Genomic DNA, 72,089 nt, shown 5'->3' on the forward strand with positions numbered 1-72,089 from the left:
TATTATCCTTTCTTTTCTTTTTTGCATGTTTTAAACTCCTTAGAAAACAACTTTCTTTTACATTAGTCCCCTTATTTTCTAACTCTTGTTACCCTATCTTATCTATGTATTCCACCTTCACATATACTGTATGCTGTCTATTAAGAATTTTTATGTGTATTGTGTTGATATTGTAAGTAGAACATTATGCCATATTATGTACTGTTGTTTTGAATATTTTTACTGCTGGAATTGTCTATTGCCTCTGATTGACTTGTTTCTTGGCGTACAGCGCCCTGGGTGAATTTCTTCAGAAAGGCAGTAAATAAATCTTAATAAATAAATACATCAATATATAAATAAATGTCAAATGTCCCATCAAACAAATAGAATCCTCAGAGTGTAACCTATGTTTCAGCTCTCCTTCAAATCTGCATCAAAGCAAACAGTTTTTAAACTTCCCACAGAGCAGGCAGCCCTAATGACTGATTCACTCATCAGACTCCCAATAAAAACTGCCTATAAACTTTGGGTCACCATGGAGAAACTGACTCAGTGATGCTTTTCCCCATTGCACCTATGGCTTTGTAGTTCAAATTTTGTCTTAAAAGTACAAGTACGCCAAATTTCTTACATTCAGCAGGATAAAACCAGGACTTTGTAAGCCTTTTCCTGATGACCTAAGTTTTTCAGTGATGGTTTTTGTAGCCAGTTCTAGGGTGTTCAACTTCAGTCACTCAGTGGTAGCACCACTATTCATGATGTATTGTAAGCCACATTGAGCCTGCAAAGAGGTGGGAAAATGTGGGATACAAATGCAATAAATAATAATTGTGGTACTTGTAGTACCTGTTTTGTTTAGAGATAGTTATTTCCTCCTGTTCCTTATGAGCTTCTGGTTCAATGAGAAACAGAGCTGTGATCTGTGGCACCATGACCTCTCCCCAATTTTCTATCCCCTCCCAGTCAGCTGGGTGCCATGCCTCAGGACTCCTTCTGGAGCCCTCCAATCATTAAGATCTAATTGTGGTCATCATGAGGTATTCACTGGGTCCAATATATAGCCTGTGGCAGTAAGTACCTCCTTGTAGGCCGCTCACAGCCACAGGATGCAATAAGCATGGGGCATGTCTGGCTTCAGGCATTGAATATACGGGTATCTATGGTCACCTGGAGGTTAATAGGGCACTGGCTGATATCTAGACCGACTTGGCACATAAAGTTAGGCCAGCTTTTTTGCTGGCTTAACTTTATCCACATACCTAGCTGGTTAGCAAACTGAATATCTCCAGTAACTGGCTAAGTAGCACCTCCACCCCTAACCTAGTTAGTTAGGGAATGGCTGGTTAGAGCCCATATTCAGTGGTGCTACTCAGTTAACTGCTACTGAATGTTAGCAGCTGGCCAGCTCAGTGGGGTTTAACAGGGCAGAAACATCTCCTGCCTAGTTTTTGAGTATCAGCTCCACTAGGATTATGACCCTCTCCCCAAGGGCTGCAAACTCTGAAGTATCCCTAACCCCAGTTGACCAAGAGAATGCAAGACTTGCATTGGGAAATAAAACCAGGACCCACCATGTGATAATGTACAGCATGGCCACTGAGGTACATGGCTGAACAGCCCCTATACTATTCTATCTACAATCAGTACGGGTTACCATGAAGCACCAAAAATGGAGGTTTAAAAAAGTTAGGAATCAAGTAAAATCTTCCTCCAGAATTTGTGTACAAGTGACCTAATGGTTAGTGCAGTAAGCTGCGAACCAGGGGAACCACGTTCAATTCTCTATATGGCTCTTTGCGACCCTGGCCAAGTCACTTAACCCTCTATTGCCCCAGGTACAAACAACAGACTGTGAAACTAGTAGGGTGTCATGTCCCCTACCTCAATGCAAGCAGTTTCCTCGGGCTGCGCGGGGTCCCGTCGACACGCACACTTGACTGGCACTGCCTGAGCTATGTGTGTGTAGTTCTCTCTGGGTTTGTTCAGACAGCGGTGGTTGCAGGCTCCTTAATTGCTTTGCTTCCATGCACCTGTTTCTGCTCTCTCTCTCTGCCTGGCTCCAGGCTCCTTGATTGCTTTGCTTCCACCCACCTGGGCAGGGGCGTATCTGCGTGGGGCCACAGGGGCCTGGGCCCCCGCAGATTTCGCCCTGGCCCCCCTCCCCGCCGTCAACCCTCCCCCGCTGCTTACTTTTGCTGGAACCCCCGCCAGCCGAGGTCCGACCCGCAATCTCCATATTTCGTCTTCCTTCGTGGCCATGTGCTTCAAGGAAGTAACGCTGCAGTGCTGATTGGTTGAATCCAGTTCGGCGTCTGACGTCAACCAATCAGCACTGCAGCGTTACTTCCTTGAAGCACATGGCCACGAAGGAAGACAAAATATGGAGATTGCGGGTCGGACCTCGGCTGGCGGGGGTTCCAGCAAAAGTAAGCTGCGGGGGAGGGTTGACGGCGGGGAGGGGGTGGAGAGAGGAGGCGGCGGCAGGGGGGGGGGAGGGAGGCAAAAATGTGCCCCCCCCTCTCTGGCTCTGGCCCCCCCTACCGCCGGATTCCAGATACGCCCCTGCACCTGGGTCTGCTCTTCCTCTGCCTGGCTTCCCTTGCTTCTCTCCTATTGGTCTTCCGGTTCCTCCTTCCCCTGCTCTTGTCCTTTGGCTGTGCCCCTTCTCCCTGCTGATGTCCGACACCAGCACTTTATCAGCTGAGCTCTCCCTGGACTCCATGCTTCGGCTTCTACTTTGGTAGGTGTTTCTAACTCTGTAGTCTGCTTCTACTGGTCCCTCGTTGCTGACTTCACCTGTACCTGGATTACTCTCTTGCCTGTACCTGGATTACTCTCTTGCCTGTACCTGGATTACTCTCTTTCCATGACTACTGACTTTCGCCTGTACTTGGATTACTCTCTTGCCTGCCTACTGACTTTTGCCTGTACCTGGATTACTCTCTTGCCTGTACCTGGATTACCCTCTTGACCTGTTGCCTGCCTGGCCGATACATTCATCACCCCACTTCCAGCTCCGTCCCGCAAGTCCTGCAGGCCACCCGCACCTAGGGGCTCAACCTCTGGGGAATGGCGGTCAGCGCAGGTGAAACCCAGGGTTGTCCAGCCACCAAGCAGAACCTGGTCAGAGTAGGTCAGAGTACCGAGCTCATCATTGCTCTACTTGGTATAAGAACTCACAAGTCTTACATAAGGGTAAACCACTGGGCAGTATATCAAATGCATAACTCAACTCTGCTTTCCACATCTATACCAGCTGATGCCACCAATGCAGGTACCTTCTGTTTCTCCAAGTCCACAGGACATTCTCCATGACATGCCTTTATATAATCACAATTTAGATCATTCAACACTCCAAATCCAACATTTAGTTCTTCAATTGATGCCAAACAAATGCTCAGGCTCCCTATTGTTTATGGGAGAAAGGATGAGGGAAGCAGGATCTCACCTCATCTGAGAGGAACATCATTGCAGATAATTGGCATAACGACAGTATTTCTAAAATAAAACTATTCTACCTTCCCACCCCCCACCCAGGAACCATCCAGAATGGAAGTTAAAACAAAATCACCTCAGATTTAGAGAAAAGTCTATTTTTCATCTACTCTGAAAAGCTTTATAGGTCCCATCAAGCTGAGCCTTTAGATTTCAAGATTAGACACAGTCTCTAATTCCTAGTATATGCCTCTCAACATGCAACTTCTCTGGTTCAGAACAGCTGCTACAGAAAATGGTGTCATGGTGCTCCTCTTTCAAGCTCACATATTTGCAGACAGCAGTGACTCAAAAGGGCTGCTTGGCCTCGGAGCCCTGCTTGCCCAATTCTTGCAATCACTATTCCTGTCTTCTCTGAAGCCCTGTCTTCCATCTTCCTTCAATTTTCCCACTTACCTTCCATTCATCAGATGGCCATATGCCTCCTCTGTCATTGTGAAAACTGGGCCTCCAGCAGGAAAAGCAGTGCACTGGGAGAGGTCCAGTCATCCAGTGCTGCAGCTCCCTACCAGCTCAACCCCTGAATGAACTGGACACAGCTGTCATAAAGTCTGGGTCAGTCACAGGCGGCATCATCACTGCATCACAAACCAAGGGAGCTGCCTGGGCTGTGATAGCCAGGGGTTGAAAGATGTTACTAGATTCTTGATATACTGTCTTTCTGTGGTACAATCAAATCAGTTCAGCCTGTTACATACAAGTACTTTCTCTCTCCCTAGGGGGTTCACAATCTATACGTTTTTGTACCTGTATCTTTTTGTATCTTCTTTACCTTTCACAATTTGCCCAGAGATTGGAGATGTTAAATCAGAATGCAATGAAACTTCACCTTCCCAGTGTAGTGAAGGTCTGGGATTCATTTAACCTACAAAGGGCTATTAGTAGTGTTGGGAGGAGAGGATGAAAAGATCAGTCACGTGATAAAGCTCTCTCCAGCAGTCTCCTCCACCAGTGCTGAGAAGTAAGAACTACTGCTGAGGCATCAGCTCTGGAGGGCAGGGGGAGATCTGAGCACTGCCAGTCTTCTCTCCCTCTCTCTTGTGCGTCTAGAGATGAGGTCTCTGTGCTAAGTTCTGCTAGGAAGGACCAGGCAGGCTTGCCAAATTGAAAAAAATTCCCACACAGTCCAGACCAGCAGGCAGGAAAGCGCTCTTCTGTCTCCTAGGTTACTGCTCCCGCCTCCTCCTTCAACCTACTGGCTGGTTAGGGCAGGGGATATCTGACCGATGTGCAGACTTGTCTGTCTCTTGTCTTGGCGGGTCTTGTTTATTCTAGCCTGTCTCATCTGGGCGGTGGCACGTATCTGGTTTTCTTTCTCGTTTTTTTTTTTTTCTTCCAGTAAGGTAGTTTGTCGGGGTGATAATGATCTGCTTTTTAACAAGTCTAGGACACTTCTATATCTGGGGAGCTTGTTCAGGGAAGGTGAGGAGGTGCTTCTTTATCTGGGCACTTTTCTTCCTCTTGAACGAGGCGCTTAGCTGCCCTGCTTCAGCTTCTTCTCGAGCACGTGGCCCCCGTCTGTATCTCGAGTGTTTTGCTCCTTTGTCCTTTCCTTGCTCTATTGCATTGGGAAGAAAGAGCGGTAGCGGGATTGCAGTCTCGGTTTGTGGGGTGCTTTTGCAGCTTTGAATTTTGTGAAATATAACAGCATGCCATGCCATCTGTTTACATCTTGGCGCCGGGAGGAGGTAGAGGCAGAGTAAATGGGTGACCAGGGGTGGGGGAGGGGGAAGGGACGGACCCCCACCGCTCCTCATCTCACCTCACCTCACATTGTGTCGTTATTTTTGGGCTTTAGTTGGGCTGGGAAATTTTACCTGCAGGCATCTGGCGACCCTGCTCTGCAGCCACACCTAATCCTCAACTGTAAGGATATTGCAGAAACAGTTATAATGTGTCGTCCTTTTGTTCTGCCTATACTACAAGGCGTTTTTTTTCAGTATAAGCCATTTTAAAGTGCCCTTGCATAACATATGGTAGACAACTTATTCTAAATTGTATTCGTTAATATTTAGATTTACTATATTTCTGAAAAGCCCATTCAAAAGCGAGGTATAGCAAGACATAGGCAACAGATAATTTGAGCTGAGAAAAATATACAGCACGACTTTGCAGTAGTTTACCAGCTTCTGGTTATTAAATCCAGAGTTTCTAAGTTATCCAGTTCCAGAAGGGATACTTTAGGCTAGTCCCTCCTGGATTTCTGATAATCTTGTTCTACTGCTTTATGGGACTTGCAGCGGTATCACTAATTTGAATGGCTAGAATGTGGGACTACAAATACCACACTGCTTTGAGATGTAACTTTAGTAGAGGAGTGTGGTAGCCGTGTTAGTCCACTCTTAAGGTTATCAATAGAAATCAAACAAAATAAAACATGGAAAAGAAAAAAAGATGATACCTTTTTTATTGGACATAACTTAATACATTTCTTGATTAGCTTTCGAAGGTTGCCCTTCTTCCTCAGATCGGAAATAAGCAAATGTGCTAGCTGACAGTGTATATAAGTGAAAACATTCAAGCATTACTATGACAGTGTGACAGGGTGGGTAGGAAGTATGCATGGGGACATCAAAGCATATCATTGATATTCTAACAGGGTGGGTGTGGATAGGTGAGGGGAGGGTGATCAACAGAGACATACAGCTTTATGGTTTATAATGGGCTAGGAACCCCAGATCCTTGTTAAGTCCTTTCTGTTGGGTGTTAAAATATTCAATCATTCTGACTTCAAAGGTCTTACGTTCTTGTATGGTTTTAAAGTTACCTTTGAGGATTCTCACTGTGAAATCACTGGTACAGTGTCCTGGTCCTGTAAAATGTTGACCAACAGGCGTGGGAACCCTGCTGGCACCAGTATTGTTCATATGATGTCTATGTAAATTGAATCTTGTCTTAAGCATCTGGCCTGTTTCTCCAATATAGCATCCTTTGTTACATTTTTTACACTGAATGATATATACCACATTGGAAGATGAGCAAGTGAAAGATCCCTTTATGTTGTGAAATATTTTGGCATAGTTTGCAACTGGATAAATTACAGGGAAGTGTGCCCTTCTGTTCCTTTTCAGTCTGTGAAGGAAGTTTACTTCTGATTAGCTTGTGTTTTAAATTGGGTGGCTGTCGGAAGGCCAGTACTGGTGGGGATGGGAATATCTCTTTCAGTAATTCATCCTCCTGGAGTATAGGTTGTAGATCTCTTATGATTTTCCTCAGTTTTTCCAGCTCTGGATTGTATGTCACTACAAGCGGGATTCTGTCTGTGGATTTTTTCTTTTTGTACTGTAGCAGATTCTCCCTGTGTGTTTTGAGGGAGGAGGCAATATTCTTGGAGATTATTTTGGGGTTGTAGCCCTTCTGTTTGAAGAATTCAGTCAGGGTTTTAAGGTGTCTGTCTCTGTCCCCTGGGTCAGAGCAGATACGGTGGTATCTTGTGGCTTGGCTGTAAATGATGGATCTTTTTGTATGTGAAGGATGGAATGTATGTGATAGATGTAACTTTAAAACCAGGACTAGACAAAAAGTCGCTTTTCTGTAACTGGAAATCTTAGCATTTTTTAAATGGAATTTTTCAACACTTTTCATTTATGGGGCTTGGCATGGGAGGGTGAACATGGTAGCATTAGGGGGCTAGGGTGTTATACTTACTGTACGCTATTAGGAGCAGATGATCAAAACCCTGGCACTATTCTAAATAGCACTAAAAGAGCACAGAACACCCTAATGCTGAAAGCTAATGAGATGCAAATATAGGCGCATTCATAGCTTTGAGCATTAGAGAGTTCTGCAGGAGGATTGTGCTTGATGCAAGTGCATAAGTGTTACATAGTAACATAGTAGATGACGGCAGAAAAAGACCTGCACGGTCCATTCAGTCTGCCCAGCAAGATAATATGTGCTACTTTTTGTGTTCAGTGGTAAGCTCAGCTCCTGTGCACGTGTGCCTGGTAAAAACTCGAACATGAAGCACACATTGGCCTCTGTTTTCTGCTGTCTAAATACAAGCATTTTTATTTATTTATTTTGCTGGATGCTTATTTTTAGATGCAGGTAACAGGCGCCAATATGTGCTTTTTTTTTAAAAGCATGACCGCTTTAAATTTAGATGTAAGACAAGAATGCCAATGTTTGCTTCACATTCGGGTCTGTTGTTTCTCACAGCCAGTGCTCAAGGGCTTGCACAGGCTTCTTTCAGCTTCCAAAAGCAATCAAAACCAGTAGACTTTGCAGAAAGAGTCATGGGAGAAGCATGAGAATCGTGGGAAAACCTGTCTTCCAACACCCTAATGCCTTCTCGGACCTGGTATTATTTTTTGCAGCTGTAAGACACCTTTGTTTCGGGTGTTTTTTTCTGATTATTGAGGAGGAATACAAAATGACCTCATTTAAATGAGCTTGACTACATGGTTCAGTGCTAAGGCCTGGTGCACTCATTGTTTGCTGCACTACACCCCTCTGATCATTCTGCGCAGGTAAATGTGGGTTCTAGTAATGCGCTTATGGTCTCTAGCGCCCATGTTTACTTTTGATCATTGGCATCTTGATGTTGGAGCACACACCATGTTCTAAATAGGCATTATTACCATGTTAACTCCAAGCAGACCTGCAATGAAAAATTGTGAGGATGTCTTCTTGATGCAGTGTTAGTTTTGGGCTTGGTGTGCGTTGAAATTCAGCATTGTAGCACATTAAGCCCAAATTGTAAAGCATTTTAATAAAAGTGAGCAGTTTGTGATATCAACTGTATTATTTTGTTTGAATGGATATATTATATAGGGATGTGTGGTTTTTCTTTCTGTTTCGATTTCAAAATGGTAGAAATTAAGCAGGAAGATTTGAAAGTAGTTGTCACTAATTCTGTTTAACTCATCTGGAGATCATGCTGGGATTTTTTTTTTGTCCCAAAACATGAATGGTTGTATTGCCAAATCTGGAACTAAATTTGAGGGGCATTGTGCAGTGCTTTTGAGGAATATTCTCTGATCCATGGGGTAGTAAATGTAAGGGTTTCTCATTCTTGTGGATGCTATTATGTTTATGTTTATGTTTATTGAAGACTTGATATACTACAGACAATCAAAGTGGTGTACAAAAATACTAAAAACAAAAGAAGTAAAGAGAATGCCAATATCAAATAGGACAGAGGAAGTCACATATTAGAGTAGAAAGGGAAGATGGGAGAGATGATCAATTGCCTGTCAGTAACCTGGCCTTCAAAAAGAATAAAGGTTAAGGGAATGCCTGAGAAAACAAGTGTGCTTTAAGAAGAGAACAGAAGTGGGGGATTGAAAACTCTGACTTCAAAGAAGGTAAGGCATTTGAGTGAAAATTACCTGCTTTATAAAGAACTGGGCAATGAGTTTGACTCTATTTCAAATTGCAGTGAATGAATCTTCCCCCCCTCCAAAATGAAAACCTTCAGGAAGAAAACTTCTTGCTTTAAGACTAAGAAAACTTGAGGATTTTTATAAATTCCACATCCTACCTGTGACAGAATTTGAAGATGCTTAAGACAGAGTAATATAAGATAGGAACAGGATCTAGAAGTTGCATAAAAAATATGGTGTGAGGAAGGAGACTGATTATGGTAATTCAATATGATTATGGGGCTCATTTTCAAAAGAGAAAAACGTTCAAAAAGTGTCATAAAGTACCATTTGGATGTTTTTCTTCTCAAGACGTCCAAATCAGTATTTTCAAAACCTATTTTGCAGAAGTTTATCTATGCATTTCATCTGCAATGCATCCAAATCACAAGGGGGCATGTCGGGGCAGGCTTAGGGTGTTCCTAGCACCCCTAATTCCCTCCAGTGGTCATGTGGTCATTTAGAGCATAATTTTGTGTCTTATTTGTTCTAAAAACCGGTTAGCTCAAAATGTCTTAGTTTTAGTCCTGGATGGTTTTGTTCCGTTATGGCTGAAAAACATCTTAAGTCTTGGGAACGCCTAAATCCCACCCTTAACATGCCCCTGACACACCCCCTTGAGATTTGAACACTGCAGAAGAACAGCATAGAAAAACGTCTAAAACAGGTTTCGAAAATACCGATATGGACGTTTTTGTGAGAAAAACATCCAAATGCTGCTTTATGACACTTTTTGGACATTTTTCTCTTTTGAAAATGAGCCCCATAGTCACTTAACAGTAACCAGTCTTGCTTCTCTCCACATCCAAAATAGCCTGCAGCCTGGATTTCTATCACCCTTCTCAGATACTGTAGACTGGCTAAGTTCACAGAGGATAGGAGCTTCCCTCCCTCACATGAGAGGGAAAAAAAGTCAGGACTGCATTTCATTTTCCTAGCTTTAATGCCTCTAGGGCCCAACCAACCAAACCCAGCGCCCCTCTCCCCAAAGTTCAAACGGGTCCAGTTTATTTTACAGTTACAAATCCATTCAAACACTTCATAAAAAAGGTTATCTCCTCCAACAAAAAGGAAAAAAAAAACTAAAACCCTTCTAGCACTGGGCTTACTAGCACTTAGCCTAGCTAGGACAGCCTCCTCCTATTCAGTGTTTTTAATATACGCTCCCTCCCCCAGCTGTTTGTGTTTTCAACCAAAAATTAATACAAACAGTTCACTCTAACCAAAACTGGGTAGCACCTTGGATCTATTAAGGTCTTAGCTCTACATTCTACTTTCATGCTGTCCTCAGCCAAGTCCTGAGTGCTCATGGTTCCACTGGGCACTGGCTTCTATCAAGTCCATTGGTTCAGCCACCTCTCCTCCTTTGCCTATCTTCATGGGCTCTAGACCTTCTTTTTCTTGCCCCAGAGGTGACCACCCTCCTACTTCTGTTCCCATGATGCCACCACCCTCCTACTTCTGTTCCCATGATGCCTTGCTTCTCTACACCCTCTCTTGGGACACTTCTTGCCTTACCCAGGCTGGCCTGGGCCTGGGTGGTCTCCCTGGCTCCTCCTTCTGGTATATGCCTGCATTTGGAAGGGACCCATCCCCCACCTCCCCAGACTGCTACTGCAATCTCCTTATTCCACACTTTACTCCTTTATAACTTCTTTCATCAGAGGTAGTTCTTTAGATGACTCTCTCCTCTCATTAACAGATTCCAGTAGATTCCAATAGAGTTTATCAGTTCTATAAACATATGTTCAAATCTTTTACTGGAATCTAAGTGCAGTACTCGATGAACGTATCTTCTTAGTTTTTACAAACCGAGAATAGCTTTACTCTTCAGTATCCTTAATACCACTTTTCAACCGGCAGGCTAGAGAATAAATATTCAGCATTGGTCAATGTTTTTTAATTATTTGTATAATACCACTAGACATTTGGGTGTATGGTAGAATACACGTTAATGGAGATAATTCTGTCCTATGTTTCTTAAATTGGCACCGTCATTCCTAATGGGTTGAATAAGGAAATTGAGTGGCTCAGCATTCAGTGATGGGTATTTAAATACTGGGCCCTGACATTGCTTGTGCGCATGTGTAGGCGTCTCTGACGTTTCTGCAAGCGACTCGCGCTCGAATGCCCAAATGCCTGCGGTAGCCGGTGAGTAATTTTGTCTTTTAGTTTTTGACAAAATGAACTGTGTATGTGAGATTTTAATAGTATTATTGTTTATTTAGAAAATGACCCCTGAAGACGCTCAAGGGAGCAAAACACGTCCGTGTTGGGTCGTGGATTAAAGGAATTCTTTGCCACTAAGATAAAACCAAGGCGTAGATACGGCAGAGATGAACATTGATGTATATCTCTAGCCTGCCGGTTGAAAAGTGGTATTAAGGATACTGAAGAGTAAAGCTATTCTCGGTTTGTTAAAACTAAGAAGATATGTTCATCGAGTACTGCACTTAGATTCCAGTAAAAGATTTGAACATATGTTTATAGAACTGATAAACTCTATTGGAATCTACTGGAATCTGCTAATGAGAGGAGAGAGTCATCTAAAGAACTACCTCTGATGAAAGAAGTTATAAAGGAGTAAAGTGTGGAATAAGGAGATTGCAGTAGCGGTCTTTGATGGCGTTTTTGATGTCGCATTCTGTGGAATGATATTAATAGAGTATGCTTTGTAATAGAGTATGGTTGTGGATGAATGTTGGAATGAATTGGTTGATGTGAGTGGATTTTAAAGTTGTGTATTGAACAATAATGTGAAATATTTAATTTGTTATATGAATAAAGATCAATAACTGATATAACGGTTGTTTTTGGTAGATGCCTGTATGCTAGCTCAACCAGTAGAATTGATTGAACCTAGTTTTGGGGGAAAAAAAATATATATATATAAAATCATCTCTAGTCCATCAAGCAACCCTGACTGGTGCATTCAATATTGATGATCTATATTGGCCTACTGCTGATGGATGAACATATTTGTTCTGGATTGGTCTGGTAGGACTAAAGGACAGAAAATTATCAGGTAAGGCATCATTTTTTCTTATGCATTTGAGTAAGGTCTACATTTTTTGATGCAGATTTTTGCTCAGAAGTATAGTAATAGAGCACATAGCTAGAGCTTTAGGCTTTTAATGATTGATTTATTTCAGCAAGTCACTGAGTCGAAGAAGAACAAATGGCTAGGAAGGTAAGGAGGGGTGACAAAAATTTCTTCAGGTATATTAGTGAAAGGAGGAAGACTAAAAAGGGAATTGTGAGACTGAAAGATGCTGCGAACCGCTATGTAGATGATGAAGAAAAAGCAAATTTGCTAAACTGATACTTTTGTTCTGTTTTCACAGAAGAAAATCCTGGAGAAGGACCACGATTGACTGGCAGAAGTACATATGAGAATGGAATGAATATAGCACCGTTCACGGAAGAGAGTGTGTATGAACAACTTAAAAATCTAAAGGTGGATAAAGCCATGGGACCGGACGGGATCCACTCCAGGATATTGAGGGAGCTCAGAGAGGTGCTGGCAGGTCCTCTTAAAGATTTGTTTAATAAATCCTTGGAGACGAGAGAGGTTCCGTGGGAGTGGAGAACAGCGGATGTGGTCCCTCTTCACAAAAGTGGTGATAGGGAAGAAGCTGGAAACTACAGGCCGGTAAGCCTCACTTCGGTTATTGGAAAGTAATGGAAGCGATGCTGAAGGAAAGGATAGTGAATTTCCTGGAAGCCAATAAGTTGCAAGATCCGAGACAACATGGTTTTCTCAAAGGTAAATCGTGCCAAACGAATATCATTGAATTCTTTGGGTGACCGGAGAATTGAATCATGGACGTGCTATAGACGTAATCTACTTAGATTTCAGCAAAGCTTTTGACACGGTTCCCCACAGGAGGCTCTTGAATAAACTAGACAGGCTGAAGATCGGACCCGAAGTGGTGAACTGGATTAGGAACTGGTTGATGGACAGACGCCAGAGGGTGGTGGTAAATGGAATTTGATCGGATGAGGGAAAGGTGAGCAGTGGAGTGCCTCAGGGATCAGTGCTAGGGCCGATTCTGTTCAATATATTTGTGAGTGACATTGCCGAAGGGTTAGAAGGTAAAGTTTGCCTTTTTGCGGACGATACTAAGATTTGTAACAGAGTGGACACCCGGGAGGGAGTGGAAAACATGAAAAAGGATCTGCGGAAGGTTTGGCAATTAAAATTCAATGCGAAGAAATGCAAAGTGATGCACTTAGGGAGTAGAAATCCACGGGAGACTTATGTGTTAGGTGGTGAGAGTCTGATATGTACAGACGGGGAGAGGGATCTTGGGTTGATAGTATCTGAGGATCTGAAGGCGACGAAACAGTGTGAGAAGGCGGTGGCTGTGGCTAGAAGGTTGCTAGGCTGTACAGAGAGAGGTATGACCAGCAGAAGAAAGGAGGTGTTGATGCCTCTGTGTAAATCGTTGGTGAGGCTGTATCTTGCTAAGGATGTAAAAAGAATTGAAGCGGTGCAGTGAAAGGCTACAAAAAAGGTATGGGATTTGCATTACAAGACATATGAGACTTGCTGAACTGAACATGTATACCCTGGAGGAAAGGAGAAACAGGGGTGATATGATATAGACGTTCAAATATTTGAAAGGTATTAATCCGCAAACGAACCTTTTCCAGAGATGGGAAGGCGGTAGACCTAGAGGACATGAAATGAGATTGAAGGGGGGCAGACTCAAGAAAAATGTCAGGAAGTATTTTTTCACGGAGAGAGTGGTGGATACTTGGAATGCCCTCTCGCGGGAGGTGGTGGAGATGAAAACGGTAACAGAATTCAAACGTGTGTGGGATAAACATAAAGAACTCCTGTTCAGAAGGAATGGATCCTTAGAAGCTTAGCGGAGATTGGGTGGCAGAGCCGGTGGGGGGAGGCGGGGCTAGTGCTGGGCAGACTTCTACGTTCTGTGCCTTGAAAATGGCAGATACAAATCAAGGTAAGGTATACACAAAAAGTAGCACATATGAGTTTATCTTGTTGGGCAGACTGGATGGACCGTACAGGTCTTTCTCTGCCGTCATCTACTATGTTACTATGAGAGCGGTGAGCTTGTCAATGCAAACCTTGCAGCAACACGGCAGTGTTCATGATTGTTAGCTATAAACAGAAGTTGAAAAAAAATGGTGCTACCTGCAATTCCTCTATGAAATACTCTATGAAAATACCGCACAAGACATTCAAAAACCCCAACCATGAGGCAGTAGGACTACTTTCCACCTACCTACAGACACCCACAGAAAAACACACAGACCCTTAACTCACACAGTTATTCTTTGTCTCACACAGCATGCACACCCAGTTTCCACCAAGGCATTTCTCTTTCCACTCATGTCACTTTACCCTCTCTTGTCCCTTCCCGCAGGCCCCTGCCACATTTCTATCCCTTGTCTCCTCCAGCTCATCTCCTCTTCTACGCATCCCCTTACCCTCTCTTCACAGCTCCCCCCTCCGCATACACACATCCCACATATATCCCCTATTCCTTATCTTGTGCACTCAATTTCTCCTTCCACACAATGCATTATCCACTGAGTCCTCCCACCCATGTTCCTTAGCCCCTTGCTAAGCCAGAAGGCCCTTTTCCCAGTTTACTGTACAACAGAGGTTCTCGACCCAGTTCTTGGGACACACCTTGCCAGTCGTTTTCAGGCGTGCTGAAAAATGGCTTGTGGTAGTGTAGGCGCGGGTTTTGGGCGCGCTTCGATCCATTTTTTTAGCGTGCCTGTAAGAAAGGCCTCTTCCCCCTCCATGAAAATGGACATGCAGCAAAATGAAAATTGCCACGCATCCATTTTGGGTCTGAGACCTTATCGCCATTCATTGACCTAGCAGTAAAGAATCTGGGTGGTAATGACCTACGTGCATCAAATGCCACTTGGCGTGTGTCCGTTAGGTGCACCAGCAAAAAAATTTTTTTCAGATGGTGCATAGCGGATTCACACCAAAATTGAAATTGCTGCAAGGGCCACACGGTAACCGGGCGGTAACTCCAATTTGGTGCACGTAGGCGCCTATGTGGCAAAGGGGCCCTAGAGGAGGAGTGGTTCTTGTATTCGCTGTTGTGGAGAGAATTTTTTTTTTGAGAAATGGAGGGGTGGGGTAAGAGTTGCAGAAACAGGATTTTTTTTGTGTGTTTTTGTAAGGTGATGTGTTTATTGTTTGGCTGTACACTGCTTTTGCTTTCTGCGGTGTTAGGTGATTATATAACAATTTTCAGTAAGGTGTTTTCTGTTGTGTAAAGTAAATTTAGAAGAAGAATTCTAGGAGGAAGTTTTATAAGGTGCAGAGTTAGGGGAAGACTAAGAACATTTCACTATAGTTGAATATCCCCTGGAGTACTGTCAGGTTCCGCATTTCAAAGAGGAAACAGCTTGGCACCCTGAAAACTATCATACCATCCTTTCAAAGTCAGTAGCCAAGTGGTAAGGAAACGCTGAGGAAGGTCACTGAGGCCTAAGATTACTTTAACAGAACTACAGAGGTTTCTGATTGAGACTGGGAAAAATCTTCACAGTTAACAATTTCAAGATATGTCTGTAAACATCTGTATGGGATGATGGCAGGAAGGAAACCACTGTTGAAGAAAAGCCATACGATTGCTGCATGTCATCTGTAAAGAAACAGAACACTACACACATGTAGGACAAAATTTGCGGTTTGAGAAAAACTGGAACTTTTTGGTCTTGGTGCAAAGCAGTATGTGTTATTCTATATATAAATCTGCTAACACAATCTCTACAATAGAGCATTATGTTGTGGGGACTTTACAGCTACAGAGATTATGATCAAGAGAAAGATGGATGGTACAAAGCACAGGCAGATCCTACTGGAAAACATTTTCCAATCTGCCACAGACCTGGGATTGGGGAGAAGATTCATCTTTCAGCAGGATAGTGATCCTAAGCACAAAGAAATGCAACAGTGGAGTGGCGTAGCAAGAAGAGAATTAATATCTTCAAGTGGTCCAGTCAAAGCCCAGACCTAAATCCAATAGAAAATCTGTGCAAGACTTGAAGACGAGTCCAAAGTTGATCCCAAGTCAATTTGAAGAGCTTGAGCTACTCTACCAAGAAGAATGAACATAATCTGCATCATCCCATTGTACCAAAGGGGTTTGAAGACTTGATTCAAGACTCTCTTTGGTTTCTTATTCTTGGTTACTTTTTGAATATTTCACTAATTGTTGTTCTTGCACACTGAAGTGTAAACCATATTGTGTAGCTCCATTTTAATGCTTTCGAACTGGTTTTAGACAGCAGGGTGTGAAGACTTACATCCTGCAGGTAAAGTGCCTCTAATTTCAATCCAGCTACATTTTTTTTGGCAAAAGAACTACACCATAGACCCGTTATAACGAGGTTTGATTTAACGCAGGATCTGTTACAACACAGAGCTTGGACCCCAGAATTTTCATATGTTTCAGGTGTGAGCTAATTAGTTCCGAATTAGTTCTTTAAATGGACGCAAGGCAGTTTTGGCTAACATGGAAATTTCTAAAAAAAGGGAAAAGAATAGCATGGTCAATACAAGAAAAGCTATAAGGCTTAGATGTTCTGTTTTTGTCAATAAGACTGGCATGCACAATGTAAAACCGCTGTGGTTAGGAAAATCGAGGTCCCCCGATGTTTCCACCACAAAAACTTGCAAATGCTAGCATTTTCTTAATGTCACAGTAAAAATGCATGGATGACTGCCAATATTTTTGCGGAGTGGTTTCACAAACTTTTTGTGCCATCCGTGCGTGCACATTTAAGGAAGAAAAACTTGCAACCTAAAGCTCTTCTGCTAATGGACAACTGCCCCACCCATCCTTCGGAAGAATACCTTATCAACTGTGATGGGGAAAATTAAGGTCAGTTACCTGCCATAAAACACCACCTCCAAGATTCAACCTTTGGACCAAGGTATTATTTTAACATTCAAGATGCATTATCGAAAATATTTAATAAAACTAATCATTAATAAGGAAATAACTCACTGAATGTCTGAAAAAGATAGCAGTCGCGAGTGTATTCAATGTAGCATGAAGGGCATGGGATGTAATAACCCCATCTACAATTGAAAAGTGCTGGAAGAGAGGGTTACGTGAAGCATTTGCGCTAGAAACGGGAACCGGAAAGTGAGTCGGACTCTGAAGACAAGAACTGTTTATGCAGTGTAATATTGAAGACAATGGAATGGATTCATATCAACGACAAGTGCCCTACAAATGATTGTCTAAATCAGTGTTTTCCAAGTCCAGTGTTGGAGTACCCCTTGCTAGTCAGGTTTTCAGGATATCTACAATGAATACGTGTGAAAGAGATTTGCATATACTCCTTGCTAGTCAGGTTTTCAGAATATCCACAATGAATATGCATGAAAGAGATTTGCATATAATGGAGACAGTGTATGCAAATCAAGTTTATGCATATTCATTGTGCATATCCTGAAAACCTTACTGGCAAGGGGTATTCCAGGACTGGACTTTGAAACAGTGATCTAAATGACCAGACAATTGCAACGAACGCTTTGTCATGCACAAACTGAAAACCAATCTCGGGACAGCAGTGATGAAGATGACTCTCCACCTCCACCTCTTTTTCAGTTTCAACCCCTATCTTCCCGTCACACATTCGTGTCCCTAGCTACATCTATAATAATTTCATACGTATCCCTAGGTACATCTATAATGATGTCACATCGCTTCTTCATAGTACCTTTTGTTTTGGTTTGTTTTTATACATATGCAGTCCACTATTCATTTATATTTATACAATGTTTGTTTTATTCATTTTTATTATGTTAATTGATCAAATCATGTTTATTGTATGCATGTATTGTTTCTCACAGATATTGTATTTATGACCCCTGAGGCAGGTGGTTCTTACCGCTGAAACAGCCCCATGTCAGCTCTCTGTTTGGTGCAATAAAGGAATTGTGATAGACACTCCCTAATTGTTCATTCTTCTCTTTCCACCTCCACCATCAAAACTTATATTGGCTTTAGCAGCCATGGATACTGTTCTTCAATGGCTGCAATCGGAAAATGTGGACATAATTTATATTCTCCTTTGAAATCCATTATTGAAATTGTAAAACGGAAGAAATAGAGAAGCATCAAAATAATCAACTCTGGACTCATTTAGTAAAGCAGGATGTTAATTTTAGCCTTTGTTTTCTGTGTTGTGACCAAATTCACTTTTAATGTGCGGATACAATCTTTAATTATTATTATTATTATTTATTGCATTTGTATCCCACGTTTTCCCACCTCTTTGCAGGCTCAATGTGGCTTACAATACATCATGGATACTGGAAATAAGAAGAGGATATACATTTGGTTTTACAGAAGGAATTGGGTTACATGGTCATGAAATACAAGATAGTGGTATTACAGAAGACCTTATTGGACATTAGAAATACAAGATAGTGGTGTAGCAGAGACATTATAAGACATTAGACGCGTTACTACATTTCTGGGTATATTTGGAGATTTTTACATGTTTTGATCTTTGTAATAAAATCCATTTGATTGATCAATGAGACGTGCAGACTTTTACTGAACTGGAGTTGCGGGTGCCATTGCGGGTAACAAGAGACCTGATATAATATGGATTCACAACGTGGTGTAAAAGTTTGGACTCCGTCTACAACGTTATATTGGGTCTATGGTGTATTCCTTTTCAGGACAGTTTTTGAGTACAGTATATCTGTCTCCTCTTACATTGAAATTGTAAATCCCATGGCACTTGCCTGTGGTCTCTCGTTTGATCTTGTGGCTTTTTATTCTGAATTAAGTATTGATCTATCTTTGTGCGTAGTGTGCTTGAGGATATTGGGGAGGGGCAGAGAGGAAGGCAGATGTATGGATGGAGGATGTACATCCTTTGCTAGATTTAAAAGTTATGAAATTCTAAAAATAGACCTGTATTTAGGTTTTAAACTGGGAAACATTTATAAACATATTACCTATGCTTATGGTGTGATCCTCTGGATATCAATGTAAAATTCTGTTGACTTATGTAAAAAAGCCGGGCAATTGGGAATCTTGAGTCCTGAACATATCACACAGGGCCCCCCAACATGCGGATACAAACTATATGCAGAGTTTGATAATGGCTTACTCTAACCCTGTTTACCACATGTTTGGATAGTTCTGGGGGACTAATTTTGGGATTCAAGTAATTTATAGGGTGATGGAGCAGTTTGCAAGGGACTTTTAGGGTGTGAGGGCATTATGTAGGGTGCTGTGGTTGTTGCAAGGTTAGCTTTTGGGATGGATCAATTTGGGGGGTGGTGTGGCAGTTCTGGGGGATGGGGCAGTTTCAGGGTTTGAAAGTAGGGGAAAACTCCCTTTCCCTGTTGCAGCCATTTCACACTAAGGGGTCCATTTACTTAGCTGCGGCAAAAAGTGGCCTGTGGTAGTGTGGGTGTGTGTTCTTGGTGCGCGCCGAGCTAGTTTTTACCGCATCTGGGGAAAAAGGGCTTGCTTTTTTTTTTCAATAGGCCAGGAAAAGGGCCTGTGGTAAAATTGAAACCAGTGCGTGCCTATTTACGGTCTGAGCCCTTAATACCACCCATTGATCTAGTGGTAAGGGCTCACGTGCTGCATGCGCAGTAACTAGTCGGTTCGTGCCAACTGCCGATTAGCACTGGAGACGTGTGCGATAGGAAATGAATAATTTGTCCCTTCAGTATGGGCACGTGCCAAATCCAAAATTACTGCCAGGGGGCACGCTAGCTTGGCAGTAGTCTCGTTTTGGTGCACGTATGTAGAGCCTATTGAGCCTTTGTAGAAGGGCCCCTAAGTTTCTATGTTGCAGAAGCTGAAACTCCTCTTCCTTAGAAAAGCATTGGGCTCTTTTGTGGGGGAGGGGGTTAATTCTCTGGAACTCCCAGTCCAATTCGGCCCATTTTCAAACTCGTGTCTCATGTTCCCCACATGCCAAGTTTCTGTTAAATTTTCAGAGACTTGTTTCACTCCCCAGATAGACAAATGACTTATTTTGTTTAATTCTTTGCAGATTCGGTTGGTTTGGAAAGAAGAAGAATGCTCAAAATTCCTGGTTTCTGAACAGATCTTTGTAGATTTATAAATTGGGGTGTTGTGGGGGGGGGGGGGCAATACCACTTAAAGGTGTAATTTAAACCTCTTTAGTGGCAATATTCAGCTACAAAATGTATGAATTATACATCTAGGTGGGGTGCAAAAATGGCAGGTTTGACTTGAAACATTTGACTTCAGTTATGTGAATACTCAGCATCGCTAACTAATCGGATAGTGACACTGAATATAGGTATGATTTGTAGCTCTTTGACATTTCAAATTATATTGACTTCATCAACACCTGGCTTAGACTGTTCCCTCAGCCTCATGAGTTAAAGCTACTAAATAACTACATGTCATCCAGATAGACTAGACCAATCCTGGTTTTTCTTCATTGCGTCTGTCCCTGTAGCTCAGGTCTAAAGAAAGCAGGCCAGCTTCATCCTTTTCAAGCAGCACTAGCAGACTCCCTCAGTCCCAAGATCTCCTCTGGCTCCCTGACAGTTCCCAGGCTCTGCGCCCTTCTCTCTTTTTGCTCTGTATATATTATCTTTTACTGTTATTTATCTTAGTATAGTAGCAGCAGGTTTATGTCATGTCTGAATGCCGGATGCTTCTAAATTAGATTGGAAATAATTTGCTATTCCCAAGGCTCATGAAGTGAATGCTGTCATGTCTCGTCCCTTCTCGTGGGAGCTGAAACCTGCTGCATTTGTAGTATTTAATGTCTTGTTTGCAGAACTGAATCCAGTGTGTTGTTTTTCAGATTGGGCGTTGATCCTAAAATCAGAAGCAAGATGAAGTTTCTCCGCGTTGTAGGGGTGGTGCTCTCCTCCTTTGTTCTTCTCATACAATTGCTTGTGATCACATCCAACCAATGGTATTACATAACAACAGTGTTCCACCTAAGCTTAGGACTGTGGCGTATTTGTGGTATTAATTTGTGGAGCTATCCACTTTGCATCAGTAGTCCTGTGTATCCTGGTAAGTCTGTTTATACTGTGGGTATCTGTAGTTTGTGTCTCTCTAGTGTGGGTTTTGAGAGGGTGTCTGTTTTATTTAGTATACATTGAGAGGGTGAGAGTCTCTTTCCTGTGGGCATTTCTAGTTAGGGTCTATATAGAGCAGGTGTAAACGGGTCTAGTGTCTCTACTGTTGATGGAAGAAGGTGTGTCTGTGTACTGTGGATGCTTCAGTGTCTCTTTATCTTGTGGATCACATTGGTGGCTATTTCCTGGGCCATGAGCTGGCAGGAGGGGTTCCCCTCACTCCTGGAGAAAACAGCTGAACAGCAAGAGAGGAGTGTCTTTCACCCCCTTTCCCTATGGTGAGGTCCTACAAGTGCGCTCATATATGTTTTAGCTAATTAATTTTATAACTGGGTGTGCAATTGTTTACATCATTTTAAATGCCATTTATAGAATTCAGGAGATAAAGGGTTATTGTATAAGGCGCACCAAATTAAGGTGCCAGTGTTTACAAAATTCTAGTACTTAGGCATGGGATTAGTGCCCTCAATTGGCAAATATGCTCATAAGTGCTAGGCACTTTTTGTAAACATGGCACACATCTCCGGGGGGGGGGGGGGGGGGGGGGCAAATTCCCCAGGACTGGCCTCCAAGGGGGGGGGGCCGGGCTTGGCCCGGCGCTGGCAAGCTTCTTCCTGTCTGCTTCCAAGTCTGTCCTCTCCTGCTCCTGTGTGCCGCCCAGGACACAGATAATTGCATTAACATGATATTGCACAAACAGGAGCAGTGTGGGGGAGTGGGGATGCAGCCCAGGGGAGAGTCTGGCGATCCAGTCCTGCCCTGGGCCCTGCTGTGTCTCTCAGCGGCCCTACATGTCTCTTAGCATGCAGCTGCAAATAAGCCATAGCTATGGGTGGAGCATGGGGGTATAATGGGCATTCTGTTTAGTGGCCCACGCAATTTATAAAGTACTGTGAGTTGCACACACTGCAAGGTGCATTTTAAGCATGGCAAATTACATAAGAATAGTCATACCGGGTCAGTCCAATGGTCCATCTAGCCCAGTATCCTGTTTCCAACAGTGGCCAATCTAGGTTACAGATACCTGGCAGAAACCCAAGTAGCAGCAACATTTCATGCTACCAATCCCGCGGCAAGCAGTGGCTTCCCCCATGTCTATCTGAATAGCAGACTTTGGACATTTCCTTCAGGAACTTGTCCAAACCTTTTGTAAACCCAGATACACTAACTGCTATTACCACAACCTCTGACAACGAGTTCCAGAACTTAACTATTCATCGAGTGAAAAAATATTTTCTTCTATTGGTTTTAAAAAGTATTTCCATGTAACTTCATTGAGTGTCCTCTGGAGTTTTTCAATTTTTGAAAGAGTAAAAGAATTGATCCACTTTTATCCATTTTACACCACTCAGGATTTTGTAAATCTCAATCATATCCCCCCTCAACCATCCAAGCTGAAGAGCCCTAACCTCTTTAGCCTTTCGTCATATGAGAGGAGTTCTATCCGCTTTATTATTTTGGTTGCTGTTCTTAAACCTTTCCTAATTCCAGTATATATATATATATATTTTTTTTTTTTCTGAGATATGGCGACCAGAGTTAAACCCAATACTCAAGGTGAGGTCGCACCATGGAGCGATTGAGGCATTATAATATTCTTGGTCTTATTTTCCATCCCTTTCCAAATAATTCCTAGCATCTTGTTCATTTTTTTGGCTGCTGCCACCACTCACTGGCCAGCAGATTTCAGTGTGTTGTCTACAACAACACCTAAATCTTTTTCTTGGGTGCTGACTCCTAAGGTGGACCTTAGCATCAAGTAACTATGATTTGGATTATTCCTCCTAATGTTTATCATTTTGCATTTGTCTACATTAAATTTCATTTGCCATTTGGATGCTCAGTCTTCCAATTTCCTAAGGTCTTCCTTCAATTTTGCAGTCCGCATGTGTTTTAACAACTTTGAATAATTTTGTGTCATCTGCAAATTTAATCGCCTCACTCGTCATTCCGATTTCCAGATAATTTATAAATATGTTAAATAGCATCAGTCCCAGTACTGATCCCTGCGGCACTCCACTGTTCACCCTCCTCCACTGACAAAAATGACCATTTAACCCTACCCTCTGTTTTCTATCTATGAATCAATTCCTAATCCACAGAAGGACATTGCCTCCTATCCCATGACTTTTTAATTTTCTCAGGAATCTCTAATGAAGAACTTTGTCAAAAGCTTTCTGAAAATCAAGTTGCACTACATCAACGGCTCACCTTTATCCACATGTTTTTTCATGTCTTCAGTGAAGCAAATTGGTGAGGTAAAACTTTCCCTTGCCTGAACTCATGCTGAATTAAACCATGTTTGTTGTTGACTGGTGTAAGCAGTTGCACCTAGATATTAGCAGACCAAGGCCACTTTGCACTAGTGTTCTGTATTTGTAAACTGCTTAGAATATGAGGTGATAGAAACATACATGCATACATATAGTGGGTTAGATAAGTCCTAATGCCATGATAGAATGGGTGCTCCGTGCACCTCTTTGTGTTGCTTATATTTGGCGTGATTTTATAGAACTGCCATTGTCCATAACGTCCCACAGATCAATCCAGAGATGGGCAGGTAATGTCCCTCTACCAGCAGGTGGAGATATAGTAAACCTCTGAGGTTCTCTCTACGTGGACCTGCTCATCCACCTTAACCTCAGTGTTCTCTCTATCTCAGCAGGTGGATGGACATATCTTGTACAGCTCTCTGGATGGGCCTTGCTCCTAGCCTGTTCCCTCGGGTTTAGTTGAGCGTGGGGTCTTGACTGGGCTTGGCCATGTTGGGGTACACCTGATGGTGCCAGGTCCCTCTCCTTCCCCTTCCCATCATGTTTGCCTTCCAGCAGGCTAACGCTTTGGCTTTTCTCACTAGATCTCTTGCCTTTCTAAAAAAAAACAACCCCAAAAAACTGCAGGATGGACCAAAACAGTTCTCTGTGCTGTTCCAACCAGGGAGTATTTTGACCTTCACTAGGAAAGTGTGAATGTTTGGCTCTCTGTTTTGTTCTCCTCCCTTGTGGGGGATTTCAGCTGTGACTGGGATTTAGTGCTATGTCATTTTTGCTTTTCCCTTTTACTGCCCACATGGATCTTTCAGGAGCGGTTCCCCGAGCACTGCTGGCGGTTCTGGGCCTGCATGTTTGTCAGATGCATGCTGTCTGGGAGGATTGGCTCTACCGCTTTGGGGGGGGGGGGGGAGCTATGCATTTTTGGCAGGTGTCGTGGCTTTTTGTTTGCCAGCAGCTGCCATCCTGTTTAGCATGCTTCAGCTTTGTTTAAACAGATTGCTGTTCCCAGTCTCTCGCATCCATGCGCTTCCCGGACTCCAGTCTCTCCCCTCTAGCTTGCAGGCGATATTTGCAGGGCTGTGGTGGTACTCTGTACAGCGGATGCTGGTCTTCCTGCGCTTCTTGCAGTGTCCGTTTTCTTTCCCTTTTGGGGCATGATGGCTGTGAGCCATAGCTTGTTAAAAAAAGACAAAACAAAACAGTGCTGTGCGGCCCTACAGCTATTTTGGGATGGCCCCCCTGGTGTTTCTTATTGTGACTGCATTTCCTTTTGAGTGGGATCTGAGGCCAGTTCACTTTGAAGGTCACCCCTACCTTGATAGGGCTCTATTTTGGGGACGTACATCCTGGGGCCTGGTTTTGTCTCCCTGGTCCAGGCATTTTCTTTATTTCCTTTAGCTTCTGGGGTGGTGATAGGATATTGGCTTGGGGATGCCACCTGCCACTGTTCTATGTTACCAATACAGATGTGGTGGCGCTGGTTATCCGCAGTATGCAACCCCTTGGGTGCCTCTCCCACCTGTGTTTCATGACTTCATTGCTGGTTTCAAGTTCATGGCCGGCACAGAGGTGTGTTCTCCTTTACATGGGTTCTTTTGCTGAGTTGCAGCATTCTACATGACATTTTTCTTTGTTAACCAAGGGCTTTCTTCAGGTGGTTTGATGCTGGCAACCTGGGATCCTGCATGGTGTCTTCACAGCTCTCTTACTACTGCTTAGCACATCCCCTTGGTACCCTGTGTAGTGCCAGCAGCTTCAAGATTGTGAGTGCCAGCTTCTGGCAGACTGTGGTCTGGTGAGGCTGTGTACACCTTAGGACCCTAGCTTCTTGGGGGAGGCATTTGTGCATTCCTGTACTGGCAGTTGCAGTACCTTGGTGTCCTGGGGGCTAGCGATACTTTATTTACAGTAAGTGCCGGATTCTAGCGGGCTTTAGTCTCATAGTTCAATTTCTTCCTTGGTGTGATTGCATCATTGTAGTAACATAGTAAATGATGGCAGATAAAGACCTGAACAGTCCATCCAGTCTGCCCAACAAGATAAACTCATTTTACATGGTGTGCGCTACTTTAAATGTATACGCGAGTTTAATTTGTCCTAGCCTTTCTCAGGGCACAGACCATAAAAGTCCATCCAGCACTGTTCCTGTACTAAAGGTTCTGAAGCTAACATTGAAGCCCCTTAAAATTTACACTCCAGCCTATCCATATCTATTCAGCCACGATCAGGGTGCAGACCGTAGAAGTCCACCAAGCATTGGTTTTACTCTCCAATTACCGGCTTCGTCGCCAAATCTTGGCTAAGATTCCGTAGATCCATTCCTTCTACACAGGATTCCTTTGTGTTTATCCCATGCGCGTTTGAAATTCCATTACCGTGTTCATCTCCACCACCTCCCGCGGGAGGGCATTCCACGCATCTACCACCCTTTCTGTGAAAAAATACTTCCTGACATTACTCCTGAGTCTGCCCCCCTCCAACTTCAATTCATATCCTCTAGTTCTACCGCCGTCCTGTCTCTGGAAAAGGTTTGTTTGCGGATTAATACTTTTCAAATATTGGGACTATGTGCAGCTGTTGGGCTCTATGACGGCCACGATGGAAGTAGTGCCCTGGGCCAGGGCTCATATGAGACCACTACAACACTCTCTGCTGCAGCGCTGGACTCCGGTGTCGGAGGATTATGCTGTGCGCCTTCCCTTGGACCCAGCAGTGCACAAAGCGCTGAGCTGGTGGCTGAAGACAGACAAGTTGTCTGCAGGGATGCCTCTTGTGACCCCGGAGTGGATTGTCGTCACGACGGACGCCTCTTTGACGGGCTGGGGAGCCCACTGCATGGGAAGGACAGTACAGGGGCTCTGGTCTCCTGCAGAGGCAAAGTGGTCTATCAACCTGGAACTCAGAGCCATTCGGTTGGCGCTTTTGGAGTTCCTCCCGGTACTGGCGTTGAAGCCAGTACGGGTCCTGTCGGACAATGCCACGGCTGTGGCCTATGTCAACCGCCAGGGAGGTACCAAGAGCGCCCCTCTATCCAAGGAAGCCATGAATCTATGCCAGTGGGCGGAAGCGAACCTGGAACAGCTGTCAGCGGCCCACATTGCCGGAGTCATGAATGTCAAGGCGGACTTTCTCAGTCGCCATACCTTGGATCCCGGAGAGTGGCAGTTATCGGCTCAGGCGTTCTTGGACATCACGAAGCGCTGGGGCCGGCCGAGCCTAGATCTGATGGCGTCATCGGCCAATTGCCAAGTGCCGCGCTTTTTCAACAGAGGACGGGACCCTCGATCTCTGGGAGTAGATGCTCTTCTCCAACAGTGGCCGACACAGGAGCTTCTCTATGTGTTCCCGCCCTGGCCCATGTTGGGCAGGGTACTAGACCGGGTGGCAAAGCATCCGGGCCGAATAATCCTGGTGGGTCCGGACTGGCCCAGACGTCCCTGGTATGCGGACTTGATCAGACTCTCAGTGGACGACCCTCTGCGGCTGCCAGTGGAGCAGGGCCTGTTGCATCAGGGTCCCGTGGTGATGGAGGATCCCTCCCCCTTTGGTCTTACGGCCTGGCTATTGAGCGGCAGCGTCTGAGGAAGAAGGGCTTCTCAGACAAGGTCATCGCCACTATGCTGAGAGCGAGGAAGCGCTCTACTTCTACTGCTTACGCCAGGGTTTGGAGTACCTTTGCAGTGTGGTGTGAAGCAGGCTCACTTTCTCCCTTCACTGCTCCAATTTCTTCAGTGCTGGCGTTCCTGCAAGAAGTTCTGGAGAAAGGCCTGTCGCTCAGTTCCCTTAAAGTCCAGGTAGCGGCTCTGGCTTGCTTCAGGGGCCGCCTGAAGGGTGCTTCCCTGGCTTCGCAGCCAGATGTGGTGCGTTTTCTCAAGGGAGTTAATCACCTGCGCCCTCCTGTGCACTCAGTGGTGCCTGCGTGGAATCTCAACCTGGTACTAAGAGCCTTGCAGAAGCCGCCTTTTGAACCCTTGTCGAGGGCATCTCTGAAAGACCTGACGTTGAAAGCAGTCTTTTTGGTGGCTATCACTTCAGCCAGAAGAGTTTCCGAGCTCCAGGCACTCTCATGTCGAGAGCCTTTTCTGCAGTTCACTGAGGCAGGAGTGACTATTCGCACAGTGCCTTCCTTCCTGCCCAAGATTGTTTCTCGCTTCCATGTGAATCAGCAGCTCTGTCTCCCTTCCTTTCGTAGGGAGGACTACCCAGAGGAATACTCTGCTCTCAAATTTCTGGATGTGAGATGAGTCATCATCAGATACTTGGAAGTGACCAATGATTTCCGGAAATCGGATCATCTGTTTGTCCTGTTTGCAGGTCCTCGTAAGGGTCTGCAGGCTGCTAAGCCTACAGTGGCAAGATGGGTCAAGGAAGCCATTGCAGCGGCTTATGTGGCCGCGGGGAAGGTGCCGCCTATTCAGCTGAAGGCTCACTCCACTAGAGCTCAGGCGGCCTCGATGGCAGAGGCCGGGTCTGTCTCCTTGGAAGAGATATGCAAGGCGGCAACTTGGGCATCGGCCCATACCTTCTCCAGGCATTACCGCTTGACTGTGGCTGCTCGGGCGGACGCCCGGTTTGGAGCTTCAGTGTTGCGGTCAGGGATTTCAATGTCCCGCCCTGGGTGAGTACTGCTTCGGTACATCCCACCAGTCTATGGATTGATCAGCATGATGATATGGAAGGTAAAATTATGTATCATACCTGATAATTTTCTTTCCATTAATCATAGCTGATCAATCCATAGCCCCTCCCAGATATCTGTACTGTTTATATTCTGGTTGCATTTCAGTTTAGTCTTCAGTTCCTGTTCAGGAGGACTTCGTGTTCAAGTTTTTTCAATTGGATTCTTCAGGAGTTGAGACGAGTTTGTGTTACAGTGAGCTGCTGCATTCCTCTCCCCTCCGTTTTACGGGGCTGGATTGAGACATAAATTTTGCCGGCGCTCCCTCCCGCTTCGGCGGTGTTAGGGTCAGTCAGCTCCTCCCGCGGTTGCGGTTGCAGGATAAGCCAGATCCCCCCGCATCGGCGGGGTGGTGTCCCTCCCCCGCTCTGCGGGGATGAGCTGGACGGATTCCCCTCCCCCACTTGTGTGGGGATGAGCTGGGTTAATTCCCCTCCCCCGTTTCGGCGGTGGTGAGCTGGGCAGAGTGTCCCTTTGTGGGTGTAATTCTCTAAGTGCTGAGTCCTGCGGATGGAGCTTGGATATCGACATACTGAGGAGTTTCCGGCAGCACATGACCACATATAGGGAGGCAAAAGGATTGCTCTCTATCTCCACCTGCTGGTAGATGGACACAACCCACCAGTCTATGGATTGATCAGCTATGATTAATGGAAAGAAAATTATCAGGTATGATACATAATTTTACCTTTCTTATTTAAAAAAAAAAAAACAACAGCAACAAAAAGGATTGAACAACTCATCAAACTGCAGTTTTCCACTTCAGATAAATATGGACAGGAGCGGTGGAAGAGGAGCCTATTTGGGCGTTATATAAAGGCAGGAGACGACTTCCATGTTGGATTTCTTCTTCTTCTTCCAGTGCTTTGGTATCGACAATACTGAGGTTACGGTGGATGCACAAGTCCACATATAGTAAACTTCTGAGGTTCTCTCTCTACCTGCTGGTAGAGGGACATAACCCGCTCATCTGTGGATTGATCTGTTGGGACTAATGGAAAGAAAATGATCAGATAAGGACTAATTTTACCTTAATGTGTGCACCCTGATTGTGAATGTTGGTGCCTATTTATAGAATAGCCCCTATCTGTGTGTGTTGAGAGGGTAAAGGTAGTTTTATTCTATGGATATGAGCATGATCGTCTCTTTATGCTGAGGGTGTGGGGATGCTGAGTGTCTCCTCCAGCTGTGTTGGAAGGTTGGATGTCTTTGTAGTGTGAGTATTAAAAGACCTTTAACAGGTTTATGTTGTCAGGGTGATGATTTCTGCACTGTTTTATTTATTCATTTACCTCACACCTTTACCTAATGTGAGTTACATTCACGTACGTATTTTCCATGTCTCTAGTGCAGTGATTCCTAAACTAGGTTCCTGGTTCCATGAACTCTTTTCAGGGGTTCTGCACGCGAGGAAGTCAGTGTCATGCTTCAGCCGCCGAAGCCAGCACTCCTACATGTGCTCAGTTATGCATCATAAACTGAGCATGCACAGGAGTGCTGGCTTTGGAGGCTAAGACACACCATTGAGTTCTCGCTGCTCAGGCAGCTTGGGCACGGATGACTTCAACTAAACTAAATTAAAGGTAGGCCCTTCCAATGCACCACAACATAAGGAGAGGGGGAAGACACTGGATCGAGGGTGTGGCTGGGGAGGGGTGGTCGGAGAGAGAAGGGGAGAAGCTGAATTGAGGGTGGGGTGGTGAAGGGGGAGAGAGAGCTGGTCTACAGGAAATGGCAGGAGATGGGACTTGAAGGGAAGGGCAGCAGAAGTTGGATGGGACAGGGAAGAGGGGATGTTCCTCAGTGTATGAAAAAATATTTTAAGGGTTCTGCCATTGTAAAAAGTTTGTGAACACAACCCTAGTGGGCGCACAATCTAAGCATGTATTTTTAGTTCACTCTCTGTATCTCTCACAGAATTCCTGGATGTGATTAGAGCATTCTTGGTGCTTGCTGTTATCTCTAGCTGCCTTGCTGTGTTTTTGGGTGTTTACAGTTTCTTTTGCAAGAAAGTCACAGCCGCCCTTCTCTCCTCTGTGGTGTGCAGCTTTTTGTCAGGTGAGCATGGACATGAACCTTGTTACTGTTTTAGTACAATATGGGGGTAATTCTGTAAAGTGAGTGCCAAGATTAAGGTGACAGGAATATGCATGAATGAGATCAATACTGGAATATATACGTGTGCATATACACATGTAAATGCTAGAAATCTTGCAGCATGCTATTCTGTAAGTATGTGCATATGTTCCATAGCATGTACTTTGCAGGTGAGCATTCACATGAGTGGAGTCCTGGCGGGGCTGTCATGCACATAACTTACAGAATACTGCCATATATACTCATCTATAAGTTGATCTTGTGTATAAGTTGAGGGCAGTTTTAGGACTAAAAATGGCCAAAAAGGCTGTGACCATGTATAAGTCGAGTCTGGTTCCCACATTTGCTCCCTCCTCTCCAGCTCAGAATCTAATATTGTTTCCACTGTCCCTTCCTCTCCTCTAGCATCTCCTTTGCCTTTCCCAAACCCACCCCCTCTTCCCAAAGCCCACAGCTTTATAGATTTCAACAGTAATCATAACAAACTTTAAAGCCAGAAAGAAACAGCTAAATCCTCAGAATTCAGTATGTGAAGATTATATATTTATCCCTCACTGATGGTAAGTCTCTCACTTTAAACTTCGGCAAGTTCACTAAAGCAAAATGTATTTTCACAAATTACTCACCCTTCTTATCCAAAGAAAATGTTTTATTTAGCAGTCAGTATTTCTCAGCACTCACTTACACTCCTGTTTGTTTTTTTGCTAAAAGAAAATCAGAATTTCACTCACCAGCTCTTTCCACACCATCTCAGCTAAATTACCTCTTTGGCAGATGGCTCGAGCAGTAGGTTCAAGCTTTTAGCTGTCTCCTGATATTGCCTGCACACTTCCCTGCAGATGTGTCCTCCTCTCAGTGTACATGCTCAACACAAACATTTAACCAGCCACAACATTTACAGATTTTAAACAATCGTTACTGTTTATTTTTATCACTCCAGTCTTACTTGTACACCTTTTCAAACCTCTTGTTTTTAATTTGAATACTGTTCAAGCTCACCCTGAATTAAGAGAGCTTCCCGCACCAAGAATACATATAGCACTGGCTGTATCCTACTACTACTACTGTTTAACATTTCTAAAGCGCTGCCAGGGTTACGCAGCGCTGTACAATTTAACAAAGAAGAACAGTCCCTGCTCAAAGGAGCTTACAATCTAAAGGACAAAAATGCAGTCAATCAAATTGGGGCAATCTGGATTTCCTGGATAGAGGTCCAATGGTTAGGTGCCGAAAGCGACATTGAAGAGGTGGGCTTTAAGCAAGGATTTGAAGATGGGCAGGGAGGGGGCTTGGCGTATGGGCTCAGGGAGTTTATTCCAAACATAGGGTGAGGCGAGGCAGAAAGGGCGGAGCCTGGAGTTGGCGGTAGTGGAGAAGGGTACTGAGAGGAAGGATTTGTCCTGTGAGCGGAGGTTACGGGTAGTGAAGAAAACGTTTCTCCGACTCGTTTTAAATTTACTACATTGTAGCTTCATCGCATGCCCCCCTAGTCCTAGCATTTTTGGAAAGTGTGAACAAGATGCTTCACATCTACCCGCATAGACAGTATTGCAGTAATCAAGACAACAGCTAAAAAATGAAAGGATTAATGCTTGGAGATTTGAGATATCAAAGAGATGTCAAATTGCTCTGAGTTGACGGAAAACCAAAAAGGTGACCTTAGTTAAATGCGAGACTTGTGGCAGAAAAGAGAGAAGAGTCAAGGATAATGCCTAAATATCTAAAACTGGGATACTGGAATGATTGACGTGCCAAAGAGAGTAACAGGGAACAGAGGGGGTAGAGGTGCTCTAGAGAACCAACATTCAACAGTTTTATTGATGTTAAGTACTAATTGATGGTCTCTAAGCCACCTGGCGACTGACTCGAGGCAAGTATGAAGCGGAGCAAGGGAAGGCGAGGATGGGGAGGTGGGATATAGTAGAAGAATGTTATCTGCGTAAAAATAGATTCCAAAAGATTGGGTGAGGGCAGAATAGGACTCAAAAAAATATTAAAAAGAAGAGGTGAGAGGATTGAACCCTGGGGTACCTCATGATCCAATTCCCTTTGTTCAGAAGCAGTATTGGAGAGAATAACCTGGAAATAGCGGCAAGAAAGGAAAGAGTTGAACCAGGACAGCACCGTACTTGAAATTCCTAGAGAAGACAGATGAGCAAGTAGAAGAGAGTGGTTAACCAAGTCAAAAACTGCAGAGAGGTTTAAAGAAACGGCTAAGACAGTGTTATATTGATTGAAGTGGGAGTGGAGCTCACTGATGAGGGCAGTCATGACAGTTTCCGTACTGTAATGTGCCCTAAATCTTGATTGCCGAGGAAGATGTAAGCTGAGTGAACACAATTTTTTCAAGAACTTTGGACATATAGCAGAAGTTGGAGACCGAGCAATAGTGGTTAAGAACAGTAAGATCCAGGGTGGGATTTTTCAGAATGGGGCGGACTATGGACCACTTCCATAGACCAGGGACCTGGCCAGAGGATAAACTAAGGTTAATCAGGGATAACCAAATTGGCAGCAGACCCAACTGGTATTTTTTCACCAGGAGGATAGAAGAGGATCACACGGGCAATAAGTAGTCTTGATGAATGACATAGAGGCATATTTTCAAAGCACTTTGGGAGGCTAAGTTCCATAGGTTTCTATGGAACTTTGGGAGGCTAAGTGCTTTGAAAATGAGCCTGATAGTTTTTTGCAGGGACAAAAGGGCTGGGGCATCAAAGGAAGACCAAGAGGAAGGACCAGCCTGAAAGTGTGGTGAGCTATACCGAGGGTTGGAGTGTCATTGTGAGGTGCAGGAGGACTGGGCAGGACTGAGAATTTATTCACTAAAGTATCTTATTGAGAAAAAATAAAGAGCTTCAGCTGAAGGAGGTTTGTGCACAATATTTGTTACTTGGGGTGTTGTAATCTGTTTGTAAATGGAAAAATATCTTTAGAGGGATTAGAGGATGGTAGAAGTTTCTTGGCAATGAATTCCCTTTTTTCCTTTAATGATAATTAAAATCGTGATGAAATTGATGGCATTTCTGGAGATTGGCAGGAGTCTTAGACTTTTTCGCTTCTAGGCTTGACAGTACTGATGCTTGAGAAGCCATAGAGTAGATGAGTACCAAACATTCCTTTTTAGATGAACAACATTGATGAAAGGTGTCACGGTTGTAGCCATGCCCCATGTTTATACTCACCACTCTTCCCAGTGACCAGGCCCCGTGGCTGCTGTAGACTGCTTTTTCCCTGTTTCCCAGTCGTGTTCCAGAGATCATTCTAGTCCTATTCTGGTGTTCCAGCATTCTAGCCTTGCTCTGGTGTTCCTGCAGCCAAGCCTCATTCTTAGTTGTGACATCGTCAGTAAAGTCCTTTATAAAGCACCTTGGAACTTTCATGCCTTGCCTTTGCAACGGAGGTCTTCAGATGAGTTCTCATCTGTGTGTGTTTGTTGCACTTCCCCGCCTGCTTCTGCTTTGTCTCTGGTCTGTAATCTTGCTTCTGTTCTAGCCCTGCTTGCATAGGCGGTCAGTGACCCAACTGTTTGGGGAGGCTAAAGGGGGTGGGGTTAGGGGTGGGGCCAGGGGCGGAGCTTATATCCATAATTGTCTGACAACACACAGAAAAAAAAATAAGTAAAAATAAAAGTCACAATTAATACCTTTTATTAAATTTAGATATTAGATACATATCATATGTCAAAGAATAAAGTGGTTGCTCAAAGCATATACTAACCACAATCGCTCAAGTGCAAAACACTATGCACAACTTTGTGCAAAAACACACTCAGAACCTTACTGTACCATAAATATTACACTGGGCAGACCCTAATACACCAGTATACCACCCAGATGGAAAATGCAGACTGTCAACAATATGAAACAAGGGATCATAATATCACAATTCTCATGTAGAGCCACAAAACACCCTTTTAGGGTTGATAGTGTTCACAATGAGCTCCTTTTATTAGCTTGGGTCGGAAGAAAAGCACAAAGAAAGGCACGAAGTTAGACACGCGAGGTGTCATTGGTAACTGAACAATTGAGTACCATCTCCAGTGTGGACTATTTGCAGCCTGGTTTGACGTTTCTTTTGAGCCCTGGATTCACAACGACCAGATAAGTGACGTTGGACTTTTTGAGAACGGGTTCATTATTAAGCAACTGAAATTACCCTTTACTTAAGATCCAAAATAAGGGGTTTATAGGACCAGGGTGTTATGAAGGTGCACCATGGGGGGTTGGTATTTTTGAATAGGGGTGGTTTACCTACTTTTTGGCTCTTTTTTGGTATGTCAGTGTCGGGGGTCAAGAGTTTTTAAACCATCCGGTTTTCTCAAATTAGATTGAGTTTTTTCGGTTGGTTGTTTTTCTCTACTCCCCCGCACTTGAACCAATGATAGTAACCTACTCCTCGGTAGAGTGGTGAACCAGGCACAAGTAGCATTAAGGTTCCCATGAGGTGGTTTGAGGTTCTCGGTTGGTAATAAGTTTAAATCCCGATTGTGGATTTTAGAGTCTTAAGGTGGGTTACATTCCTATACATATTTAGTACTTCCAAACCTGGTTGGGTAGATAGAAATACTCCTTTTATTAGCAACCATTTGTAGTAGTAGTAGATCCTTCTTCAAGAGGTAGTGTGTCATGATTTAGGCTCTACACCCTTTCTGATGTTTTGGTGCCACCTCAGTAAGGCCAACACACAATCTCTCCACTGCAAAACACTATACACAAACTTGTGCAAGAACACACTCAACCTTAGCAAACCATAACAGCACTAATTCCAAGGATAGGATGAGCTACAACCTTATGCGTGGAAAGGCAGCACTGTAATTACACTGGGCTCTAAAACACTAGTACACAACCTAGTGAAACAAAACAAAAAGAGCTGCAAATACTACACACTAGCAGAATACTGCTCCTTGATCACACACGAAAAACACATGACACAACAGATATGAAGGCAAAATACTGAACTGGAAAGTTACCTCAAGAAGTCAGACTCGGCATGTAGCAATACTAGAAAAATTGAAACTTGCAAAATATCACAGATGCACGTTTCTAAAAGCTGACATATTCCAATTAATAATTTCTGAATAAAAAATGTTTTCTACTTTTGCTGTCTGAGCATTTAGTTTTTCTATTAGCTTTGGTCCTAGTGTCCTTTTTTATGCAGTGTGTTCTTTCCAACTGATATTTTTTCACACACCATGTCCATCATTCTCCTCTGTCTTTATGCATCCTTTCTACTATCTGTAGCCCTGTCATTCCTCCAGTTTCAGCATTTCCGATCCAGCCCTTAAATTCAGCAATTTTCCCTCCATCCATATCCAGCATTTCTCCTCACTCCCCTCCCCGCCATCCATGTGCATCTACTTCCTCTGTCTTCCCTCCCCTCCATCCATGTCTAGCATTTCTCCTCTCTCTCACTCCATCCATGTGCATCTCCTTCCTTTGTCTTTCCTTCCCTCCATCCTTGTCCAACATTTCTCCTCTCTTCCCTGCCCTCCACTCTATCCATGTCCAGCAAATTCTCCCCTCCCCTCCTTCCAAGTCCAGGAACTCCATTCTCCCCTGCCCTCTCCTGCATCCACCCATTTCTAGCAAATTTCCTCTCTCCCCTGCCCCCATTCATCCATCCATGTCCAGCAATTCTCCTCTCCTCTGCCCTCCCCTCCATCCATCCATTCATGTCCCGCAACTCTCCATTCTCCCCTGCCCTCTCCGCCATCCATCCATATTCGGCAAATTTCCTCTCTCCCTTGCCCCTTCCATCCATTCATGTCCAGCAATTCTCCTCTCCCCTGCCCCCATTCACCCATCCATGTCTAGCAATTCTCCTCTCCCCTGCCCTCCATCCAACCATGTCCAGCAACTCCATTCTCCCCTGCCCTCTCCTTCATCTATCCATATCCAACAAATTTCCTCTCTCCCCTGCCCCTTCCATCCATCCATGTCCAGCAGTTCTCCTCTCTCCCCTGCCCTCCCCTCCATCCATGTCCAGGAACTCTCCGTTCTCCCCTGCCCTCTCCTCCATCCACCCATAAACAGCAAATTTCCGCTCTCCCCTGCCCACTTTCATCCATCCATGTCCACCAACTCTCCATTCTCCTCTGCCCTCTACTCCATCCATCCATATTCAACAAATTTCCTCTCTCCCCTGCCCCATCCATCCATGTCCAGCAATTCTCCTCTCTCCCCTGTCCATCCATCCATGCCCAGCAACTCTCCATTCTCCCCTGCCCTCTCCTCCATCAGCATTTGCCCTCAAAATGTTCCGATCCAGCCCTTAATTTCAGCAATTTTCCCTCCATCCATATCCAGCATTTCTCCTCACTCCCTTCCCCATCATCCATGTTCATCTACTTCCTGTCTTCCCTCCCCTTCATCCATGTCTAGCACTTCTCCTCTCCCACTCCATCCATGTGCATCTCCTTCCTTTGTCTTTCCTTCCCTCCCTCCACCCTTGTCCAACATTTCTCCTCTCTTCCCTGCCCTCCACTCCATCCATGTCCAGCAAATTCTCCTCTCTCCCCTCCCCTCCTGCCATGTCCAGGAACTCTCCATTCTCCCCTGCCTTCTCCCCATCCACCCATATCTAGCAAATTTCCTCTCTCCCCTGCTCTCATTCATCCATCCATGTCCAGCAATTCTCCTCTCCTCTGCCCCCCCCCCCATCCATCCATCCATGTACAGCAGCTCTCCATTCTCCCCTGCCCTCTCCTCCATCCAGCAAATTTCCTTTCTCCCCTGCCCCCATTCATCCATCCATGTCCAGCAATTCTCCTCTCCTCTGCCCTCCATCCATCCATGTCCAGCAACTCTCCATTCTCCCCTGCCCTCCCCTCCATCCATGTCCAGGAGCTCTCCATTCTCTCCTGCCCTCCCCTCCATCCATGTCCAGGAACTCTCCATTCTCTCCTGCCCTCTCCTCCATCCACCCATATCCAGCAAATTTCATCTCTCCCCTGCCCCCATTCATCCACCCATATCCAGCAAATTTCATCTCTCCCCTGCCCCCATTCATCCACCCATGTCCATCAACTCTCCATTCTCCCCTGCCCTCTCCTCCATCCATCCATATCTAGCAATTCTCCTCTCTCCCCTGCCCTCCATCCATCCATGTCCAGCAACTTTCCATTCTCCCCTGCCCTCTCCTCCATTCACATTTGCCCTCAAAGTGTTCCAGTCCAGCCCTTAAATTCAGGAATTTGCCGTCCATCCATATCCAGCATTTCTCCTCACTCCCCTCCCCTCCATCCATGTGTATCTACTTCCTCTGTCTTCCCTCCCCTCCATCCATGTCTAGCATTTCCCTTGTCTCCCTTCCACTCCATCCATGTGCATCTCCTTCCTTTGTGTTTCCTTCTGTCCATGCTTGTCCAACATTTCTCCTCTCTTCCCTGCCCTCCACTCCATCCATGTCCAGCAATTCTCCTCTCTCCCCTCCCCTCTATCCATATCCAGGAACTCTTCATTCTCCCCTGCCATCTCCTCCATCAACCCATATCCAGCAAATTTCCCCTCTCCCCTGCCCCCATTCATCCATCCATGTCCAGCAATTCTCATTTCCTCTGCCCTCCCCTCCATCCATCCATATCAGGCAACTCTCCATTCTCCCCTGCCCTCTCCTCCATCTAGCCATATCCAGCAAATTTCCTCTCTCCCCTGCCCCCTCCATCCATCCATATCAGGCAACTCTCCATTCTCCCCTGCCCTCTCCTCCATCTAGCCATATCCAGCAAATTTCCTCTCTCCCCTGCCCCCTCCATCCATCCATATCAGGCAACTCTCCATTCTCCCCTGCCCTCTCCTCCATCTAGCCATATCCAGCAAATTTCCTCTCTCCCCTGCCCCCTCCATCCATCCATGTCCAGTTCTTTCCTCTCCCCTGCCCCCATTCATCCATCCATGTCCACCAACTCTCCATTCTGTCCTGCCCTCTACTCCATCCATCCATGTCCAACAACTCTCCATCCATCCATATCCAGCAAATTTGCTTTCTCCCCTGTCCCCTCCATCCATCCATGTTCAGCAATTCTCCTCTCTCCCCTGCCCCCTCCATCCATCCATGTTCAGCAGTTCTCCTCTCTCCCCTGCCCTCCACCCATCCATCCATGTCCAACAACTATCCATCCATCCATATCCAGCAAATTTGCTTTCTCCCCTGTCCCCTCCATCCATCCATGTTCAGCAATTCTCCTCTCTCCCCTGCCCCCTCCATCCATCCATGTTCAGCAATTCTCCTCTCTCCCCTGCCCCCTCCATCCATCCATGTTCAGCAGTTCTCCTCTCTCCCCTGCCCTCCCCTCCATCCATCCATGTCCAGCAACTCTCCATTCTCCCCTGCCCTCTCCTCCATCCATCTCCAGCAAATTTCCTCTCTCCCCTACCCTGCAATTCTTCTCTCCATGTCCAGCGATCTGTTCTCTCCCCCTGCCCTCCCATCCATGTCCAGCAATTAACCCTGCCCTCCCTCAGCTCCCCGACAGTCCTCCTTTCCGTTCCTTCCTGCCCCCCCCCCAAGCGTTTAACCCTTTTACTTTCCGTGGCAGCGACATCAGTGAAGTAGAAGGCACTGCGGGCTCGCCTCCAGCTTCTCCCTTCCCTCTTCACACATTGTCCCGCCCTAGCAGAAACAGGAAATGCATCATCGCAGATGGTGGAACACTGAGGGAAGGAAGAAGCTGGAGGTGAGCCTGCAGTGCCTTCTCCTTCACTGATGTTGCTGCCACGGAAAGTAAAAGGGTTAAACACAATCATAGACACGTGGGGGGGGGGGGAGAGCAGCCAGGAAGGAGGGACCGTCGGAGAGCTGCCTGGCTGCTGCGCCAGCCCTGCATTTGGGGGGGGGGGCAGCAGCCAGGGGAAGGTCACGGTAAGCCTCCCCAAGCCTCTTAAATGGGGCGCCTATTTCTGCTTGCCTTCAGCTTCAGTCCCTACCCTGCTTGTATTCTGTCCTGCCTGTTCCAGTCCTGCCTGTCTTCAGCTTCAGTTCCAGGCCTGCTTGTTCTAGTCCTGCCTCTTTTCAGCTTCAGTTCTAGTCCTTCAGCTTCAATCCTTGGTTGGGTGGTTCGCCTGCTGCTGCCGTTTGCCGGCAACAACCCAAGGGCTCACTATCCTTGAATCCATGACAAAAGTTTTTTTGAGCAACCCTGTTGAGGCCTTCTGTCAGGATAACATACTAAGATTCAGTCTGATCATTCAGTGATTTGGATGAAAAGTCCAAAAGGACATCAAAAAGAGATGGGGAGAGAGAGAACACATTAATCTGGGAAAGGGCTCTAGTCCAATAGCTAGTAGTAGAGAATGACACGGGGACAAAGTTTGTCCCCTGGCCCTTCCCCTGGCCCGTCCGTTCTGTCTCTGTCCCCACCCCGTCCCTGTGGGTTCTGTCTCCGTCCCCGCAGGTTCTATCCCAGCCCCGTCCCGTCCCCATGGGCTCTGTCCTCATCTGCAGGAGCCTCGAACAATTATGATTTTATATTTAAATCATTCTATTAAAGTATAAAAAGGAACAATATACTGTGCAACTATTGTGTATAAATTACAAATAGAAAACAATAATAACAGCGAGCAGCTATAATAACACTCCTCACCACCATCCTCTCTACCTTTCCAACCCTCAACAATAGCTGATTTCTACTACCCCAAGGAATCCTAATCCACCCTGTTAAAATGTCCAGGGCTACAAAATACAACCCGTTCTGTATGCCCTAGAGGGGAGAAATATGCCCTATGAAGCACTATTATGATTTTTAAATCTGTGGATGAATAAGAAGTCATCAACAATCTTGGGATTCAGTCTAGCTCTCTTGTCTTCCATAGTCCTTCCTGCAATAGAAGATGTCTTCTTAGAAGATGTGCTGGTAGCAGGAATGTACAGGTTCCCGCATGCAAATATTGCTAGTTGTGGCCAGCATATTTGCTTGTTTTTCCAAAAAAAAAATCAAAATATTGTTGTCTGCATCACTCAAACATAAATAACAGTCCAGTTTATTTATTTATTTTAGTTACATTTGTACCCCGCGCTTTCCCACTCATGGCAGGCTCAATGCGGCTTACATATACAGGTACTTATTTCATTAACAGGCTTCAAAGTTTGACCTTGTCCTCGTGGGCTCTGTCCCCATCCCGTCCCCGCAAGCTCTGTCTCTGTCCCCATCCCTGCGGTTACTGCGGGTCCCCGTCCCCGTGTCATTCTCTAGCTGGTAGATAACTAATGGTGTTGCGGGATGCAAAGGTACAGAAAGGTGAAAGAGGATGAGAGAGTGGTCAGAACAAGAGGGGGGGTTGAGAGAAAAGGTTGACAGGGATTCATGGGACTCTTGCAGAGTAAGCACTAGATCTAGTGAAAAGTCACATATCTAGTCGGGTACTTCTGGTACTCCACTTGATTACAAAGTATGAATAGATCCTCTTCTCAATGAAAAACAGGTGATATAGTGCAAACAGTATCATTCTCCCAGATCTCACTCTGTTCCCAACATGGTCCCATATTTCGCTATGTCCAGTGTCTTCAGGAGAACAGAATGCTTGGCTAACTTGGGAAAGGATTTTCGTGGCCACTCCAGTTTGCAGATAAATGACTTTTCACTTGATTTGGAACTTTGAAATACTGAGTATTGAGCTATTTTGGACTATTTGAAGTAATCATCAAGATTTTTTTTTAGGACATTCGTTTAGTCCATGAGGTAGGCAGGGTGGACAATCTGGTGTGATGATGGCTTGATTTAGAGTGGAATATAACATCATTGAAATTGCTCTCAATATATGAGCAACAATCACAATTATTATATATAAAATATTTTATAGTGAATAAATGTGAATTTAAGGATTATTATTAGGTTTCTTTGTAAAGAGGTGAGATCTTTAGAAACCAAATAGATTATTATGCTCTGACATATTTTTAGTGTTACATTTTAACTGCCAAACCTTTGACCATCCTAATTTTTGAAGATCTCTTCTCATGGTTTCTACTCCCTCTAGGGTATCCACTCTATTGGCTATCTTCGTGTCATCTGCAAAAAGACGGACTTTTCCTTCTAACCTTTCAGTAATGTCTCTCACAAATATATTAAACAGAATCGGCCCCAGTACCAACCCCTGAGGCTCTCCACTACTCACCTTCTTTTCCTCAGAGTGAATTCCATTTACTACCGCCATCCTCTGTCACTTGTCGGTCAACCAGGTTTTCAGTCCAGTTCACCACTTTGAGACCTAAGATTAGCTCTCTCAGCTTATTCACGATTCTTCTGTGAGGAACCATATCAAAGGCTTTTCTGAAATCCAAGTATCCATTTCTTTGGTCACCCAGTCAAAGAAATCAATCAGATTCGTTTGGCAGGATTTTCCTTTGGCAAAGCTATGTTGCATCATATTCTGCAACTCATTGGATTCTAGAAAGTTAACTATCTTTTCTTTCATCAATGACTCCATTATTTTTCCTACCAGCCTGTAGTTTCTCACTTCTTCCCTGTCTCCACTTTTGTGAAGAGAGACCACATCCACTTGTCTCCAATCCCGCGGAACCTCTCCTATCTCTAAAGATTTATTAAATAAATCTTTTAAGAGGTCCCGCCAGGATTTCTCTAAGCTCCCTCAGTATTCCGGATGTATCCCATTCGGCCCCACAGCTTTGTCCACTTTCAGATTTTCAAGTTATTTATAAACGCTTTCTTCCATGAACGGGGCAGTATTTACGCCATTCCCAGATCTACCTTCAGCAGCCGACCGCAGTTCCTTCTCCAAGATTTTCTTCTGTGAACACCAAAGAGAAGTATTTGTTTATCACTTTCACTTTATCCTCGTCACATTCCACATAGCTATTCTCAGCATCTTTCAGTCTTCCAACTCCATTTCTAACTTTTCTCCTTTCCCTAATATATCTGACAAAGGTCTTGTCACCTCTCTTCACTTCACTCAAGTCCACACTTAGGAATCCAAGACCACAATATAGGGGTAAATTACCAAATAACAAGGCAATAGTACCCGTGTCACGGCTTTGCCGTGCCTCTTCTTTCCGCAGCACACCTGCTGACCCACAGCTGGGTGCCGGAGTCGGGTGTCGCGTCACACCCTGGGCCATTCCCCCACTCCTACTGTGTCTCATCTTGCCTGTCTCGCTCATGGGGTGCTGGGGTTGGGTGCTGCAGCTCATTCCGGGGTCTGCTGTGGGTCTGGTGGACTGCTCGCCTACTGGTACTGGTCTTCCAAGGCATTTTTTTTACAAGTGCGCTGAAAAATGATTCTGGGCGCACCTAAAACACATGTCTATACTACCACAGGCCATTTTTCAGTGCGCCTTTGTAAAAGGGCCCCTAAACTGTTCGTGTCTCCCAGTAGGCACACGATTCCGTGTCTCTGATGGCTTCCTGATTATAGCTATGAACACACATTTCCTTTGCAACCAAGAAAATTCCAAGACTTTATTGACGACGTCATCTGCCCAGTCTCCTCCCTTCACACGGCATACTATGACTTCCACATGCACAGAGAGATATAGATCAGAGCTGAGAGAGGAGTATTCTTTCATGCATTTCACTTCTCGGTGTTAGATTCGTTGACTCTGCATGGGCTTGCAGGCAATATATAAGAAATTTAATTTTAAAAAATTAGCAACAGTTTGCTCACAATTGTTTTATTCCCCTGTACACTGGAAACAACTTGTTCATTTTTTGTATAGTTTTTAAAGTTATTCTTTCTGTTGCACAGGTGGCTTTGCTATTATAGGGATGGCAGTATTCACTCACTATATCCCAGCGTTCGTAAATGATGCACAGCTAGGCTTTACATTACAACAACTACTACAGCCTAAACAACTACTACAGCCTAAATGTTTAGAAGACTCCTGGTATGGACACGTTGATCTATCACCTGAGCCGATCCCACACTCCTATTCCTGGGCTTTCTATATGTCTTGGATCACTATTCCAGCACTGTGTACTGCAGGTGAGAAGCAATTCACAGGCTTTATTGCCCTTTTTTTCCTTTATGCAATTTTTTAATAAAAAAGGATGCCATCCAGGTAGATATATTTCTGTGTGTTTTTCTTCATATCAGTGTGGTAACTCTCTGTTCACTCTCCCCCAGGTATGATTGAACTGCTTGCATACATAAGTGAGAAGAAACGAGGATCAAGTGCCAAGCTCTCTGCTGAACTTCTAGAGCACAGCACTTCCATGCCAAAAGGAGTGTCTCCTAGTGCTCCGCACCCTAGACTTGCTCAAAGTGAATTTTCAGGCTTGCTGTAGTAATGACTCTAAAAGTTCTAGCGCTGCATAACTCCAGTATATTACATTACTCCCACTTGCCAACAATCTGTTATAATACTTCCATGCCAACAAAACTGAGGATCAAAAATAGGACGGTTTTCCACAGTCTCATGTGGAAACTTGGGGGGGGGGGGGGCGTTAAAAGGCAAGGCTTATCAAATTATGGGCCCTGTTTACTAGGCCGCGCTAACATTTTTAGCACATGCTAAAAATTAGGCCCTATGTGACAAATAGGGCCTAATCTAATCTAATTTTTCATTGATCACAAAGCCATTTTTAAAAAATGATTTGCAAATTAAACATTTTTCTTTTTTTGAAAATTAGGGGTCCTTTTACTAAGGTGCACTGAAAAATGGGCTGTGCTAGTGTAGGGGCGGGTTGTGGCTACATGTAGATTCATTTTTCAGCGCGCCTGTAAAAAATGCCTTCTTAAAATTTTTGCCGAAAATGGATCTGCGGCAAAATCAAAATTGGCGCGCGTCCATTTTGGGTTTGAGACCTTACCGCCAGCCATTGACTTAGCGGTAAGGTCTTACGCGTTAACCAGGCGGTAATGACCTGCGCACGTAGAAAGCCACTTGACGCGCGTCCGCTACATACGTCAGAAAATAAAAAAATATTTTGGGGATGCACATAGCGGACACGCATCAAAAATGAAATTACCGCAAGGGCCACGTGGTAGATGGGCGATAACTCCAAATTGGTGCACGTTGGGCGTTAGTAAAAGATCCCCTCATTCAGATATTTTCTTGAAGCTACTAGCTACCTTCTCCAATACCAAAGATGTTTTTTTTTCTTAAAGTAAGATTTCAATACAATTAACTTACCTGTTTTGTGGTCAGTGTTTTTCCTGATGTGGCTTGTGCCACCTGATTGAGAATGAAATAGTTTCCTGAGTTACATTCAAAAGTTCTTGTATCGGGGGGGGGGGGGGGGGGGGGGGGTACTTTTTTTTTTTTTTTAAAGGTTTCCATGAAAGTGTTTAGTAACTTGGCAGGGGAAACAACATATTTTTTACAATTGGAACAGTTTCTGTTTGATAAAGTTCCTTAAACAGTTTCTTTGGGATATTGTTGGGGGAGTGTAGTAGAAATGGTTCATAAGGTATACTTAATAATCCACATATGGTGATGTAGAGGGGCATTTTCGATATGACATCTAAATCCGACTTTGGACATTTTGCTGAAAACATCCAAAAATCAAGTAGGGAAAATGACCTTTTTCAAACCAGAAAAATGTCTAATTTTTTTTCTTTGAAAAATGACCATTTCCTAGATCCCTGATGGCGAACCTATGACACGCGTGTCAGTACTGACACGCGTAGCCATTTTCGGTGACACGCGGCCGCATGTGGCCGCATACAGAGAAGCAGCGGAGTTCCTTGCTGACACCCGGGGCGGATCGCCGATGCGCCCCCCCCCCCCAGGTGCAGCGCGACCTCCCCCCCCCCCCCCCGGCGAAATCACCCCCCCCCCCGGTGCATGTTTACCCGCTGAGGGGGTGCCGTGTGCGCTCCTATTGGCTCCCTCCGAGTCCTCCGCATGTTCCCTCCCTGCTGTTCCCTCTGCCCCGGCTCCTGCACGGCCGTTAGGGGATCTTTGACCTCACTTCCGGCCGGCGGAGCAGAGAGCAGCGGAATGCCGTGGGGGACGCATCTCTGAGGGCCCTGTGATCACCATTACCAGCAACCATCATCCAATCTACTGTTCTGGGGTGTCGTGGATTTGTAATTGACCATCATTACTGAGATAGGTGAGGGGGAGGCTGGGAGAGGCGAGGGCATGTGCTATGGGTGCCGTTTCCCGCCATTAGAAATAGCGGCAGCCATCTTAATTTACATAAGGTGGTCAGTTAGGCTAGTTAACCCCTAATTGCCTGCAGGGCTAACAGGCTATCTATAATTCTATCTTCTGTCACTGCCCCCCTGATGGAGAACCCAAAAAATAAAAAACCAAGGTTAAGTAAAGGAAGTGGTAGTAGCAGTAGCCGACCCTTTCAAGAGACATGGACCGAGATGTATGGCATTATAGAAAAAAATGGCAGATCATTTTGCGTTCTATGTACTGAAACGGTAGCAAGCAGAACGTGGAATATAAATAGACATTTTGAAACTAATCATTCCCAGCTCTTGAAAAAAAGTGAGGATGAAAGGAAGGAATACATTTCCAGGCAGCTACACTTTTATAAGAGCCAATCTAAGTCCATCCTTAAATTTGTAAAAGGTTCTACAAATTTAACATCTGCAAGTTTGAGCATTGCTCACTCCATAGCTCAGCATGGAAAAGCACTCAGTGAGGGAGAATTTATTAAAGAAACTCTCCTAAGAAGTGCACCAGTTCTATTTCACGATATGCAGAATAAAGATGCAATTATTAAGAGAATATCTGAGTTACCAGGAAATTTGGAGTGCCTGGATCCGATTACCAGACACTTTTAGCACCCTGAAAAATATAGCAATGGCTTTACTCACAATTTTTCCCTCTACGTACTTTTGTGAAACCTTATTCTCAGCATTAAATAATATCAAAACCAACAAAAGAAACAGATTGACAGATGAAGTTAGTAGCGCTTGCTTGGGCTTGAAGTGTACAAAATACCAACCTTCAATTGAAGATTTAGCCAATGAAATTCAGCAACAAAAAAGTCACTAATAGGCAGATTAGTTAAAGAATTCCCCCTCCCCCTCACTTATCTTAGTTCACGGCACCCCACACAAGTTAAATAATATCAAGACCAACAAAAGAAACCGACTGACAGATGAACAAAGAAGTCACTAAGTAGGTAAGTTAAATAATAGTTTTGGTTTATTATAAGTACATAAGTACATAAGTAGTGCCATACTGGGAAAGACCAAAGGTCCATCTAGCCCAGCATCCTGTCACCGACAGTGGCCAATCCAGGTCAAGGGCACCTGGCACGCTCCCCAAACGTAAAAACATTCCAGACAAGTTATACCTAAAAATGCGGAATTTTTCCAAGTCCATTTAATAGCGGTCTATGGACTTGTCCTTTAGGAATCTATCTAACCCCTTTTTAAACTCCGTCAAGCTAACCGCCCGTACCACGTTCTCCGGCAACGAATTCCAGAGTCTAATTACACGTTGGGTGAAGAAAAATTTTCTCCGATTCGTTTTAAATTTACCACACTGTAGCTTCAACTCATGCCCTCTAGTCCTAGTATTTTGGATAGCGTGAACAGTCGCTTCACATCCACCCGATCCATTCCACTCATTATTTATACACTTCTATCATATCTCCCCTCAGCCGTCTCTTCTCCAAGCTGAAAAGCCCTAGCCTTCTCAGCCTCTCTTCGTAGGAAAGTCGTCCCATCCCCACTATCATTTTCGTCGCCCTTCGCTGTACCTTTTCCAATTCTACTATATCTTTTTTGAGATACGGAGACCAGTACTGAACACAATACTCCAGGTGCGGTCGCACCATGGAGCGATACAACGGCATTATAACATCCGCACACCTGGACTCCATACCCTTCCTAATAACACCCAACATTCTATTCGCTTTCCTAGCCGCAGTAGCACACTGAGCAGAAGGTTTCAGCGTATCATCGACGACGACACCCAGATCCCTTTCTTGATCCGTAACTCCTAATGCGGAACCTTGCAAGACGTAGCTATAATTCGGGTTCCTCTTACCCACATGCATCACTTTGCACTTGTCAACATTGAACTTCATCTGCCACTTGCACGCCCATTCTCCCAGTCTCGCAAGGTCCTCCTGTAATCGTTCACATTCCTCCTGCGACTTGACGACCCTGAATAATTTTGTGTCATCGGCGAATTTAATTACCTCACTAGTTATTCCCATCTCTAGGTCATTTATAAATACATTAAAAAGCAACGGACCCAGCACAGACCCCTGCGGGACCCCACTAACTACCCTCCTCCACTGAGAATACTGGCCACGCAATCCTACTCTCTGCTTCCTATCTTTCAACCAGTTCTTAATCCATAATAATACCCTACCTCCGATTCCATGACTCTGCAATTTCTTCAGGAGTCTTTCGTGCGGCACTTTGTCAAACGCCTTCTGAAAATCCAGATATACAATATCAACCGGCTCCCCATTGTCCACATGTTTGCTTACCCCCTCAAAAAAATGCATTAGATTGGTGAGGCAAGACTTCCCTTCACTAAATCCATGCTGACTTTGTCTCATCAGTCCATGTTTTTGTATATGCTCTGCAATTTTATTCTTAATAATAGCCTCCACCATCTTGCCCGGCACCGACGTCAGACTCACCGGTCTATAATTTCCCGGATCTCCTCTGGAACCCTTCTTAAAAATCGGAGTAACATTGGCTACCCTCCAGTCTTCCGGTACTACACTCGATTTTAGGGACAGATTGCATATTTCTAACAGTAGCTCCGCAAGTTCATTTTTTAGTTCTATTAATACTCTGGGATGAATACCATCAGGTCCCAGTGATTTACTACTCTTCAGCTTGCTACAATTATACATTTTTGTTATTTAAACTATAAATATCGCGAAATTATGGTTTTTTTCTCGAAGTGACACACCACCCGAGTTATGCTCGTTTTTTTGGCGAATTTTGACACACCAAGCTCAAAAGGTTGCCCATCACTGTCCTAGATGATGTTGTGTTTAGTACGTCTATCATTTTGGACCATTTTCCAAACAAAAAAAAAAAACCCGTCCAAGTGAAAAACGCACAAAATCAAGCCATTGAGTCGTAGGAGGAGCCAGCTGTCTTAGTAGACTGGCCACACAGGCATCCTAGCACTGCAGTGGGGCACCCTAGGGGGCACTGCAGTGGACTTCACATAAAAGGTCCTAGGTATACGTCTCACCGTTACCCCCTTATACTGTATGGTGAGCCCTTCAAAACCTACAAAAAACCTTCTGTACCCAACTATACACCACTGCAATAGCCCTAATGGCTGCAGGTGTCATACATATGTGGGTACAGTAGGTTTTGTGGGGCTGACACTTTCCACCACAAGTGTAATAATTAGAGTGGATTATGGCCTTGGGTCACCTTCTCTACAGTGCACTGCACTGACCACTAGGCAATTCCAGGAACCTTCTTGCTGCTCTAATAGGACTGGCCATAACATCTGGAGCTGTCATAGAGGTTGGTATGTACTGTTTCATTTACATTTTTGTGGGGTGGGAGGGGGTCAGTGACCACTGAATGAGTAAGAGGGTGTCATTCCTTTATTCCTGCAGTGGTAATTTAGGGGACTTTTTTGTGGTTTATCCGTTAATAAAACAGATCTAGACCAAAACATCCAACTTAAAGCCCTGGATGTTTTTGTTTTGTTCCATTATGGCAGAAAAACGTCCAAGTGTTAGGGACACCCAGATCCTGCCCATAACATGCTCCCTTGTAATTTGAATGCACTTTTGACGTACTTCATAGAAAAATGTCTCAAAATTGGTTTCAAAAATACCAATTTGGACGTTCTTGTGAGAAAAATGTCCAATATCAGATTTTTGCTACTTTTTGGACGTTTTTCTCATTTGAAAATGAGCCCCATTATATATTAGTGATGTGATATTGGGACTCACTTTCAAAACAGAAAAATGTCTAAAAACCAGCACAAAGTGGCAGACGGATGTCCAAATTGCTATTTTTTGAAACATATTTTAAAGACATTTTTCAATGCAGTTAATCTGCAGGTCGCTCAAATCACAAGGGGGCATGTTGGGGGTGGGATTTGGGTGTTACCCAAACTTGAACATTTTTCTGCCATAATGGAACAAAACAAAAGTGTCCAGGGCTACAATTTAGATGTTTTGGTTTAGACCTTTTTTTATCACGACTAATTCAGAAAAAGGTGCCCTAAATACTAGATGACCACTGGAGGGATTAAGGCATGACACCCCCTCCCACTACCTAAAGATGTCAAAGAAGCAATACATACCAGGCTCTATGACAGATCAGATGTTATAGCCAGTCCTGTTGGAGCAGCAACCAGGTCCCTGGAGTAGCCTAGTGGTCGGAGCAATGTACTGTAGAGAAGGGGACCCAGGCCCATATCCCACTCTAACTGTTGCACTTGTGGTAAAATGTTTGAGCTCTCCAAAACCCACTGTACCCACATATTATTATTGTAGTTCTTCCCAGATTCTTTGTTTGTGTAAGTCATTTTCTCTCTTTGTGGCCTGTATGCCGCCTAGATAGTTTGCTCTGTTAGACAGGTTAGAACTTTCTTAATGAACTTGAAACTTGATATAGGTGACACCTGCAACTATAGGGGCTATTGTAGTGGTGTACAATAGGTTTTAGGTGTGCTTTGGGGGGCTCCCCATACAATACAAAGGGGAAATGGTGAGATACGTACCTGGGACCTTTTAGGTGAAGTCCACTGCAGTGCCCCCTAGGGTGCGCAACTGCTCTGCAGGATGTCTGTGTGGCCAGTCTACAAAGAATTCTGACTCCTCCTATATCCCAATAACTTGACTTTGTGTTATTTTCACTTAGACATGTTTTTGTCCAAAAATGGTCCAAAACGATAGACGTACTAAGCACAACATCTAGCAAATGGCCATTTTCAAAACAGAAAAATGTCTATGTTCGCTACTGGATTTTCAGACGTTTTCTGCAAAATGTTCAAAGTCGGATGTAGACATATTGAAAATGCCGCTCATTATATATTACATATAAAGTGATATTATATGCTCATTATATATTACATATAAAGTGATATTATATTTGGAGGCTTTTTCAAAGCATATAAACATACAAAGGTACATAGGTTGATGTTACTTTGTATGTCTAAGTGCTTTTAAAATGAGCCTCTATATATTATGTATTAGTGATAAGTGATTTTATATATTATATGTAAAGTGATACTATATAGAAAGTGAAATTAAATGTAATATCAGATTTTATCTGGTGGAGGTTTTTCAGGTTAATGATAGAAGTTTGGCGGCAGCAGTGTGAGTCCAAATTGTTGAAACGGACATATGAGGTGCTCAGCCCTGGCCAGCTGAGATCTCTTCCTCCACCAGTTTTTCTTTATTTCTACAGTGAGTACACATTGCCTGTAGTTTTGTGGATATTCTCATAATGTATACTCTATATAGTATGAGATTTTTCTTGGTATACATCTTAGTAGTGTTCTTTTATTCTTACATTTCTCTGTCCATGATGTGAGTTACAGTTTGAAATGTTTTGGTTTTTTGTAATACTTACTTTGAATTTCCTTCTTTTAAATGTCTAATTAAAAAAAAAAAAAAAAAAACTTTTCTGATCCATTTTATATACGTTTGTTTAATTTCATGTTTTTCTAATCTCTATTTTCATATTCCATTTTTAAAATACTCCCTTCTTGACTCTTATGTTGTGCCATCTACCTTTTTTCTCTGTCCTTCATATACACTTTTCTTGCTTTCCTTTTTCCTTAACCACAACCCCACCCCACCCCCCCCCATCCTCATCTCCCACAAGCCTGTGGTGCTGTGGTAGCCCTGGGGTCAGCTGCAAGAAGCAGCAAGACAAGTAGAACACCAACGAGAGGCAGGAGCTTGGGTAATGGTTTATCAGTTACACAGTATGATATCAAGATCCTTTCTGCTAGAGAGGAGCAGAGCTCTGATTACATAGAGCAAAATAATTACATGCTTTTCAGTCCAACTATGGGCTTACATCTACACTTGGGATATGCACGTAAGTGTTTACAATGTTAGCATATACAGGCATATGTGCACTCGTACACATGTATATGCCAATTTTTTGTCTAAATGCTATTCTGTAAATACATACATGTGTTTCTTGCATAGTGTATTAATTGCAAGGTATGTTGTATTCATGAGTGGAGCATGTGAGCGCTCAGATTCCATTATACAATAATAGTGTAAACCAGTATCAGTGTGCCTTACAGTTCAGTTAAGTCAGCCATAGACCTGATGTAAGTGCAGTTGTGTAAATGGAGCAGGGATTCATGGAATTGACGGTATTCTGTAAGGTACATGTTAGGTGGGAGCCCTGCCCATGTTTACCATTTATTTAAATTTGCTATTCCACCTGGCAATCAATGGTTTATAAAGCATAAGAAAACAGTTAAAATACAGAAAGGAATGCCAAAAGGATATAGGTCAGTCCTAAACCGTGCATACAAGAAAGATCTAGCTGTTGAACAGCTATCATACAGATGCCCAGAATCAAGTCTCCCCTATGTATCGGCCACCCCAAATGCCTGTACAAACATGTTTTCAACAGTTTTTTAAACTTCTTCAAAGACTCCTTTGCACAAATTTTGTACGAGAACTGATTCCACAAGAAGGGTGCCAACCAAAAGAAATTGCCCTGATGGGTAAACTCCCAATATGTCATAGTGAGTAAGGAAAGAACCATCCTGCGGTGGGATACTAATGTCAATCCTCTAGCTGGAACATATGGACTAATTAATGAACCCCCTATGCACTAACAACTTAAACCTAGCCCGATTAATATGTAGGCAGTGGAGTGGAGGAGTAGCCTAGTGGTTAGTGCAGAGGGCTGAGAACCTGGGGAACTGGGTCCAGTTCCCACTGCAGCTCCTTGTGACCCTGGGTAAGTTACTTAACCCTGCATTGCCCCAGGTACAATACTTAGATTGTGAGCCTACTAGGGACAGAGAAAGCACCTGCATATAATAATTGTAAAGTTCTCTGACTGTACCACAGAAAGGTAGCGTATGAAATCCAATTAGCCTTACCCAGCCTCTGAAAGCGCGTAAAAAGTGGTTGACATGATTGTATCTGTGGGAATCACTCAGTAGTTGGATAACTGCATTTTGCAATGTCTGCAGCTTTTTCAAACCAGCTACCAATATGCCCACATAAAGCACATTTCCATAATCTAGACGAGATATCAATAATGTGTGGAGTAATATATATAGGCTAACCTCATCAAGAAAAAGTGTAAAAGCATGTAGCCAGTACAACATGCAGAAACCAGTCTTCCCCACATTGGAGACCTGAGCCTTCAAATGGAGACGGCAATTGACCACAATGGCCATTAACACACATGGAGGCATATTTTCAAACTCATGTAATTTTGTAAGTCTAAGTGCTTTGAAGATAAGCCCCTATTATCCTGCTTATAATCAAAAGAGAAAAATGCCTATATTGCGACCCAAACCGGGAGATGGGCATCTTTCTCCTGTGGGCTCCCAAATCGGTATAATCGAAAGCCGATTTTGGGCGTTTCCAACTGCAATCCGTCGCAGAAACGGGTAAAGTTGACGGGGGCGTGTCGGAGGCGTGGTTATCGGCCGAGGAGAGATGGGCGTCTTTAGCTGATAATCGAAAAAAGGCGTTTTTACCGCGATTTTGGGTCACTTTTTGTGGACCCTTTATTATCACGAACAAGTCCCAAAAAAGTGCCCCAACTGACCACTGGAGGGAATCGGGGATGACCTCCCCGGACTCCCCCAGTGGTCACTAACCCCCTTCCCACCAAAAAAACCCCACTTTAAAAACTTTTTTTCCAGCCTGTATGCCAGCCTCAAATGCCGTACCCACCTCCATGACAGCAGAATGTGTTCTATCCTCTGACAGCCTTTCCCTGGTTCTGATGTGGCTCTCGGGTAAGTGTACGTACTTGGCACTACTAACTCTCTCTTTAAGAGCCCTTCAACTGTAACTACTCCCCTAACAAGGCTCATATATGGTTTTAACCTCCACCTTAACCATATATTATATAGAAATCATTCATATGTTTTTTATGTTTTTTATCGCCTCAGCAGTGCACATGACCAACTTCACTCTTTTATTGGACATTCAATAGCACCCAAATCCTCACTGGCGATATTTTATTACACTGTTTCTTCATTTACTTATTTAACTGTTCATTTTACTTTTTAATCTCTAAGTTACTTATAAGCAATACTTAACTTGCACTGAACGGTCAGACCAGGGGTTCAACAATGCCCGACATGCATGTTTCGCCCTAAAAGGCTGTGTCAAGGGCTCCCCTAAAAATACATAAATATAAGTGCATTAAAACATCATCTTTAAGGAGGCAGCACAGGTCCCGTATTTTACAAATGCCCAGCTGTCTCCCCATACTATACTCCATATTTTATTCTAAACCATACTTCCAACCTACCCTTAGCCGTTCTTAGTACCAGCCTCGCAATGTTTTCTTTCTGGATTTCCTCCTGCTAAGATGGCGAGGGCTTCCTACTCTGTCCTTTTAGCTTCTCCAAGTTCTCCTTCTCCTATTGATGTCTCCACCCCCTGAGTCTGATGGACCAATCACAATTCCCCACTACATTAAGGTAGCTCCTTATATTAAGGTAGCCCATTCTAACTCAGCATTAAGTCCCTGTGGGGTCACTGTTTTCAAGAAATATATATACCATTGCTCTCTGTAATTCAAAAGTTTTTTCACCGATCCTCCCTCCCTGCCCACATGCACATGTTCCAATACTCGCCATTGCATATCTTCTATTCTATGTCCTTTCTCAAGCCAATGTTCAACATGGATCACACAATCTCCATTCAAAGAGATCATTTTGTATTGGTGGAGATATATAGATGATATCTTCATGATTTGGGCAGGCTCAACAGCAGATCTTCAGAGATTTTTGAATTGGCTCCATAGCTGCAATCAAGATATTCAATTCACCGAGCAACATTCGTCTAAATGCATCCACTATTTAGTTGTGGAAGTTAACAACACCATTGATGGTTTCGTCACGAAAGTATTTAAAAAGACCACGGATAGAAATACCTTCCTACATAATTCCAGCTGCCATCCCTCACATCTCAAAAACAGTCTCCCTTTCTCACAGATGCTGAGGTTGAGACGCATCTGCACCGTCTTTGCCACTTTTAAAAATCAAGCTCATGATTTGATGGCAAACCTCTTGGACAGAGGTTATTCGAAGTCTGTCCTAAAGCATGCGTACCGGAGAGCAAAATATAATGACAGGCAGCTATTGCTGTCCAAGTCCATGAAACACAAAGCTGAAGACAACACATTTACAATGGTCATGCAATGAACATAGCCCTTTTCTTGCCAACATGATCAAGAATAGATGGGACATTATGAGATCCACACATACATTTGAAAATACCAATCTTCGCATAGCGTTTGCTAGGACCAATAACATCAAAGAAACGATCAGTCCAGCTGATATTAAATCCCACATTAACAAACCAAAAATATTAGGACACTTTAAATGTGGCCATTGTCAAATTTGCAATATCACCAAACAAATTAAACAATTTGTAAATCCTCAAACCAACATAGTATACAAGCTAGCGCATTTTTCTAATTGCTCTTCTGATCATGTAATATATTCTCTAAGCTGCCCCTGCAATAAAACATACATCGGGATGACAACGAGACCCTTGAAAGTTAGGATCCTAGAGCATAGATCAAACATTCGGAGGTCTGCAACAAAAGAACCTATAGTGGAACACTGTGTTACTCAGAAGCACAAATTTGAAGACCTGCAATGTTCTGTCATTGATTGGATAGCGCCGTCCAACAGGGGCGGCGATCGCAAACTCAAACTAGCAAGGAGGGAAGCCAGGTGGATCTTTGAATTGGATACTTTAGCACCCAATGGGCTGAACAGCTCCATTGATTGGTTCAATTTTTACTGATGCTTATCACGTCATTTTCACGCAAGTACATCTATCAGCTGTTTGTACGTGAAAGCTGAGGCGCCATTTTTAAATTTATGCCTCCAGCTCAAGTACGTCTCTCCGTGGGGTGACTTCCTGAAGGTGTGTTTACCAAAAGATTTCTCGCACATTTACAGGCACCTAATATACATTTTGTCTGTTTCAGATTCTCAACACTACAAGAGAGCACTCCGTTCCTGATGAAGCCATGTTTCTAGGTGAAACGGTGGTCCCCGTCGAACGGATATAGAAGAGTGCCCGATATAAACCATAAGCTAAGTGCTACTCACTATTCTGTGTGTTGTTGAATATAAAGCACATAAATAATACTGCTAAAATTGTGTGCAGAACCTTGAGACTTAAAAAGTAGCCCGGGTTAGTGGAGTTTTTTTGCCCAATGATAGAACCGCTGCGTGAGTTATGTCATAAAACTTTGTATAACCACGCACTAAAACACCAGTATTATACCAGTGGTTTCTGAGGGCTTTTCTCCATCTTACCCAATGAGTATTGCGACCAACAGTTAATTCTGGCTGGAGCTGTTTATTTGGTATTAGGTTACATATTTTGCCCCAGCCACGCTGCATTTGTTCTGTGCAGTTATCCGTTTGTGATAAATTACCCAAAGTCCCATCTCCAGCCAGCCCAGTCTCTGGAATTCATAGGAGCTCTGCTGAATACTCAGACGGCTCAGGCCTTCCTTCCTGAAGCGAGGGCCAACAACCTCCTGTCCCTGGCTTCACAGACCAGAGCGTCTCAGCAGATCACAGCTCAGCAGATGTTGAGACTTCTGGGTCATATGGCCTCCACAGTTCATGTGACTCCCATGGCTCGTCTTCACATGAGATCTGCTCAATGGACCCTAGCTTCCCAGTGGTTTCAAGCCACCGGGAATCTAGAAGATGTCATCCGCCTCTCCACCAGTTGCCGCACTTCACTGCACTGGTGGACCATTCGGACCAATTTGACCCTGGGACGTCCATTCCAAATTCCACAGCCCACGAAAGTGCTGACGACGGATGCATCTCGCCTGGGGTGGGGAGCTCATGTCGATGGACTTCACACCCAGGGACTGTGGTCCCTCCAGGAAAAAGATCTTCAGATCAACCTCCTGGAGCTCCAAGCGATCTGGAACGCACTGAAGGCTTTCAGAGATCGGCTGTCCTGTCAAATTATCCAAATTCGGACAGACAATCAGGTTGCAATGTATTACATCAACAAGCAGGGGGGCACCGGATCTCGCCCCCTGTGTCAGGAAGCCGTTGGGATGTGGCGTTGGGCTTGCCAGTTCGGCATGCTCCTCCAAGCCACATACCTGGCAGGCGTAAACAACAGTCTGGCCGACAGACTGAGCAGAGTCATGCAACCGCACGAGTGGTCGCTCCATTCCAGAGTGGTACGCAAGATCTTCCGAGAGTGGGGCACCCCCTCGGTGGACCTTTTCGCCTCTCGGACCAACCACAAGCTGCCTCTGTTCTGTTCCAGACTTCAGAGACACGGCAGGCTAGCGTCGGATGCCTTTCTCCTTCATTGGGGGACCGGCCTCCTGTATGCTTATCCTCCCATACCTTTGGTGGGGAAGACCTTACTGAAGCTCAAACAAGATCCGCGGCACCATGATTCTGATCGCGCCCTTTTGGCCCCGTCAGATCTGGTTCCCTCTTCTTCTGGAGTTGTCCTCCGAAGAACCGTGGAGATTGGAGTGTTTTCCGACTCTCATTTCGCAGAACGACGGAGCGTTGCTGCACCCCAACCTTCAGTCCCTGGCTCTCACGGCCTGGATGTTGAGGGTGTAGACTTCACTGCGTTGGGTCTGTCTGAGGGTGTCTCCCGTGTCTTGCTTGCCTCTAGGAAGGATTCCACTAAAAAGAGTTACTTTTTCAAGTGGAGGAGGTTTGTCGTTTGGTGTGAGAGCAAGGCCCTAGAACCTCGTTCTTGCCCTGCACAGAACCTGCTTGAATACCTTCTGCACTTATCAGAGTCTGGTCTCAAGACCAATTCAGTAAGGAATCACCTTAGTGCGATTAGTGCTTACCATTATCGTGTGGAAGGTAAAGCCATCTCTGGAGAGCCTTTAGTCGTTCGATTCATGAGAGGCTTGCTTTTGTCAAAGCCCCCTATCAAGCCTCCTGCAGTGTCATGGGATCTCAACGTCGTCCTCACCCAGCTGATGAAACCTCCTTTTGAGCCACTGAATACCTGCCATCTGAAGTACTTGACCTGGATGGTCATTTTCTTGGTGGCAGTTACTTCAGCTCGTAGGGTCAGTGAGCTTCAAGCCCTGGTAGCTCATGCTCCGTATACCAAATTTCATCACAACAGAGTAGTGCTCCGCACTCACCCAAAGTTCCTGCCGAAGGTGGTGTCGGAGTTCCATCTTAACCAGTCAATTGTCTTGCCAACATTCTTTCCCAGACCGCATACCCGCCCTGCTGAACGTCAGTTACACACATTGGACTGCAAGAGAGCATTGGCCTTCTACTTGGAGCGGACACAGCTCCACAGACAGTCCGCCCAATTGTTTGTTTCTTTCGACCCTAACAGGATAGGGGTCGCTGTCGGGAAACGCACCATTTCCAATTGGCTAGCAGATTGCATTTCCTTCACTTATGCCCAGGCTGGGCTGACTCTGGAGGGCCATGTCACGGCTCACAGTGTCAGAGCCATGGCAGCGTCGGTGGCTCACTTGAAGTCAGCCACTATTGAAGAGATTTGCAAGGCTGCGACATGGTCATCTGTCCACACATTCACATCACATTACTGCCTGCAGCAGGATACCCGACGCGACAGTCGGTTCGGGCAGTCGGTGCTGCAGAATCTGTTTGGGGTGTAAATCCAACTCCACCCTCCAGGACCCGAATTTATTCTGGTCAGGCTGCACTCTCAGTTAGTTGTTCTTCGTACGTCAATTTCTGTTATGCCTCGCCGTTGCGAGGTTCAATTGACCTGGGTTCTTGTTTTGAGTGAGCCTGAGAGCTAGGGATACCCCAGTCGTGAGAAGAAGCAGCCTGCTTGTCCTCGGAGAAAAGTGAATGATACATACCTGTAGCAGGTGTTCTCCGAGGACAGCAGGCTGATTGTTCTCACCTACCCTCCCTCCTCCCCTTTGGAGTTGCGTTCTGATCATCTTTGCTTGTCATTCAACTGAGCGGGAACGGTCACGCACGGGCGGGAAGACGGCCGCGCATGCGCGGTGGGCGTGCCCTGCGTGCGGGACCGCCCGCGAAGTTTTGTTCCGGTTGGTGGGGGCTGCCGTGGACGTCAACCCAGTCGTGAGAACAATCAGCCTGCTGTCCTCGGAGAACACCTGCTACAGGTATGTATCATTCACTTTTTTGTAAGCCAGTTTTAGATCCCTTTCACGTGTTAGCCAAGTTACAGAACTTAGTTCTTACCTTGAATGTTTGCTGAAAGAGGGCATTGTACACCATTCTGCCAGCTCTGACCTACTGCTAATCTCAGTACCAGGGAGACTCGTTGCCAGTGGGGCACAACCTCTGATCTGCAGTTAACTGTGAGTAAGCGTGCTTATTCCAATAAAAGACGTTTTCGGAGAGATTAGTCTTCAGGTGTCAACTGGTGTGCCAATGTTATATAGCAGCAACAAGTCCTAGAGGCCTGCGTGTATGCAGGTCCCTGGAGCACTTTTAGTGGGTACTGCAGTGCACTTCAGCCAGGTGGACCCAGTTCCAACCCCCCTACCTGTAACACTTGTGCTGGTAAATGGGAGGTCTCCAAAACCCACTGTACCCACATGTAGGTGCCCTCTTCACCCCTAAGAGCTATGGTAGTGTTGTACATTTGTGGGAGGGAGGTTGGGTGCTCAGCACCCGTGGTAAGGGAGCTATGCATGTGGGAGCATTGTCTGAAGTCCACCGCACAGACCTCTAGGGTGCCCAGTTGGTGTCCTGGCATGTCAGGGGGGCAAGTGTACTACGAATCCTGGCCCCTCCCACGACCAAATGGCTCGGATTAGGACGTTTTTGAGCTGGGCGTTTTTAGTTTCCATTATCGCTAAAAAAAAACAAACGCCTGCTGAAAAACGTCCATTTTTTCGAAAATACAGTCTGTCCCGCCTATTCACGTACCCGTTTTCGGACATAGACGCCCATGGAGATAGGCGTTCGCGTTCGATTATGCCCCTCTATGTCATTTAAACACACCCTTGCAGAATAGTGCTTAGGTGCACTGCTTACACTTTTTTTTGTCAAGGCTACAATAACATGTGCAAGAGGCTGATAAATGTAGGCACCTAGTTTATAGAATTACCCTTCACGTGTATCTTGCTAGCCAACAGGGCTCCAGGTCTTTGTAACAACCAGTGATTGATTATATAGCATTACAGGCTATATGCAATGCTGTGCACACATATAAAAGATTCAGTCTCTGCTCCATGAAAATTAAATTGTAGTCAAGACTCCTAGATAAAACGTGAGCTAAATCCAAGAATCTCAATCTCTTCCCTTTAACTAAAAACACCTCTATTGGGGATATCCCCCCAAAAAATAAAGTATATACAGGCAAAAATAAGATGAACAAAATAAAAATGAAATCAATGAATGAAGTCCTGATGCAGAAAGCTGTGAATTAGGACTCTGCACTAAAGCTTAGCACCAGGTTTCCTAATACACAAGTAAAAGAGAAAAAACCTGCTCCCTACCCTTCTTCATTGAGAATACTGACCATTTAACCCTACTCTGTGTTATCTCTGAGTGGAGGAGTGGCCTAGTGGTTAAGATGGTGGACTTTGGTCCTGGGGAACTGAGTTCAATTCCCACTTCAGGCACAGGCAGGTCCTTGTGACTCTGGGCAAATCACTTAACCCTCCATTGTCCCAGGTACAAATAAGTACCTGTATATAATATGTAAGCCACATTGAGCCTGCCATGAGTGGGAAAGCACAGGGTACAAATGTAACCAAAAAAAAATCTATCCTTTAATCAGTTTTTAATCCACAATAGGACACTACCTCCTATCCCATGACTCTCGAATTTCTTCTTGAGCCTTTCATGATGTACTTTGTCAAACGCCTTTTGAAAATCCAGATACACAATGAGGCATATTTTCAAAGCACTTAGCCTTCCAAAGTTCCATAGGTTTCTATGGAACTTTGGAAGGCTAAGTGCTTTGAAAATATGCCTCTATATCAACCAGCTCTCCTTTATCCACATGTTTATTCACCCCTTCAAAGAAATGTAATAGATTGGTGAGGCAAGAATTCCCTTCACTAAATCCATGTTGGCTTTGTCTCATGCTTTTGAATATGCTCTGTAATTTTGTTCTTTATAATAGTCTCTAACATTTTGCCCAGCACCGACGTCAGGCTCACCAGTCTATAATTTCCCGGATCCCCTCTGGAACCTTTTTTATATATCTGCATTACATGGGATATCCTCCAATCTTCCGGTACCACGCTTGATTTTAAAGATAAATTACATATTACTAACAATAGTTCCGCCAGTTCATTTTGTCAAATTGCCCCATTACATCCTCTAGGTTTATAGAGATTTCATTCACTTTCCACGACTCATCAGCTTTGAATACCATTTCTGGCACCAGTATCTCTCCCAAATCTTCCTCGGTGAAGACCAAAGCAAAGAATTCATTTAATTTCTCTGCTATGGCTTTGTCTTCCCTGATCGCTCCTTTTACCCCTTGGTCATCTAGCGGGCCAACTGATTCTTTTGCCGGCTTCATGCTTTTAATATACCTTAAAAAATTCTTATTATGTGTGTTTGCCTCCAACGCAATCTTCCTTAGCGTCTTTCCGGACCGGACCAGGATTGGACTGATGGGTTGTGCTCGCCTTCCAGCAGGTGGAGACTGAGAAAATACCGGTCCGGAGGGACTAAAGGAAAGCAAATTAGCAGGTGAGATCTAATTTCTCCTTTTTTTCAAAGTCCGTCTTTGCCTTCCTTATCAGTGCTTTGCATTTGACTTATTTGTATTTGTTGTATTTGTATCCCACATTTTCCCACCTATTTGCAGGCTCAATGTGGCTTACAATATTCCGTTATGGCATTCGCCATTCCAGAGTAAAAGATACAATTGGTGTTACATGGATGACGATATAGAATTAAGCTTACAATGTTCCGTTATGGCATTTGCCATTCCGGAGTACAAGATACATTGGTGTTACATGGAGTACATGGATGACAATGTAGAATTAAGCAGACGGATAAAGCGAGAAAATATTCAGAGTAAAGTTGAAGTGGTGTTGTGTTATAATTAAATTATTACTCGTTGTGGTATGCCTTGTTGAATAGATAGGTCTTCAGAGATTTACGGAAATTGATTAGCTCATAATTTGTTTTTAAGATAAGTGGTAATGCATTCCACAACTGCGTGCTCATGTAGGAAAAGCTGGACGCATGTGTTAGTCTGTATTTCAGTCCTTTGCAGCTGGGGAAGTGTAGATTGTGGAATGTACGGGCTGATCTTTTAGCATTTCTGGGTGGCAAGTCAACAAGGTCTACCATGTAGGCCGTGGCATCTCCGTGAATGATTTTATGAACTACAGTGCAGACCTTGAACGCAATACGTTCTTTGCTTGGGAGCCAGTGTAGCTTTTCTCTTAGTAGTTTTGCACTTTCGTATTTTGTTTTTCCAAATACGAGTCTGGTTGCTGTGTTCTGGGCTGTTTGAAGTTTTTTGATAATATACTCTTTACTGCCAGCATAGATTGCGTTCCAGTAGTCTAGGTGGCTCAGCACTAATGACTGCACCAGGTTGCGAAAAATAGCCCTTGAGGAGAAAGGCTTTACTCTTTTAAGTTTCCACATTTCCTTTCAAAGAGATATTTCTAGATAACCCAAACCATAGAAATGTTCCAAACACACCCTGTTGGTCACTGAGTCTCCAATAAGATGAAATTCACTCTTTCCTCAGCTGTAGCTGGTTTTCAACAGTGAGCCAAATCTGCCTAAACAAGATGATACAGAATTTTTAAAAAGCTTCTCCTCTCAGCCAGAAGGTCAGAGTTTATTGGTATGTGAGGTCCCAAGCACCATAAATCTCTTCCTTGTACCTGCAGTTTCTTCTTTGAAGCCATACAACAATCTTTTTCAGAGAGGCTCAGAACGCAGTTATCATGATGGGGCACAGAGTCAAGTGCAACTTGAAACTCTTTAGACTACCCATCTGATGATAAACAGGACAGGAACAGCCTCCCTGACTAGCTGTGACTCTGGATCTTCTGTTTACAAAACCACGCGGCAATGCCAACACATCCTATTCAAGGTGATGGGCTGTGTCGGCTTTACTGCACTGGCAGCTGCTAGCACATCTTTGTAGACAGGGCAGTTAGACTTACAAAATTATGTGGAGGGGCATTTTCGATATGACATCTAAGTCCGACTTTGGATGTTTTGCAAAAAACATCCAAAATCTGAATAGGAAAAAAGGCCATTTTCAAAAAAAAGAAAAACATCTATTTTTTCAAAAATACTGTTTTGAACAAGGTTTTGTGATTTAGACATTTTGTTTTCTGGTCCATTTAAAAAAAAAAAAAAATCCAAGTGCATTTTAAATCAAGCTATTGGAATGTAGGAGGAGCCAGCATTTTTAGTAGACTGGTCCCCAGACATCCCAGGAAAGCAATAGGGAACCCTAGGGGGCACTCCAGTGGGCATCATAAAAGGCTCTCAGGTACACATTTCACCATTACATGGAGGGGCATAATCGAACGGAAACGCCTATCTCCATGGGCGTTTATCTCCGAGAACGGGTCCGTGAAGGGGCGGGGCGGATCGTATTTTTTAAAAGAAAAAGACGCCCATGTTTTATTCGTCAAGGTGTGAGCTGGGCGTTTTTGCTTTTCAGCGATAATGGAATATGAAATCGCCCAGCTCAAAAACGAATAAATCCAAGGCATTTGTTCATGGGAGGGGCCAGGATTCATAGTGCACTGGTCCCCCTCACATGCCAGGACACCAACCGGGCACCCTAGGGGGCACTTTTACAAAAACCAAATAAAAGGTAAAAGAGCTCCCAGGTGCATAGCACCCTTCCCTTGGGTGTTGAGCCCCCCAAATCCCCCTCAAAACCCACTGCCCACAAGTCTACATCATTACTATAGCCCTAAGAGGTGAAGGGGGGCACCTACATGTGGGTACAGTGGGTTTGGGGGGGTTGGACGACTAGTAGCATTAAGCAGCACAATTGTAACAGGTAGGGGGGGGATGGGCCTGGGTCCACCTGCCTGACGTCCACTGCACCCCCTAACAACTGCTCCAGGGACCTGCATACTGCTGCTTGGGAGGAGGGTATGACATTTGAGGGTGAAAGTAAAAAGTTGTGAAACATCATTTGTTGTGGTGGGAGGGGGTTAGTGACCACTGGGGGAGTCAGGGGAGGTCATCCCCGACTCCCTCTGGGGGTCATCTGGTCATTTAGGGCACTTTTGGGGGCCTTATTCGTCAAAAAACAGGGTCCAGGAAAAGTGTCCTAAATTCTAGCTCAAAACTGTTCCATTATCGGCGAAGGGCGCCCATCTCTGTTCGCCCGATAACCACGCCCCAGTTCCGCCTTCGACACGCCTTCGATACGCACCCGTCAACTTTGTCCGCATCCGCGACGGAGTGCAGTTGAAAGCGTCCAAAGTTCGGCTTTCGATTATACCGCTTTATTTGTTTTTGTGAGAAGAACGCCCATCTCCCGATTTAGGTCGGAACTTGGGCGTTATTCTCGTTCGATTATAAGCTGGATAGTAACATAGTAGATGACGGCAGAAAAAGACCTGCATGGTCCATCCAGTCTGCCCACAAGATAAATTCATATGTGTATACCTTACCTTGATTTGTACCTGTCTTTTTCAGGGCACAGACTGTATAAGTCTGCCCAGCAGGATTCCCCGCCTCCTAACCACCAGTCCCGCCTTCCATCACCGGCTCTGGCACAGACCGTATAAGTCTGCCCTCCACTATCCTCGCCTCTCAACCACCAACCCCTCTTCCCCCACCTGCTCCGCCACCCAATTTTGGCTAAGCTTCTGAGGATCCATTCCTTCTGCACAGGATTCCTTTATGTATATCCCACGCATGTTTGAATTCCGTTACCGTTTTCATCTCCAGCACCTCCCGCGGGAGGGCATTCCAAGCATCCACCACCCTTTCTGTGAAAAAATACTTCCTGACATCTTTCCTGAGTCTGCCCCCCTTCAATCTCATTTCATGTCCTCTCGTTCTACCGCCTTCCCATCTCTGGAAAAGATTTGTTTGCGGATTAATACCTTTCAAATATTTGAACGTCTGTATCGTATCACTCCTGTTCCTCCTTTCCTCCAGGGTATACATGTTCAGGTCAGCAAGTCTCTCTTATACGTCTTGGAACGCAAATGCCATACCATTCTCGTAGCTTTTCTTTGCACCGCTTACATTTTTTTAACATCCTTCGCAAGGTACAGCCTCACCAACGACTTGTACAGGGGCATCAACACTTCCTTTCTTCTGCTGATCACACCTCTCTCTATACAGCCTAGCAACCTTCTCACTACGGCCACCGCCTTGTCACACTGTTTCGTCGCCTTCAGATCCTCGGATACTATCACCCCAAGATCCCTCTCCCCCTCAGTACCTATCAGACTCTCACCGCCTAACGCCCTTATCTTGTCTACTGAGCCCCCCCAAACCTACCCAAAACCAACTACCCCCACTATACACTGCTACCATAGCCCTTACGGGTTAAGGGGGTACCAATGTGTGGGTACAATGGGTTTCTGGTGAGTTTTGGAGGGCTTACAGTTTCCTCCATAAGTCTAACAGGTATGGGGAGGTAGGAGCCTGGGTGTACCTGGTGCGGTGCAGTGCATTGCACCCACCACTAGACTACTCCAGGGACCTGCATGCTGTTCTAATGGACCTGAGTATAACATCTGAGGCTGGCACAGAGGCTGGGAAGTAATGTTTTTAATAACTTTTTGGGAAGTGGGAGGGTGTCAGTGACCACTGGGGAAATAAGGGGAGGTCATCCCTGATTCTCTTCAGTGGTAATCTGGGGCACCTTTTTGTGCCTTATTTGTAATAAAAGCAGGTCTAGCTCAAAACGTCTAAGTTTTAGTCCCTGGAGGTCCCTGGAGTAGTCTAGTAGTAGGTGCAGTATACTGCAGACAGGTGGACCCAGCTCCCTACCTCTCCCTACCTGTTACAACTGTGGAGGAAATTGCAAGCCCTCCAAAACTCACTAAAAATGCTGGCTCCTCCTACGTTCCAATGGCTTGATTTTGGACGTTTTACACTTGGACGTTTTTTTTCTTTTCGAAAACGGCCAAAAAACAAAGACGTCCAAATCACAGGACGTCCATAGTATTTTCAAAAATTACCTTCTTTCCTGTTCAGAATTCGGACGTCTTTGTAAAACGTCCAAATTCTGATTTAGATGTTTCTTTCAAAAATGCCCCTCAGAGACTCGTATGACTAAGGACACTTATCCAGATAAACAATCAGAAGGAGAAGTAAGTGGGTTTGGGTGAAATTGTAACTTCAGGAAGAGGGTGGGGGGGGGGGGGGGGGGGGGACTAGCATAATGACTATGCATAACAAGGACATAGTTCAAACCATTATCTAATGAAAACTTATGCTTAGCTGAGATTAGGTGGCAGAGCCGGTGGTGGGAAGCGGGGCTGGTGGTTGGGAGGCAAGGATATTGCTGGGCAGACTTATACGGTCTGTCCCAGAGCCGGTGGTTGGGAGGCAGGGATAGTGCTGGGCAGACTTATACGGTCTGTGCCCTGAAAATGACAGATACAAATCAAGGAAAGGTATATACAAAAAGTAGCACATATGAGTTTATCTTGTTGGGCAGACTGGATGGACCATGCAGGTGTTTTTCTGCCGTCATGTACTATGTTACTATGTATGTGCATGATAGGCCTTAGTTGTCCATGCAATTTTGGCATCCTTTATGTAGACAAGCCTTGAGCCAATGCCTCACTAGCTCACCTGTTAAGCAAGCTACGCATGGGATGTGCATTCATGCTGGCAATGAGTTGCTGAGGAGGAGGAAGACTGCACCCAAGCAAGCGCTGAGACACGGAATACATCAAACAGTGATGCCTCGCTGTTTTTGCAATGTGGCAGTGACCATGCATTGAAAGGATAGCCTAGACAACAACTAACACACATGTGGGAACTTTGACAAACTATGAGCAGATAAGAAATTGCTGGAAATTCATTCTGGGTAGAAAAATGTCTTTATATTTGGTGGATAAACATAAATTTTAATTAAAAAAACACAAAAGTCGTGAGTGTTCCACATCATAGTTCCACGCACAAATACATAACCTCAAGTTATGCAGACAAAAACTGCTAAGTGAGCATGTAGGCTGCAGTTCAGATGTATCCAGCATTGTACACATCATCTTCCATAATGCCTGGGTATGAGTCTAATGTTCTTAAGAAGGCCGGATTCTACAAAACTTGTACAGGTGTTTCCACTGGCTTCTCCAGCATATGAGGTGGCTTCTTGTGTGCAACAAAGTGGTAAGTCCCTGAGCAGAATGAAAACATTTAGTCAGAGAAGAAGCATTTATAGACATCACAATGCCAAAATCACACTAGGTGAGATGTGTGGCCTGATAGAAAAACAGAAGGATACTCTGTCTTCTCAAACCCTTCTTCTAAGTGACCCAGTGAATGCAAAACTCCGCAGACTGAGACAGTTCAAGAATTATTCAAAGCTGTCATTGTTCATGAGAGTTTAGGACCACAGGCGTTGCTTCTCCAGATATTAGTAAATTTCAAAAACTGTTTATCTTTCAAGCACTACAGGGACATTTTTATAACAGGACAGCCATAAAAATGTCCAGAAACAGCCTGTACTATGAAGGCTACATAACCTTTTATCAGGGCAATTCTATAAGCTAAGCACTCACAACTGCCTGAACGTTACACACATATATGTTAGAATATCAGCATTATTAAAAAAAACAACAACACAATAGACGAGCCCACAATGACTAGGAAATTAGGGGTTTAATGGCCAAATTAAATGTGGTTAATATCATCATTTGCAGAAAATAACTGCTATACATGCGCATTTGGCAGAATCTACATAAACACACTGCATATATACATTCCTGTGCAGTGGAAAAGTAGGTGGGGGTGGAGTTGCGATATATGTATGTTTTTTACATCTTCATTAGGGCAGGTAGGACTAGTTGTAGATGTATATTTTATAGAAGTACTAGCCGTTGGAATGGGGGGGGGGTTCCGAGCCCCTCCCCTCCCCGGAGTCGCTGCCGCCGCCCCTCCACCCGGCCCGAGCAGCACTGTAAACTTACATCAGCACGCAGCAGCAGGCACATCAGCAAAGCTGCCGTCGGGGCGGACTTCCTTCTCTGCCTGTGTCTCGCCCTCGTGTGACGTAACGTCGGCGAGGGTGGGACAAAGGCAGAGAAGGAAGCCCGACGGCAGCTTTGCTGATGTGGCTGATGTGCCTGCTGCTGCGTGCTGATGTAAGTTCACAGTGCTCGGGCCAGATGGAGGGGCGGCGGCGACTCCGGGGGAGGGGGAGCGGTTCCGACGTCTGCAGCATGCCAGTAGAGACTTCCCTCTCTGTCCCGCCCCCATCATCACGTATTGAAGCGGGGGCGGGGCAGAGAGGGAAGTCTCTACTGCGCATTTGCGAGTGAGTACGGTCACTCACCGTTTATATGTTTGATATATGGCTCTATGGTGCTTATTTTTAAGCCTATGGCCGTCCCAAAATACGGAAACGGACATCTATGTGCTTAAAATGTCCAAATCCCAATTTTCCAAAGGCAGAATTTGGATATTCAACACTGCTGTACGTCCAATAACAAGGGGTTGTGTTGTCAGAGTGTTTTGGGTGGGACTAGGGAGGGCCCAAAATCAGAACATCCAACAGCAATTACTGAAGGGGAAGAAACATCCAAGTCTAAAAAGAAGGACGTCTTTATTTGTTTTGTTGTGAGCCGTCCAGGAACAGAAAAACCACTGTACCTATATATATATAAGCCACCTGTAAGCCTGAAGGCTAGTGAAGTGGTGTACATTCAGGTTCAGTAGTTATTTTTCTGTTCCCAGAGGTTCATGTTTGTTTATTTATTTATGACATTTATATCCCAAATTAGCCCAAGTAGAATTCAGATTCAATGTGGCTTACATAACAATTAGAAAAGCATGAACATGTTCAAAATATATTAATAGAAAGTAAAATACATCATTTTAGGGCCCTGTTTGTTAGCATGCGCTAAAAATGCTAGTGCGCTTTTGTAAACCGGACCCTAAAAGAGTTAAAGTGGAATTTGAGCCTGGGTCCCTGAGTTTATAACCCACTATACTAACCACTAGGCTACCCCTCTGCTCTGCAAGGATATCTGTGTGGCCATTTTCTAAGAATGCTGCCAGACAGACATCCATGTTCCTTGATCCCCCCCCACCCCTCGTTCATAATTTGGACGTTCTAGTTTCTAAAATTGCTGTTCATGATGAACGTCTCTAGCACATGGATATCTATCTCACATATTATCAAACAGAAAATATTGACGTATTTCCTGTGTGAAAATACATGTGAGATAGACATCCATTTGGGACGTTCTGACGTTTATGTCCCTATTCTCACTTGGACGTCCTTTCGAAAATGCCCCTCTATGTTGCCCTTACAAAATATTTAAAGGAGCATCCAAATAGAGATGAAAAATATCACAGTACCTTCCAACAGCCTCCTCTTTTAGGGGTTCTTTTATTAAGGTGCACCGAAAAGTGGCCTGTGCTGGTGTAGACATGTGTATTGGACACGTGCAGGTCCATTTTTTAGTTCACCTGCAAAAAAGGCCTTTTTTTTGGCCAAAAATGGACGTGTGGCAAAATAAAAATTGTGGGCCTGAGACTTTACTGCCACCCATTGACCTAGCGGTAATGTTTCACATATTAACTGGGTGGTAATGGTCTACGCACGTACAATGCACAGCTACCGCCGCATGCTGGAAAATGCTTAGTGGACACACGTAAAAAATGAAATTACTGCCTGGGCCACACAGTTTCTGGACAGTAGTTCAAAACTGATGCGCAAAGGCGCCTACACAGCTTAGTAAAAGGCCCCTCAATAGTAAATTCATCTAAAAATTAGAAAATGTATAGAACCATCAATTCGAGGGACTAGCAACTAGGAAGCATGCTCATATTGTGAACTTTTATGGTTACTCACGCCTTGACACAGCGTTACTAGCGAAACCTTGGCCGAAGTCGGTGTGATTGACCGATGACCCACTTGTTGCTTTGTATCTGCACTTGAAAGCTAAGTTACTCTTTTGACTGTCACATGCTATATGGATCCCGAGCTGATTCTGTTGAGCTTTTAGCATCTTTTCATTCATTTTGGAACTGGAATACCGCAGGGATCGGTCCTAGGGCCGGCTCTTTTTAACGTCTTTGTGAGCGATATTGCGGAAGGGCTGTCTGGTAAGGTTTGTCTCTTTGCGGATGATACTAAACTCTGCAATAGGGTGGACACCCTGGAGGGTATGAATGACATGAGGAAGGACCTAGCGAAGCTAGAGGAATGGATCGATATTTGGCAACTAAGGTTTAATCCCAAAATATACAGGGTCATGCACTTGGGTTGCAAAAATCCAAGGGAACGGTACAGTATAAGGGGTGTAGTGCTTCAGTGTGTGAAGGAAGAGCAGGACTTGAGGATGATTGTGTCTGACGACCTTAAAGCTTTCAAATAGGTAGAAAAAGCGACGGCCAAAGCCAGAAGGATGCTTGGGTGCATAAAGAGAGGCATGACCAGCAGGAAAAAGGAGGTGATAGTGCCGTTGTATAAGTCTCTGGAGATGCCCCATTTGGAGTACTGCTTGCAGTTCTGGAGACCACACCTATGGAAAGATATAAACAGGACGGAGTCAGTCCAGAGGGCGGCTACGAAATTAGTAAGCGGTCTTGAATGCAAAAATTATAGGGACAGGCTTATGAAACTCAACATGTATACGCTGGGAGAGAGGAGACATGATAGAAACGTTTAAATATCTCAAGGGCATTTATGTACAGGAAGAGAGCCTTTTTCAAATGAAGGAGAGCTCTGGAATGAGGGGGCATATGACAAAGTTAAGAGGGAATAGGCTTAGGAGTAACCTAAGGAAGTATTATTTCACAGAAAGAGTGGTGGAGGCATGGAATGCCCTCTCGGTGGAGGTGGTGGAGAGGACTGTTCCAGAATTTAAAAAGGCATGGGATAAGCATGTGGGATCGCTTAGGAACAGGAAGAATTAGAGGTTACAGAGGATGGGCAGACTGGATGGGTCATATGACCTTTATCTGCCGTCATGTTTCGATGTTTCTATGTTTCTAAAAGGGTTTTTGCCTTTGATGATATAATTCCCAGCAGAAACTTTCTCAACCCTTGTTATTACTAAATGACTACTTGGGTTGGAGGTTGGGTTAAATTCAGAGGTTTTTCTCTTAATTCCCTTTAAAACAGATGCACTCCACAGAATCTTTAGTCTATTGTTGAAATTACTATTTTTTGCCATTACATGAGAGAGTTTTGTTTTGTTGTATACTGTTAGAACCATCAATTCAACAACATTAAAAAATATATATATATTTATATATATAGGGGTCGATATTCAAAAGAGTTTAACTAGATGGGAGAGGCACCTCCCCGATTAAACCCCACTGAGCTGGCTGGCCACCAATATTAAGCAGCAGCTAACAGGTAGTAGTGATGAACATCTCCTCTAAACAGCCATTCCCTACCCGGCTAGGTTAGGGCGGAGCATGGACGGAACCAGCACTTAGGTGGTTAGCAGTAGTATTCAGTTCACTAACCAGCTAAGTTACAATAGGAAAACAGCTGTCCTAACTTTATGCACCGAGGACTCAATTCTGTAAATGGCACCAAAAACTGGGTGTAAAAAAAAATGTGCGCTAAGCACTATTCTATAAATGGTGCTCCAAGGTTGGGCAGGAAAAGAAGAGTAGTGTAGCCAACAGGACACTTCCAAAAAGACACGTGGGAGACGAGGATAAAACAAACACAGGTTTAATTCATGAAAAGGACCCGATACGGCACCGTGTTACGGCAAAAATGCCTGCCTCAGGAATCTGAAATTAAAAACATAAAGGTACAAAAAATAAAAAAAATTGTAATTTAAAACTAAAAAAATGCATACATATAGGTTAAATAAAAACAATGGGGCCCTTTTACTAAGGCGCGTAGGCACCTATGCACTTCCAACACATGCCAAATTGGAACTACCGCCTGGCTACTGTGTGCCCTGGGCGGTATTTCCATTTTTGATGCATGCCCAAAACACGCGGTAGAAATCAACAGTTTACGAGCACTGGCTACTTACTGCCCAGTTAGCGTGTGAGACCTTACTGCTAAGTCAATGGGTAGCGGTAAGGTCTCAGGCTGAAAATGGACGTGTGCTGGTTTTAATTTTGCCGCACATCCACTTTCAGCCACCAAAAATTGCCTTTTTCCTCGGTGTGCTGAAAAATTGACCTGTGTGTGTCCAAAACAAGCGCCTACACCAGTGCAGGCCATTTTAAAGAAACCAATAAGATAAAGGCTAAAAAATAAACAGAATGGGGAATACTGAACAGGATCTCACATAAAAGGTGTTGTTTAAATGTATTAGAAAAGGATATGTACTTATGGCAAAAACTTAAAAAGCAATATGATAGAACGAGATATACTAAAAAGGTAACCATAAGAGAATTCAACTTCAACGTCAAGTGCAATACAGCACATCATACTGAAATCTAAAAACCTTAATAAACCTTCTCAAACAAAAACAGTACAGGATTACACATGGAAACTAACCAAATGAAATGGTTGGTACTTGTGTCCTGTTGGGTACACTACTCTTCTTTTCCTCCTGTCTACTGATCGTAGTGTTTCATCACATTCCTCCACCCTGATGGTTGATCTCTAAGGGGTCCTTTTACCAAGCTGTGGTAAAATGAGACCTGTGCTGGCGTCAGTGCATGTTTTTGATGTACGCTGAGGTCCCCTTTTACTGCAGCGGGTAAAAGGCTGTCTTTTTTTTTTTTTTTAAAGAAATGGCAGTGCAGTAAGTGAAGCACTTGCCGCGTGGTCATGTCAGGGGGCAGCACTTACTGCCATCCATTGAGGTGGCGGTAAGAGCTCCTGCGCTAACCTGGCAGTAACTAGGTAATACGTAGCACTACCCGATTACCGCAGGGTAAACATCGGTGCTACAAATTTTTGGAAGTGGCACGCGCTGAGATGG

General features: G+C 44.4%; 1 protein-coding gene across 1 annotated transcript; it reads left to right on the top strand.

Annotated features, from left to right (window-relative positions):
* The first annotated feature begins 4,888 nt into the window (after positions 1-4,888).
* LOC115476795 lies at positions 4,889-43,240 on the top strand. The gene is made up of 5 exons (XM_030213373.1): positions 4,889-4,899; positions 20,673-20,890; positions 29,824-29,964; positions 42,702-42,938; positions 43,080-43,240. Exons 2-5 carry the CDS (start codon positions 20,704-20,706, stop codon positions 43,238-43,240), a joined length of 726 nt encoding a protein of 241 aa, XP_030069233.1. The 5' UTR covers positions 4,889-4,899; positions 20,673-20,703.
* Positions 43,241-72,089: the final 28,849 nt, after the last annotated feature.

Source organism: Microcaecilia unicolor, chromosome 8 (genome assembly GCF_901765095.1).
Source record: "Microcaecilia unicolor chromosome 8, aMicUni1.1, whole genome shotgun sequence".
NCBI classification, from domain to species: domain Eukaryota; kingdom Metazoa; phylum Chordata; class Amphibia; order Gymnophiona; family Siphonopidae; genus Microcaecilia; species Microcaecilia unicolor.

Excerpts from the sequence above, each read along its gene's own strand:
- LOC115476795 (XM_030213373.1), top strand. The coding sequence starts at position 20,704 with ATGAAGTTTCTCCGCGTTGTAGGGGTGGTGCTCTCCTCCTTTGTTCTT. Across the intron at positions 29,965-42,701 it reads GGTGTGCAGCTTTTTGTCAG|GTGGCTTTGCTATTATAGGG; the intron begins GTGAGCATGGAC and ends TCTGTTGCACAG. Across the intron at positions 42,939-43,079 it reads TCCAGCACTGTGTACTGCAG|GTATGATTGAACTGCTTGCA; the intron begins GTGAGAAGCAAT and ends ACTCTCCCCCAG.